General features: G+C 38.3%; 1 protein-coding gene across 1 annotated transcript; it reads left to right on the top strand.

Annotated features, from left to right (window-relative positions):
* Window positions 1-13669: 13669 nt before the first annotated feature.
* mmp15b (matrix metallopeptidase 15b) lies at window positions 13670-56994 on the top strand. Its single transcript, XM_067400105.1, has 10 exons — window positions 13670-14503; window positions 26693-26841; window positions 27787-27909; window positions 28009-28316; window positions 36646-36807; window positions 39849-40075; window positions 43779-43917; window positions 46886-47036; window positions 48743-48861; window positions 50158-56994. Exons 1-10 carry the CDS (start codon window positions 14375-14377, stop codon window positions 50625-50627), a joined length of 1977 nt encoding a protein of 658 aa, XP_067256206.1. The 5' UTR covers window positions 13670-14374; the 3' UTR covers window positions 50628-56994.
* The last annotated feature ends 15095 nt before the right edge of the window (window positions 56995-72089 follow it).

Below are 72089 nucleotides of genomic sequence, written 5' to 3'. Positions count from 1 at the left end.
TAACTCAAATTTTTAATTTCAATGAACTCAAAATTAAGGCAACCAAGTAACTTACTTTTTAAATAAACTATTCTTTTTTTTTTTCTTTTACAGTGTAGTTATTTTTGGTGTGAACCAACCATCTATGTATTTAAAAATCAGTGTTAAACAGTTTAGTTACCACTTGTAGTACACTATAAGTGATATCTAAATACATTTTTAAATACAGAGATATTATAAGCACATTTTAGTTCATATAGTACTTTTTTCTTTTCTTAACTGGGTATGAATTATTGAAAAGAACTGCATGAAGATTCTTCAAAAAATAAATATATAAATAAACAAAAAGCACATGGGTAAAGAACTACACAAGGGTGTGTAAATGATGACAGTTTTCATTTTTTGAGTGAACTATCCCTTTAATTTCAACTCACCATGTTCATCATAGTATTGACAGGAAAATATGTAGCTTGTCTGTGAATATCAACAGAAAAAGTAGATTAATAAAATGTACAAATTAATAAAATGTTTTGGGCATTTTGAGAAAATTTGAAAAGGTATGCTATGCTTACGTTTGTGTGATTTGTGTAGTTATTGACTGGAAAATGTATTATAAGTGGATTGTTTGAATTCAGCTTCACAGTGTCACGTCCAGGAACTTCAATCCGTATGACTTGGGACATTATAGACTTATTCAGCTGTGAACACACAACCACAGACAACATGCAGGCTTAAAGAGTAAAAGAGTTAAGAACAGGTTTAATTGTCTTATAAAACAGTCAGAAGAGCAAATGAGAAATAATACATTAAACTGCATATCGGAATCGTAGGTAACTACTCCAACTTTCTGCTGGTCCACAGGGACATTCTGGAAAGGCTCCACTGGCATCCATATCTTTATTGTTTGAATTTTATTAGACACCTTCAAAAAAAGGAACGAATAAAGTCATATATATCATTAACACATACAAATTCTACAAAAACTCTATTATATATTTTTAAGCTGTCAAAAAATTACTCAGCAACATTGTCTCAATATCATCTTAAAGGGAGCAGTGTCTTACTGTTGGAGCGGTGATTGGTACACAACCATTTGTCGTCTTGGTGTTTATAATAACCACCTTCATGATGAATCCCTCAGAAGTTATGGTCAATGAATCCATTGCCTTACTCATACTGCTGCGTATACATTCTTTCTCCAATCTAAATAATGATGCCATTAACAGGGACACAACCAAATCAACACAAGGTTCATACAGTTTATTTAGCTCTTTTTTTATATATAAAAAAGGAAATTTGTAGTGTTTACTTATTGAGGGCTTCCAATGCTGTTTGTGGTAAAAAATCTCTCTGCTTCGGTGAGGAGCAAACAGTGTTCAAAGCTTCTGATGCTGTATTTGGCACAAAAATAGATTAAGGGAAAAATGACCCTAAGTAATCAGACACTTTTCATCTTTATTCTTCTGATGCAAAGCTGAACTTTCAGCATCATTACTCCAGTCTTCAGTGTCACATGATCCTACATAAATATTATTACTGCTTGATTATTAATAATCGTCCTTCTTATTATAAATGTAAATTATTACATTTAATAATTATTATAAATTATAAAAAAAATGGCTGTTTTTTTTGTTGTAGAAACTGACACATTTTGCAGGATTCTTTGATGAATAGAAAGTTTAAAAGAACAGCATTTATTTGAAATAACGTGGGGTAATTTGTAACACATGATTTAAATACTCCCACATAAGCTAGCATGATGAATCTTTGTGTATTTACTAGTTGCCATATCAACAATATATAGAGGAAAAAAATGCGCAAAAATTCAAAAGTCGCTGAACATTTATTTAACAATATCAAAAGTAAATTTCTTACTTATTTCTTAATTTTTCCTCTAGATTTTTTGTGTTTATTTAAAATTTATTACAAATCTGATATTATTTTAATCTCCAATCTGTTGTTAAGCAGTTTGGTAGTTCTTTAATGCTTCACTAACTAGCAGAAGACACTAACCAGGTTTAAATTCCAGTTGCGCAGATAGGGTTCGTTGTAACACTGTGTTACAATGTGCCCCGCTATATATACAGTTACGATACAACTGTCATAATCAACTTTCATGAATTTCTGTTGAGAAATCATTAGAAAAAGGTGAGTAAAGACTGAGAGGAAGAACCTGAGCATCCAGAAAATATTATTTCAAGAAATGTTCAGCATTTGTACTGTCTCGTCTGTTTGTCTCATGTTCTGTGAGAGTGTTTTTGTTCAGCTCTGTGTTTTTCTAATTGTCTGAATATGTTTCTTCATCTGTTTGAGTGTATTGTTTTGACCCGTGCTGTATAGCTGTGGTTTGTAGAGTGTTCATTGTCAAACTACAAAATTATATACATTTGAATTGCTATCAAAAAATATTTTATCATTTTATATGAACAAAAAAAAAAAAAAAAATTTATTGACAAAATATTTCAGTCATGTATGTTTTTTTTTATTAGATCAGATAACATTTTTAGCTGTCATATGGTCATGTTACAATGTGCCCCACCTAAGGGGCATGTTGTCACATTTCACTTCCCTTCTTTCGGGGTAAATAAATAAAAAATAAAGTATACACTTTATTAATGAAACAAAGCCACAGATTTGTACCAGACATGTGTGAAATTAATGTGGAACAAAATAAATGAACCCTAAGTAGATTTACACAAACTGAGAAAGTTAAAAAGCATTAGGTTGTGCTCTGCTCTCCCCTAAATAGCTGAATAAAAGTATATTCATTTTTTTCTTTCATTTAATTTAAAAAAAAAAACTTTTGAATGGTGCTGTATCACAGTTTCCATAAAAACATTAAGCAGCAAAAACTGTTTTCATAAAAATAAATGACCTCTTGAGCTCAAATGAGCAGAAAATCAGCATATCAGAATGATCTGACTGATGATGCTGAAAAATCAGCTTTGATCACAGGAATAAATTACATTTTAAAATATATCACAATAGAAAACAGTTATTTTATATTGTAAAAATATTTCGCAATTTTACTGTATTTTTGATCAAATAAATGCAGCCCCGCTGAGCAGAAAAGACTTTCAAAAGCATTTTTAAAAATCTTAATTTTTTTGACCAGTGGTGTATGTTACAAAATTGTGCAAAGTGAATCATAAATGTGCAGATTTTATCTAAACTAATTTCTTGGAGGTGATGTAAAAAGCAATATCACACTACTGTCTCAATACTGAGATCTGAAGTCTAATAATAATGAAAAACGGTGTGATTTCAGGAGGATTTCAGGAACTTACTAGATGTGGATTCCTTGACTGGTAAAGTGTTGACAGTTTTATTTGTAGTGGAATCGCCTCCATCCACTCTATAGATCATGATCAGAAGTAGCAGAAGTTTCATATCTTCAACTCTGTGCATACAGACAAACAAATCAAATACAAACGGACAAATCAATTAAAACATTAAATATATTATTAAAAAAATGTGTGAGAAGCTCATCTTCTTGTTGTTAAAATGGTTTATAAAAACACATGTTGGCCAAAATACATTCATAATCCAAACATTTAAATATTTACAATTATTTCAGTGTAATATTTGTTTAAATACATTTATTTATACCTACATGTAATCTTTCTTTTCTTACCTTACTGTTATTCTTCTGGGTGAAGTTGTGACAGCTCTGTGGAAAGTTTGCAGGACATACATCGGAAAGTGAAGAGCCAAACTCAAATTTTGTGGCTTCAGTCAAACTCACAGAGCTCTACTGATCATGACAGTGCACAATGACATCCTTGACATCCCACATTTAGCTTTCAGCAGTACCATTAACATTCATACTGTGCATGTGAAGAGAAAAAAAGGGCTGTTGTACTGTTTCAAAGAACTGATATTAGCTGACATAAGGTATTATATAATATGGCCAAATCCTCAGCACATGCTACTATCATTTCTTGATCATATTGTAATACTCTGCTCATTTTGATAGTTACCTATAGCTTTTGGGAGTACTTCACATCATTATAAATACTGTAGGTAAAAAACTTTAAAATAAAACAAAAAGTGCCATGATATTGTCATGATATTACATTCCTCTGAGCGCCATGTCATGCTAAATAACATTTTATTTCTCTAGAAAAACATAAGACCATAACTTCCTTCTAAAGCCTTTATTTGAATAAATGAGGTCAGTGATGGGAAAGATGGGCTGTAATTTGACTAACTGTGGAAAACTTGATTACAGCATAGCTTTGGAAACAAACAAACAAACAAACAAACATCTAAATAAATACAAGAAAGCATTTAACAAAAACATAGACAGATAGATCAGACAGGCATCATATATACATGTATAAACAATTACAAAAAAAAAAAAAAAAAAAAAAGGGGGTTTAAACCAGATTTTGTCATTGTCTTCCCATTATAGTTTTCTCTCTCTATAATGAAGGGCGCTTGTGTACTGATCGGCTCTAGATCTTCTTTAGGCTGGACTAACTACCATTTCTTTGAATGAAGGGGTTTGAAAAGGGCTTTAATTTGTTTGTGTTGACAGATGTCTAACTCGACAGCACTAGACAATCTACAGCTCTCAGCACACAGTCAACTACTCTCTTATCTCAGACATTCACTGCAGTCCTTTAATACCCCTGTCTAAAACACAAGACTCTTCAAATAGATGAAGCTTTTTAGAGGCAGAAGGCGAGCGCAAGACAGACGCCTAATGACAAGTGCAGGAGCCTCAAGAATGCAGATTGAGATAGATTTAAGTTGAAAAACAAATGTATTTAAATGGCTCCATAGTTAAAAGCGAACTAGGAAAATTACATACAATTCAGATGTTCAAGGGTTAGTTCACCCAAAAATTGATTCCATTGAATTGATTCAATTGAATTGATTCTATTGAATCCTTTCATCTGTCGCATTAGTCACAGAAGGTGGTCTGGCGGAAGCTACATATTTTACTTCATAACTTGTTTAATGTGGATTTTTTTTTACACAAATGCATCGCTTCGCTTCAGAAGGCCCCGGAGCCACGTGGAATACGTTTATGATGGATGGAGACACTTTCCTCAGCTCATACTCATTTGGTAGTGCATACTGCCATTATAAAGCTCAGATGCGTCAGGATATTTATTAATATTTCTCTGATTGTGTTCATCAGAAAGAAGAAGGAAAAGGAGGCGTGGCTTTGGAGGGAGATTGTGCTTTCAAAGTTAGCTTGCTATTACTAGCCTTTCCGAAATTGCCTACTCTACCTTTAAATGAAATAAATAAACCTAATACATAAGACCTTCTATATTCTCTCCATCAAGCATCAAGTTTCTTTAAAAAAATGTCATTACCTGTGTTTTTTTTTTTTTTTTTTAAATGTATAGTTTAGCTTCAATTAATATGGGTGTTTACATATCATATGAAGTGTCTTGTTGAGTCGTTAATGCCTTACTCTGAGACAAGTAATGTCTCCTTCCCTTCAACTTTTATCCATATCTCTGCCAAAACCACCATGTCTTTGAATATTATATAACTGTCTTCCTGTACCATTACACTGTAAAAATAATTGCATGAAAAAAATAAATAAAAAAAATGTACCAGCAGAAAATTACCAGGACATAATTTTACGGACATTTCTGTTAACCCTAAAACACAACACAATGAAGTTTAAAAATCAGAATCCAGGTAAAACACCTGTAAAAAAAACAAAAAATGGAAAAAATAAATTAATCAATCCATCAAATTAATACAGAACATTCTGCACTATTTTTTATGGATTTTTTTGGAGTGTTCATAAACCAATATTCCTGCCATATTTTTGAGTTTTATATATATATATATATATATATATATATATATATATATATATATATATATATATATATATACAAACAAGAGATCTGCAGATTTCATTATGTCATCAAGTGAATCCATCATGTATGACTGTTTAGCTAATATATCCACTTCCTCATTTCCTTTTACACCTACATATGCAGGAGGAACGCAAATGAAGAATGTAGAAAATCAAGTCTGCGTGATTTCCCTTATTTTTTGTGTGAGTGCCGAGTCTGTAAAACTACCTGATGCAACTGAAACACTCATTTTATAGCCACCAGTTCTACTGTATACTGATAAGTGATCTGTTTTTCTTTCCTGATAATTCTGTCACATTGTGGTTTGTTCACTGCACTACAGTGCCAGCATATGTGTCAGTTCTCATGGTACTTTGAACCATCAATGAACAGAGAAATATTTTGATAATTTTCAAAGAAGTACACTGTTTTCAGCGCTCATATAATATGCATATTCGGCTCATGAATAGGAAGCGCACGTCTTTCCAAAAGTATAATGAAATGATTATTCAAAGCCTCTGCACCACTTTAAGGTTGCAACAAAACAGCTGTCCTGTAGGGGGCGCTGTGTCCCATTATCTGACTCAGTTTATCATTTTACTCATTCTGATTGTCAGAAGCTGCCGTTCTCTCAGTCACAAAAGGCTATTCTTGAGTGTGAGTGAATTCAACGCATGCTACTGACATCCTGTTCATTTTCCATTGTGTAAACAACCAATCTATAATTAGCTCAGTGAAACTGTCTGAGCTTGACCAGAGCATAATGCTGAATGTCTGGTGGCCAAGAAATTCTAAAGCTGGGGTGTCCGAACCTGCTCCTGGAGGGCCACTGTCCTCCAACTTGCCTCAACATCTGCCTGGAAGTTTCTAGCAGAGATGGTCTTATTATACGAGGGTCTGTGACTCTACCTTTGGAGAAAGCTTAATGGCCAAGCTGAAAAGTGAAGCTAAAGCGTCTCGTTCGCCCCAGGTGGCTGGATGCACTATAGGTCATAAACCCCGCCCTTTCCATGTAATGTAATGGACGTGAAAATAACTAGACAATCAAATTACATTTCAATTTTTTTTTTTTTTCCCAAGGACCGAAGTTTTTAATCACGCTGATGTTTGGTGAAGTGTTTGTTCTTTAAATAAGTTTTTAGTTAGTTATTTGAAAATGTGTGTTTTTACGTCATGATTGACAGCTTCTCTGAATGAAGTAGCTAGTCACTGAAACACCAACTGACTTTTTTTTTTCTGGATCTTTGGGAGGAGACTGGAGCTTTAACTTTAATTTCTATATTTTCAGAACTTTTTATTTCACACCGACATAATGACTTGTTCTGAGTTTGGGCGGGACCTTGATATCGCGGGTCCACTTCGCGCTCACTACTGCGCAGACTCAGGCTCCAAGTTCACTAAGCGCAGACTCGAGAAAATGAAAGCACCATATTGACACACTGGCGGCTTCATTTACTACAGTGGAATAGAGTGAAGATGCATCGTCCATCTTTTTTTTTATGGTAACTTGAATCATGTGTGCCTTGATAACCAATTACATTACAGCCTTGATGACACTGATGCTGCGTTCCAATTCGCCTACTTATACTACGCCCTAAAAGTATGTACTCTTTCTGTGAACAAAAAGCACTTACTTTTGAGTGTGTAGCAAAAGAGCAGACAAGCTTTGGGACATACTAACACGTCATACAATCGCGTCTTTTCTCTCTGTCGCATCCTGTCACCGTAAACTGGCCTGTCAATCATCTTACTTCCTCCACATTTCATTTAGCTAATTTCCTACCGTATCGGAGAGAAATACAGCACGTTGATCTGCAGTCGCGGGTCTTTCATGTGGAGAACTCTCCTCATATTAATGCATAATGATGCATTTAAAAGTTAATGGCCAATCAGATCTTCATTAAAGTCCACATTGGTATTTGCAGATGAAAAATAACACGGGTAACATTAAATATATATTTTCTATCAGGTTAAACTGATTATTAGTCACTCAAATCGCTCAGCGTCGATTGCCTCCGCCATGTTTTGTAGTTTTTTAACACTTTTTACTCGTGTTTGTAGTTCTGAACTGAATCCTCGTCCAATGCGCAATGGGTTGTGGGCAATATTAGCCTCTATAGTGTGCACGGATCCACACTTCGAAAATCTACCGGAAATAGTAGACCATCCTGGGACTTTTGGCATACTCTTTTCAACATACTATGCTTTGGGACACACTTATTTTAATCTCACATACTATTTAGGATGGATAGTATGGACATTGGAACGCAGGGATAATTTCATTCAGAGTTGTGCGACAGTAAATAACTGGTTGTGGATACCATAGAAATTAATGAGAAGTGCCATAAACTGAATCATACCGACAATGTTTTCTGGGACTGAAAACGCTAACTTTCAATGTGCAAGTTTTTATAGTCTTGTTACATGTTCAGTCTATAGGTGTGTGTCTCTGTGTCTTTACAAAGTGACCTCGCCAACTATGGCCTGGTATGTATAAAACAGCATTTTTAGTCATTTTCGCGGATACGTGTGAATGGGATGTTTCTGACAATGTTGTCATCTGTAGGCCTACATGAAAAACGCAAAGGAAAAAGTTTTCCATTTTTAGTACGTTGTTGTCGTGTATATACCCTAAGGGCTGTTTACACAACACCATTTTCAACTAAAAACTGAAAACATTTTATGCGTTTTGAAAACGGTTTCAAAATGCAAGTTTTTGAAAATGGTCTCAATGTAAACAACAAAAACGTGAATCTGTGAAAAAGATGACGTCATGCACATGCGTATTATATGTTCAGTCTGTAATGTTTCATCGGCATCTAGTGGCCTGCCAGCAGAATACAGCGTTTTTAGTCGTTTTATGGATTCGTATGAACGGGGATCGTTTTGACAGTTGTCTGTACATGGAAAACTCAAAGGAAAAACTTCTCCATTTTAAGCATATCATTGTCTTGTAAAAATACCCTAAGACTTTGATTAGCTGGTGAGTTTAATTGGGATTGGAGCTGAACTGCAGGATAGTGGCCCTCCAGGAACAGGATCAGATACCCCTGCTATAAAGTGACAAAGATGGAAGCTTGTTTCCACCATGGAAAAGAACGCAACAGCGATTTTTCTCCCAATTCCGACTTTTTACGCAATTGACCATTCGCAAAGACCTGCCCCCTTTAGTTACTGTTGCTACATCCGACAAGCCATGCCAATCCTTCGCCACATATCGGCTGCATCCGAAAACCTAGGCAGCTGACTTGTTGCCTCGATGCCTTATCAGGCAATGACTTGTAAGGCAGCGTTTGTGCATGAAGGCACCTCACGAAACTTGTGAGGCAGCGTAACAGTTTAATGAACTAATGCAAAATAGCGCAAGCTTTGATGACATCTAAGCGAATATTTAATTACTAAAATAGTAATATCTTGCTAGAAATGACATCAAAAGTGGAAAATGTTGGTCAAAAACGTACTTTTAAAGGGATACTCCACCGTTTTTTCATATTAAACTATGTTATTCCCTTAACTAAGACGAGTTGATACATACCTCTCTCGTCTCAGTGCGTGCACTAAATCGCTCTGTCTTGCGGCGAAACTTTGTTAGCACTTAGCTTAGCCCAGTTCATTCAATAGGGGCCAAGCAGAGAAGCTACCAAACACCTCCACATTTTCCCTATTTAAATACAGTTACTTGAGTAGTATAACTCGACCTAGGACGGTGACACAAAACAAAACGTTGCGCTTTTCTAAGCGTGTAAAATGGATAACTATATTGTATGGCGGAATACCATAGCAAGTGCTCGGGAGCACTTTGACTTGGCGCAGTAATATCTTCACTCGTGAAAAGTCCTCTCACCGGCCACCGCTCCCTCTCCTGTAAAAGTCTCGTTGGTTCTATTGACGGAAATGAGAGAGAGGAGGAGAGGGAGCGGCAGGATGGGAGGAGGATTACTGCGCCAAGTCAAAGTGCTCCCGAGCACTTGCTGTGGTATTCCGCCATACAAAACAAAACGTTGCGCTTTTCTAAGCGTGTAAAATGGATAACTATATTGTGTCACCGTCCTAGGTCGAGTTACACTACTAGAGTAACTGTATTTAAATAGGGAAAATGTGGAGGTGTTTGGTAGCTTCTCTGCTTGACCCCTATTTAGGGTGACCACCCGTCCCGCGTAGCGCGTGCGCGCACAGCGTTTGAAGCCCAATTCATGCGTCCCGCAAATTGAGACCGTGTCACGCACAGGGGCGCCCCCAAGGGGTAGCCACGGCCACCCCTGCATAAACTCTGGCCACCCCTGTGGCCACCCCAGTATGATTTTGCATTGGGTACTATTAATTTAAATGCATAATGTAAATTCACAAGTTCATGAAGTGAAAGAAAATAAAATGCCACCAAAAAAGATAGATTGACTGACGCCACCAGAGTAGCTGTTTCACTGCCACCAAGAGTCTAAATAGTAATGTCTACAGACCTGAATTTCAAATGTTATTTATACTGTGAAGAGGGTAGGTTAGGGGTGTGCGATTTTATCATAATTGTTGTTTTAATGATGCACAATCGATCTGACATCCCTGTATGTGATGTTGTCTTGTAGATTAGACTAGTGTCGGTGCGCATTTAGAGTGCACGCTTTCACTTTGTTAATAAAAATCACATGAAGAGTGCAGTTTTTCTCCAGATATCACCATAACAAATGTTATATAAATTTTATTCACGTTTACATTTCAGACATCATTGCCTGTTTCTGCACAATTTCGCCAAAAGAATATAGTTCAGATCAAATCCAGAGCATTAAATTGCGTCTCTGAGCAACAAATGCTGCTGTTTCTTTACTGAATGAATCAGCTTTTTAAACGAATAAGTTGAATCAGTGAAAATTGGAAAAGATAGGCTACAAGTGACGACGAGGGAACCTCAGTTGAACAACAGTGAACTGCGGTCAGATGAGATGTTGTCAGACTATGTCAGTAAAATTTCAGACAAATGAACAGCTGTTATTCTGTGCTCGCGGCGCGCACTCAAGAATTGCATGCGCAAATGCGCCGGCGCGCGCTGCATAATTACTTTATTATAGCTTAAATAAAGCCCAAAAGAATACGAGCAATGACCATCAGTGTTCTGTTGTAAGTTAAGTCATGAAATTACCACACATGCGATTAAAGCTGCCTCAAAACTGTAAATGCATGTATTTGTTAACATGATTTTAAAGCTATTGTTATCCAATTTGTTGGCCTTAAAACGTCTTAAAAATGCACATATGTACACCAGAGAAATCTAAATTTCTGAATGTAAATGTTTGTGTCCTCATTATTCTATTAATAACTACCAATTGATTTTGAATGTATGTATATGTATATACATATAGGACATACATTTAGAAAAAAAATACACATTGGTTGGCCTATTCATGAGCATACATCAGCAATTACACATGTTTAGGGGAATAGGGCATTATTAATATATCATGTAAGGTGGTATGTGCTAGAAATGAGTAAACCATTATCAGTGAGTCTGCCAATGGGGTGGAGTCACCGCCTCGCCAGGCAGTGTCCCACATTGTCCCTCAGAAACATAGCCCTTGTCCCCCCTTGGGCTTATTAGCAGGTGGTCACCCTACCCCTATTGAATGAACTGGGCTAAGCTAAGTGCTAATAAAGTTTCGCCGCAAGACAGAGTGATTTAGTGCACGCACTGAGACGAGAGAGGTATGTATCAACTCGTCTTAGTTAAGGGAATAACATAGTTTAATATGAAAAAAACAGTGGAGAGGTACTTTAAACACAAACTGACCAGCAAACGCAACTTTCAGATGTCATCTTTTTTTTCGAGCTCAACTGTCACAGAATGGAAAGCACAGGATTAGGGATGTGCAACGATTAATCGTTTGCAAAATAAAAGTCTGTGTTTACGTAATATATGTGTGTGTTCTTTGTATAATAATTATATATAAATACACACACATGTATAAATTTGAGAAATATATGCATGTTTAAATAAATGTATATCTTTATATATATTTTATATTACATATAAATATAAATTTTGTATATATAAATCTAACATTTTTCTTTAATATATACATGTATGTGTCTGTATTTATATATACATAATTATTTTACACAGAACACATACATATATTACGTAAACACAGACTTTTATTTTGCAAACAATTAATCGTGATTAATCGTTGCACATCCCTACACAGGATACATCTATGCTGCCTTCTAAAATCGATTAGAGGAAGGTATCTCAGGAAACAGGAAGTGAAGCTAACATTGGATTTGGACATGCCTTTATGCCTTCCTAACTTGGAATGTGTCCTCCGTAGGCAGCATTTTCCGGTTTTTGAACGCAGCCATCATGTTCTCACGCAATGAAAAATACACTGCGGAGCAAAGAGGACACTGACAATGCGTCGACAGACAAGACAGAGCAGTTTACTTTGATATGAAACAAAGTCTCAAATTTTGTCATTTTTTAAAGAAATTTAAACAATAGATACCATTTTGTGGCTTTTTAAAGGGATAGTTACCCCAAAAATTAAAATTTGATGTTTATCTGCTTACCCCCAGGGCATCCAAGATGTAGGTGACTTTGTTTCTTCAGTAGAACACAAATGATGATTTTTAACTCCAACCGTTGCGGTCTGTCAGTCGTATAATGTGTGTTAATAGGAACTCCATCTATAAGAGTAAAAAAAACATGCACAGACAAATCCAAATTAACCCCTGCGGCTCGTTACGACACACTGATGTCCCAAGACACGAAACGATCGGTTTGTGCGAGAAACCAAACAGTATTTATATCATTTTTTTTTACCTCTAAAACACCACTATGTCCAGCTGGTTGGTGAGTTCTGATCGCGCTCTGACAAGGGAAGTGATCTCTAGCACTCATTGAAGAAAAGCGCGAGACATCACTTACGTCATCAGAACGCGTTTTTTGACCTCACTAACCGGATGCTGAACGCAGTTGGACATAGTGGTGTTTTAGAGGTAAAAAATTATATAAATACTGTTAATTTTCTCGTACAAACTGATCGTTTCATGTCTTAGGACATCAATGTGTCGTCACGAGCTGCAGGGTTTAATTTGGATTTGTCTGTCGTGTTTTTTTGACCCTAATAGATGGAGGTCCTATTAACACACATTATACGACTGACAGAGCGCAACAGTTGGAGTTAAAAATCATCATTTGTGTTCTACTGAAGAAACAAAGTCACCTACATCTTGGATGCACTGGGGGTTAGCAGATAAACATCAAATTTTCATTTTTGGGTGAACTATCCCTTTAATGTGTTGTGACAGATCGCTGTAGCGCCTCAGTTCAAGCACGGCTCGTGAACCGATCATCTCTTACTACTAGTTAATTTATAGCATCAAATAAACATGAATGAACATCATAAGGACTGTTGTTTCAATCGCGGAAAGACAAAGTTCAAGTCCACCTACGTTAATCTGCTAACTCCCTTGACTGCTTTGTCGGACAAAATGGCGTTATGACTGGTTAGATCGCCTGTCAATCAAACTCATGGCGAAGGGTCAATTAAGAGTTTATATCTCACAATTCAAATTTTTTTTTTTATCTATAAAAATAAACTGAATTGTGAGGAAACAAGCTTCCGTGGTGTAAACAAACTTTCATAGACTATTTATTTATTTATTTATTTATTATTATTATTATTATTTTTAAATACAGAGCTCAACAAGTACTACTGCAAAGCAGGAACATGTACATGTCTTAGTGTCAGGATAAATGTCCAGACTGGAGGTGGCACTGGCTACTTTACTGATGTCCGTCCCGCCGTGCCCCTCCTCCAGCTTTACAAGGGAGCGGGACACGCCGCAGGATTCGGCACAAAGTCCGAGTCACTCACTGCACACATGAGGCGCGTCACAAGCCACCAGCGAGCACACGGCGGAAACGAAGTGGAAGCCGTCCAAGAAAACTGAGAGAAACCGTGGATTTTACCGAGAAGAAACCATCATATTAAATCTTTACAAGCAGGGCGGTGATCCAAGGCAGGTGTCAGAGAGTGTTGCCGTCATCTGCAAACAATTTGAGCGCTCTTGTATTGTGGTTGCTGCGCGACGACCGACGGCATCGTTCACGAGCGCGTTTCTGTCCCACTACAATCACACCAGCCAGTATTCATGCTTCGTTTACAGAGTCATACCACAAGAGGAAATTGCAACGTAAGTTTGCACAGTGCCTGCTTTGAAGTAGGTTGTAGCTGTAATTAATTTTACAGCCACCACGTGAGTGGGATGAAACGAGCATTAAGTGGGCACACCCGCGGGATATGATACCTAACACACTCAGAAACTTCAGCCAGATCATCGGACCTTATTGACTGCGTGTGCAACGCCTGGGATTGGCGTTTAAACCCCACTGAATGATCGTTGCGCTCGAGAACCGTGCGCTTCTGGAGAAAGGACACGCGAAACTAGAAGCGCGCTCACAATGATGATGTTTTTAATCTGAGTGCATTGGACTTTGTGTGTTTTTTAAGTTACAGACAGTTTTATTTAAACTCTTTGAAAGAGTTCAAGCTGCTGAACCCACATCACTGATCCTGATGAGAATGATGGCAGTATTATGGGATGACCCGTTCTCGTTGCTGTGGAGACGGACTCTAATTTATTCTCTTCTGGTGTTCTTGATGAGTGGAGCGCGCACCTTTGGAGACGAAACCTTTAATGGAGAGGTGATTCTTTCAAATTATCAATGTGCTGCATTTTTATATCCCAAACGCACTCATTTAGTATTCTTTAAAGTTTGATTTAAAGTTTGACAAATTAAAAACAATATAAAGTATGTATTCAGGAAGAAGTAGGACTAGAACAAATTAGGAATAGTTGGTTTGTTGATGTTGCTGTATGTGTTGATGTGTACATGCATACATGTTTTTGTTTGTAGCTGCACATTTGGTGTTGGTTTTACTGCTCATTTTCTGTACTGAATAAGTTTAAATAATATATTTGGTGTGTGTTTCTCATTTAGGTTTGATTGCAATGTGCATTTAATCTTTAGAACAGAGTCTCAGGTCTGGTTTTTATAGGACCTGTAATATCAGAGAGCAAATTAGACATTTATTTAGCTTTTAACTAAACTTTCTGAGTGCCAAAATTCTTGTAGACAAACTTTTGGCTGTGCTTAGTTTGAAGTGGTAGAACAGCTTGTAGTCCGTGTGGTTTGAGGGTTGTTAGTGGTGTGCCACCTCATGCATGCAGCGCCTCAGTGGTCCAAACCCTGTCGTTGGTGGTCTGGCACTGTGCAAAGAAGAACCGGCTCTCAGAGTTAATTATTTTACTCATCCAGACTGATTCACATATCTGGCAGGGAGCCTCATATTGATTCTTTCAGGTATCTGTTGCTTTCCTGTTCTCAGTCCTCCTGACCCAGATTAATATTAAAAAAGTCTGGAATAACATGAGCAAATAAAGATAGAAGTGCTCCTCTGGGCTGGAAGTAAAATCCATCTCAAATTGAACACCTGCAATTATTTCAGATAAGCGATGTTTAACATGTGCCCTGATGATTTGGCTTTGTGAAAATGCTAAGGGACTTTCTGATGTTGTTATCACAGTGTTATTACATTGACTGTTTATCGCTCACCAACATCTGAAATACTAGAGTCATTCTTTGCAGGTGGTATTTTTTTTTACTGTAGTATGTGTTTTTTTTCCCTTTTCACCAAAAATGTTTGACTTTTACACATTCTCCTTTCATTATTTCTGATGATGTTTAAATGTTTTAAATGTTTAGGTGTTTAGGGTTAGTTCACCTCATGTTTTCCCAAACCCCGTAAGACTTTTGTTCATCTTCGAAACACAAATGAAAATCTTTTTAATAAAATCGGAGAGATTTTTGTCCCTCCATTGACAGTCTACGCAACTACCACTTTGACACTTTAAGAAGATCGTAAAACTAATCCATATGAATTGAGCGGTTCAGTCCAAATTTTCTGGAGTCACGATCACTTTATATGATGAATAGATTGAATTTAGGCGTTTATTCACATATAAACATTCGTCAACTCTCACATTAGTTGTGGTAAACCGAAACTCAAGCATTTTCACTTGACGTCTGACAACCAATGAGGTTCATTCTCGTGTGTTATGGAGCATGTTTCAGCTTCAGCAAGAACTAATGAGGTTTGTTCTTGTGCTTCAAGCAAGTACGATTGAGCTTCTGTTTATGTTCACTGATCAAAGTTTCATATTAGTTTTACGATCTTTTGTGAACTTCTTGAAGCGTCAATGTGGTAGTTGTGTAGAGTGTCAATGGAGGGACAGAAGTCTCTCAGATTGAATTAAAAATGCCTTCATTTTCGAAAATTAACGAAAAGCTTACAGATGTGTAACGACATGAGGCTGAGTAAATGATGAATGAATTTTCATTTTTAGGTGAACTAACACTTTAAGTACCGATACTCGCTGAGCTCCAGTTCACAGAGCACTTCTTGAAATATCTGGGCTTTTACATCACTATTCACAGTGTTTCCCAAAACCATCGTGAGCTCAGCTGATCGTAGAGAACATTGGTGGCAGTGGTCTACATCCGTGGTTCCCAACCACATTCCTGGAGGCTCCCCAACACTGCGCATTTTGCATGTCTCCTCAATCAAGCGCACCTGAATCAAGTCATCAGTTCATTAGCAGAGACTCCAAGACCAGAAATGGGCATGTCAGACAAAGGAGACATGGGAAGCACAGCCCTGATCTTCAAGGTTTGGGCGTATAGTTTAGCATATAGACTTCTTAAACCTATAGTTGACCCAAAGAAGCAGTTTATCTAAATAATTCTACCAGTCACAAATATTCCAATGACAGCTGATAGGCCTGTACATGCCACAGTGCTCTGGATTCTTGGGGGGATTATGTGTGTTAAAGCTGTACAACCAACAGATTTGGGTGTGTGTTGAAATGACTCTGGGGATAAAGGCTCAAATTCAGCTCCTAAGCCTTATAGAAAAGTATAGTATGCTTGCATTCTCGTTTAGACTTAAAAGTTGAGAATTATGAAATTGACTCTCCATTTGACACTTAGGGTGTGTTCACACTTGTCGTTTGTTTGCTCTGGATACAATACTTTTAGCACTGGTTCCCTTCGCATTCACACTCATAGCTCCTGTGATGAATAAAACTAGGTATTCTTGAGAATTCTGTTCTTTTTAGGGTCTCATATGGCTCATATATCAGTCAAACCTCACCAGAGTTCATTGTAAGGGTGTCTCAGTCCACTTGTTTGGTGCACACCAGGTTTCAGATGGTAGCGTTCACACCTACTCAAATGAACCGAACTAACAGAGCAATCGCATCAGAGTTCGATTTAACTGTACCAAACCTACCAAGGGTGAACACCCTCAAAGTCCATGATTTTATGAATAAATTGTGCTTGATTTACTTGCATTAATTCATCAGGTGTACATCAAGAATTCAGGAGGAGAACAACTTGCATTTGAGATTCACGATTAAGAACATGAATATTCCAAACATTGGGTCTCTTTCGCTAATTGCATGGACTATTCGTTCTTATACTTATCATGAAAAATGTCTGCCTAACCCACAACATATGCATACGCAGATGAATTTATTTTTGTTCTAATGTTAATAAATGGGCGTATGCAAATTGAGCAACCACATGCCTGAGGTTAGTCATTTACATAAAACATGCATAATCAGATTACAGTCCATTGATTACAAACCAGCTGCGCATTTTATAAGGAAACCTACACTACATACAATGTATAAAATGTATAATTTTGTCCATTTTTTTTTTGTGTAAATGTATAACAAATTTTAATACATAAGTTATTGATATATACCAATCAGGCATAACATTATGAGCACTGACAGGTGAAGTGAATCACACTGATTATCTCTTCATCACAGCACCTGTTAGTGGGTGGGATATATTAGGCAGCAAGTTAATATTTTGCCCTCAAAGTTGATGTGTTAGAAGCAGGAAAAATGGGCAAGCATAAAGAATTGAGTGAGTTTGACGAGCCAAATTGTGATGGCTAGGTTTAGAGCATCTCCAAAACTGCAGCTCTTGTGGGGTGTTCCCGGTCTGCAGTGGTCAGTATCTATCAAAAGTGGTCCAAGGAAGGAACAGTGGAGAACATGGGCGGCCAAGGCTCATTGATGCACATGGGGAGCGAAGGCACGTGAGCATCAGAACTGGCCTACATGTATAATTTAACAAGGATACACACCACATACAATGTATAAAATGTATAATTTTGTGGTTTTTATTCCTACTTTTGTGAATTTAGAATACATTTTAGTACAATAGTAATTGATAGACAGTGATTTGTTTGCAAAAATGTTTGTACTCTGAACCTCGCATCTTTATGTTTTGGAGGATCCCTTCGCAATGACAAAAAGTGCAAACTCAAAGCTTGTGTATCAATTCGCCATCAGCACAAAAATGTAGCCACTTGAGTGAGCATAGGGAGTGTTGTGAGTATGTGTGTGGGTGTTTCTCAGAGAGCCTTTTGTCATACAGTTCTTTACAGTACAATACTTCATAGAAAAGTATTTGCTTTCTCAAACAAAGATATGACTTCAAAGTGCTGTTTTATGAACATGTGAACAAGGATTGCTCGGTTGCTTTCAGTTGTTGTCGGTTCGTCTTCAGATAGCTGTATATATTCGCTTGTCAATTCAAATAGAGCCCTTTCTGGATATACCATAAAACTATCAGGAGTGTTTAAGTAGATGCTGGATGGAGGTTTAGAGGTGTTGGCCTGCTCTTCCATGCTGCATGTGATCTGTGAATGCAACAGCTGTTTTCTAAATAGGCCACAAACAGAAAGAGTGAGGAGACGTTTAGGACTGCAGGGCTCTCGGGCAGCTGAGGCGCAACAATGAGACTTCTTGTGTTCAGCTGACTGTATTCAGAGGTGTGGGGAGAGATAGAGAGACAGGAAGAGCTCATGCAGCAGGGAGCAGAGGGGGGTTATGAGGACTGTACTTCATAGGGAGCCGACTGTATCACTTCCTGCAACCTTATCTTTATCCTGCATTTAACCCCTGGTGTCCCACTTTTCCCTCATGCACTTTATCCGCCCAGTGTATCCATGGAACATCTGGCACGTCACATCTTTGTGGTTTTCCCACAAACTTGTGTTTGTGTGGGGTCCTGGCTACCTCACGAGGACTGTGAGGGGTAATGAGATGTGATTGGACCGGGGAACTACATTAACTGCTAATTGTGTCCATGTCTCAGTGGATGACTTTAACTTCAGACTGGTAGGTCTATTTCCTCTCTTATTAGGAACCACGGCCACATTCACCAGCGCAATTACTGCAAGGTCATGAGGGTAATGCGCCTGATTCGCTAGGCCTGTTCTTACTGTACATAGGCAGCTGCCTTATCCTCAGAGAAATGGACAATCATAAGTGACTGATTTGGAACGCTTTTCATAAGCAGCAACTATGCCACACAAATAGTGAAGCATGTGGGAGATCCGAAAATCGATTCCAATGGTGTTTGGTGCATGTTGCCAAGTTAAAGGATTAGTTCGCTTCTGATGAAAATTTCCTGATAAATATACTCATCCCCATGTCATCCAAGATGTTCATGTCTTTCTTTCTTCGGTTGAAAAGAAATGAAGGTTTTTGAGGTAAACATTCCAGGATTCGACCCTTATTCCTCGCCTGGGATCATGTAGAGCCCTTTGAAGCTGCACTGAAACTGCAATTTGGACATTTGAACCGGTTGTACCCCACTGAAGTCCTCTAAGGAGAAAAAACCTAGAATGTTTTCCTCAAAACCCCCTTTTTTTTGACTGAAGAAAGAAAGTCATGAACATCTTGGAGGACATGGGGGTGAGTAAATTACTAGGCAATTTTAATTTTGAAGTGCACTAGTCCTTTAATGCTAATATTCAGCAAAGAGCAAAAAACATACACTTAGTGAAGTTCCTAAACGTAATTTAGGGAGGAGCGAGTCCATCTAATCTTCCAATCAACAGCCAGAGTATATAAGCAGCTGCTTACCTCTCTTCGGTCTCAGCTGTTTCAGCATCCCTCCACCTCCCCAAACTCCACCTTCATTTCAGGTACCTTGCCCTATGTAATCACATCCTATATTTATTCACTGGGGGGTGTATCAGAGCTCGAGTTGAAGATGCTTCATCGAGCCCCTCCTTAGTGGACAGCAAGCCAAATTAGCTAAACTAATACCCTAAAGATTATACGGGCAAACGAACTTGTTAAATACATATATTGGGTAAAATAGTGCATTCAATTGAAATATTTTCTTTAGTTCCTCTGAGACCCTTCACCTCCCCAGCTCCACCTGCCTAGATCTGCTGCAGGGTTTAGGCATGTCTATTTATGCAGCAGCAGCATATCTGACATGCTCACAACAATGGGTCTGTGTATCTATTAGCAGTAGCAAGTCCATACTTGCTCTGAATCAGCAGCTGCAATAATCAACAGTAGAAGCAGTGTTGCAGATCTAGTCCGCCAAAACCAAATACATTAACATCGCCATTTTTCAAAAAGTTCAGAGTTCAGATGCAAAAGCCACTAAACGCCACCTGCGTCAAAAATGAGATGATGATACTGAGCAAATGCTCTCCGCACATAGTATACGTTCATGAAACATTTTCACTTCAAATCTGTTAAATCCCAGTGTCAGCCCATTCAGAAATACCAGTTCGTTGGCAGAAACCACTAAACGCTACTTCCACTGAAGAACCAATCAGAAGATCGGATTGAATTGAATCACATGATTTCAAGATGAACGATGGTATGTGCGTATAAGCGGCTTTCAATTGCAGAGCTGCAAGTTTTTATCATGTTTTGTCCATCGTTACAGTGGCAATGACAGGAATTCACAAGTAGCAAGTGTTCCTTTTGCTGCTGTAAAACTGACAGAAACTGAAGTTTTACTATGTCGTCTTATCTAAAGAGGTGGACCTAGGGGTTTTTTGCACAAAAAGAGCACACATTTGTCAAATACCAATGAATGACTAAAGTGACATTTTTGAAAATAAGGCTTTTCAATAACTGACTAATAACCTTTTCATTGCCATTAAAGTGAAACTGCTGAACCTAAACATAGGAGCCTGGTAAGAAAAATGCTCATTTAAAAGAAAACATGTCAGACTGACTTAGAGGATTTTGCATCTGAACTCTTCAGATATACTGTGCATCCCTACTTAGAATGCGAGCTACACACAGCTACTAGAAGCAGTTTGATTTAGTTTCTAAATTATCTCTTCTGGTGATACTTCCATCTCTTTTTGAGAGCCCCTCACTTGAATATCTAGTTAATTTAGTATGCTGTTTTGATTGATTAAGGTTATTGATTTACAGAGCGGGAAAATGAAACTGACAACTGATTGATGCACGTGATCCTTTGACCTTACTTTGAATCTCATTTCACAATTGCCAGCCATTGCATAATAAAGATACAGCCTAGATGCATTTTCAAAATCTATTTATTGTATTTTCTGGAGGCCGGATAGGACATCAGGCAGAGCTGAGAGAGAAAACCACATGGAGATTAAATGAAATTTGTCATTGATTATTCCCCAGACGAGTTACCTGAGATTTCAGAGCCAGAATCCTGTCTGGAACGCCAAAAACCCAATGTGCTTTAACTTATTTTACTCCTCCCCTCCTCCGTCATGTTCTGTTTTCCTGTCTTCCTCTTAATCTTTTTCACTTGATCTGGTTTGCTCGCTCCCCCTTCCCTCGCACTTAATGACCAAAAAATGGCATGCACCCAAGGCCCAGGAATAATAGCGCTCTCTAGTCGTTAGATTCTTGGCTGACATTGTTCTGGACACACACGCTCTCTCTTTCTCTCTCACACTAAACCCAAGTCTTTTCACAACGTGCTGTGAATCACAGGTTCCTGGAGGACATGCTGTTGGCAGCAGCTCTCAAGGTCCCATTGAGCCAGCGGTTGGCAACGGTGGCTGAGAAGGATGGCTCTCCTTGCTTCTGTTCTCTGCAAAGCCTTACTCTGTATGCATGACATAGGATGTTGCGATGGTGGAATGGATGCGGAAACACTTTAGGTCTTCGTTTATCTCATGCACTGGATAGCTTGGCGTCCATTCCAATGACCTGCAACGAATGATCCCAGGTGCCCTTGACATCAGGAAAAGAGCATGAAAACAAGAAAGTTGTGCTTTATGAGCCAGTAAGCAGAACACTAGGGTAATGTCTTTCTGTTGTGGGAGTTCACACACCCTCCCACCTCTCGCCCGGCTGAAAGCCCCAGGGCTCTGAGAGATTGAAAGGCAGGCAGTCTTATCTGTGGGGGTAAGGTGTGTCTAACCCTGCACAGCCTTCAGCACTTCCCTCTCTCACAGCCCTGTGGGGGACACAAAGAGGATTGTGCTTAGGGAGAGGAAGAAAGCTGGGGATTGTTTGGTTTGGTGTGAACGCACAAGGGTAGTTGACAAATGATATGGATATAGGTAAAAAAGCATTGATTGTATAAGGGGAAAGTGAATATTTTAGATGCTGCCAACAAATTTGTTTGCAATTAATCTTGAGTTGGTAAAACAGACATTTAGAAATGTAAAAATGGTCCTTGTAATCTCTAAAAAGCATGAATAACACTTAAACTATTAAATTCAACTATTTTTTTTACATTTTCTGAAGTAAACATAACTTGGCAAATAGTACCACCATGATTCTAGATTGATTATTAGTTGCCAGAGCATTTCTGTGTGTTTTGACATGCATTTGATATGCAGTTGCTCCTTTTTCATTTTGGCCCATTGCTCAAGTAGGGCTACACAATTTAAGGAAAAAAAATGAATTGTGCCTTTTCTGGTAAAAATTGCTATTGTGTGTGTTTTTTTTTTTTTTTTTTTTTTTTTTTAAATTAATTTTTTAAAAAGCTTTTTAAGCTGCTTTTTTTTTCTTTCTTGTAGGACTCCACAATTTGGCCAAATTTTAAACACTTGCAGTCTGTATAATTCATAAACACAACTTCATTCTTTATAAATCTCTCCAACAGTGTGTAATGTTAGCGTTAGCCACGGAGCACCATCAAACTCATTCAGAATCAAATGTAAACGTCCAAATAAATACCATACTTACGCGATTAGACATGCTGCATGACGAACACTTTATAAAGATCCATTTTGAGGGTTGTATTAGCTGTGTGAACTTTGTTTATGCACTGTTTAAGGCAGTCGCGAGCTCTTGGGCGGGGAGCGCGAGAATTTAAAGGGGCCGCAGCCTGAATCGGCTCATATTTAATGATGCCCCAAAAACTTCCCAGACACATTCAGGGGACACCTAGGACTTATATTACATCTTTTAAAAACATGTTCTACGGTACCTTTAAGAAGTAAGAATTCAATTTTACAGTATGATTTGTTTATCAATATTACAAGAATATATATATATATATATATATATGTTGTTACTAAATAAAAATCTTAATAATAACCTGTTGACTATACATTAAAAAAATGTGAATTTAAGAAATTAATAATAAAAATAAGAATAAATTATATATTTAGTAACAATTTTATATATATATATATATATATATTAGTAATTCTTAATAAAAAAACCTGTTGACTGTACATTAAAAAACATGATAATTTAAGAAATTAATAATAATAAAAAATAATAATTTTAATTTTACAGTATGACTGTAAAATTGCAGTAATAATATTTATAATTGTCCTGATTTCTTCATTCAAATGTTAAACCATCAAGCTTTTATTTCAGGGGAATCGCAGGGATCCCTTAAAGCTTCTGTTGTATTGATAAACAAGTATTGGAAGATGGTTGCTGCGCATTTCATTCCCAAATACACATTAAAGCGACCCAAACTTTAAGCAGATGAGTTCTTGTGGAGCTGCTTTTACTGTGAACTGAGCCGTTTTGAGATGCTGCAAACACCGACGGATAATGAGCTTCTCGTGTGTAAGAACACAGTGCCACGCTTCACTTTGAAACATGCATATTTATTTAATAAAATTGAAGACTTTGCGCAATTAGCCATATTGCTCTTTTTATTTGATGAATCACGTAGACCTAGTCTAGGGGATTATTTCACCCATTTTGTCATTCAACAGAAGTAGAACGAGCTCCATGTAGAAGTACATAGAAATAGTGATGCATGTTGGGTTAAATACACTTTTTTTTGCTTCTACAGACCGTAGATAGCTGGTTTAGTGCGGTGGCACATTACCCTTGCCCAGAACAGGGCCAGCTATTCAACTGTTTGCCTGTTATTCAGCTGCCTCACAGCACACAGAAGAGCACAAAGCCCTGTGTTTTCTGTGGCCATGGAAAGTGGAGATCCGGACCAGGCAATGTGTGACAGCCCTGGTTACAGAGTAGGAAGAGAAGTGGCCACTATTAAAGCAGTGACCCCCCTCCAACCATTGGGACATCCACTTTAGCCCTCTGCTCATTAATATAGGTGAAAAACGGCACTGTAAATTCACAAAAACAATTGCTTTTAGTATTGCATTTGTTCTTAGTTAATTCGTTTTAGTATCAATTTTATCTCCTGTGTTTCTCCTTATAAGCAATAGGGGATGAAGGAAAAAAAAAAGTTTCTGTAATGCATCACGATTCTCTCATCAATGATTCAGAATTGATTCTGAGCTTAGTTTTTCTTTCTGTGCATGCACAGTGTGTGATATGAATGTTTAATTATGTCTAAAAATTGGAGCACAGTTTGTGACATTGTTCAGACTTTCTGAACCTCTTGACGAGACAAGCAAAATACCTCCCAAACTGTTCTCCACTTCATCTCATTGCTGTCTAGGAGAAACCTCTGTGACATCTGATTTCCTATGGGAAGTTCTGTTTGGTGTGGGTTAGTGTTGCCACAGGGTGGGCTTAACAGTGGGGTGGTTTAATTGCATAATTTATCTTAATGACCTAACTAATGATGATAAGCAGTAGCTGTAGCCACATTTAATGCACATCAGTGCTTAATGTCCAGCTTTCACCCCCTTTAATCATCCCTCTGGCCTATTGGAATCGCCCACCGCGTCCCACACGAGAGCCAGATGGGAGTCCATGCAGTCTCTGCCCTGAGGAAAATCCCCCAGCAGTGAGGGAAAAGTGGCCGCTCTTTGCTTCTAAAGCCTGATAAATGGACCGCCACAGCTGGTGCCGTCACCCCTCAATCTGTGGTCAGATCCGCCTCAAGTGTTCGCACACAGTCTGGGCCGGTATTAGGTGTCGCTTATAACAGGTGTGACGCTCTTTCAGTCTGTGACAATATCTTATTTCTCGCTCATTCTCATGGCAGTGACAGACTGATGTTCCTTTGAATTACTGTGGTCTTAAAGGGGGTCACATCATATATGTTTTATGCCACTTTTTGTGCCATAATTTAGTTCCATGACCTTTCCCCTTCTGTCTTACCCTTAAAATCCGCATGAAATGAAGTTGTGATAGTCTTTTCTTCTCCATTATATCCAAGTGAAACGGCTTCTCGTTCAAGGAAAAAATGTAGGCCGGGGCTTATAGCTGCACGGTTAATTGTTAAAAGATTGTGATCGCAATTCAAACACGATCACATTCCTAAATGACGACGATTTGCCTGTGTCTATTAAGCGTTTGACAAAATCACACCAAGACTGTAACACGGTTTGTAGATATGGGAAGAAGGAGGCGGGAACCGGCGAACATTTAACAGACCTAAAGGTGCTACAGAGGAAGTTTTGTTTTATACATTTTTGCAATATTCCTTGAAACTGTCTTTACTACCTGATAAAAGACTATTTATTAGGTGCACTGAAAGGGATAATATTAATATACATCATCTGTGCAAAAACATCAGCCAATCATTTACGCGATCATGGCCCCGTTTCTTGACTCCACCCCAATGTCAAACCAGTGCCATAAAGAGATCCGCACAGAAAAGTGCAGCGCAAAAGAAAACCGGTATTGTGAGCACACGCTTGACTGAAACGCAGAATAAAATGAGCGTTGCAAATGATTTAGTAGGTTTGAGCATGAAAAATATGTGGCAAAGATAAAATAGGATTATAGCTGTCATTGATTTTTTTTATTTTTTTTTTTGCACTACTTTATTTTATTTTGCAATTTATTATTTTTGTTTGCAAAACTTATTTTTTTTTCTGCTCAATACTTCATTTTTCCTTTGCAATTCTTTATTTTTGTTTGCAAAACATTTTTTTTTATTGCTCAATTCGTTTTTGTGTTTTGCAAAACTTTAAGGCATTAATTTGACTCCATACTTTTGTTAAAACTACAGATCAAACTTTCACATTTTTGTGTTCCTGCCCTTGGATCAACAGAGTTGCAGTGTCAAAATGGAAAAATAAAAAAGTGCATTATGGGTGTTGAAGTTTTTGGCAAAAGGGAATGCCTTAGACCAGGGGTGGGGAACGTTGATCATGGAGGGCCATTGTCCTGCAGAGTTTAGCTCCAACCCTGAAAAAAACACTCACCTGCCTGTAACTTTAGTAATCCTGAAGACCTTGATTAGCTTCAGGTGTGTTTAATTATGGTTGGAGCTAAACTCTGCTGGACAATGGCCATCCAGGATCAACGTTCCCCACCCCTGCCTTAGACCTTTCTCTGTTTTCTCTAGGCATGTAGGTTTTGATTGCTTTTTTCACTTTTGTGTTTCTACTGCATAAATAGCCAAGTTTTATTAAATGCCCACCTTGTCACTGATGAATTCCTCCTTTTAATTCTTTGGATAATTAACACATTAATGTTAATTACCCAGTGAGAATGAGTGATGAGAATTTTCATAATTGCTCGATTAAAATTAACAAGTGCAGCAATGCAAAACAGCGAAACGGTCGTGTCAGCTATAAAGCAGCTCTACAGAAATTCAATTGCATCAGAATGATTATTGATGTTAAATGACCTTTTGATTCCTCCTGTCTGTGTTTTTCTCTTAGTCATGGCTGCGGATGTACGGCTACCTCCCGCAGGCCAGCAGGCAGATGTCCACCATGCGCTCGGCTCAAATCCTGTCGAACGCCATCAGCGACATGCAGCGCTTTTACGGGCTGGAGATCACTGGAGAGATGGACCCGGTCACCATCGAGTAAGAGAAATCACATGATCTAATGTATCAGCTGTACTGTTAGAGCTATTACCAGTCATCTTCAACTCCATGAAATCAATGGTTTGATTAAGAGAAGTACTTCCATCCCATTAAACCTGTAATTGAACAGAAAAACAGAGGTCACCTTATAAAGAAGGAGAAACTTGAAGGGATAGTTTACCTAAAAAATGAAAATTGTGTCATTACTTACCCTCAAGTGGTTCCTAATCTCCATGAGTTTCTTTCTTCTGTTTCTTCACAAAAGAAGAATGTTGGTAACCAGAGGTTGATGGCACCCATTGACTTCTATAGTAGGAAAATACTATGGAAGTCAATGGGTCACATTTATTCGAATAGTTTTTTGGAAAATAAACAAGTGTACAACACATTATGTGCACAATATTATGCAATTGAAAATAGTTAATGGGTCAATAAATCAATCTGTATCATTTAGCTTCACTATATCTTCATACAGATGTACTTTAATTATCAAAAATGTATACTTACATTTGTAAACATTATGCTTGTTGGAGATGCATCGGGAGAGCATATGACTCCTTATGTTTTTGAATCACTTTGATGGTACATTGATGTCAGATGCCGATCAGTCTGCACAGCGCCGATGCATCTCGAACAAGCCTCTGGTGTTGCCATCCGCCATCTTTATTTTTCTTTTGCGCTCTGTCGCTGTTTCGCATGTCCAATATGGGAAATAGTCAGTTGGCGAGTGTACATCGACTATACACTTGAAATCAGAGTGCATTGTGGGTTTATCGAGTGAACAAATGTAGGGAACAATGTTCACCACAAAATGGCTGACACTCAATATAGTGCACTATATGCTGTAGGAAATGGGGAGTGGATTTAGACACTGCTTCTGTGATTGTTGCCTATTTAACTCATTCATTGTGCTGTTTTCTAGCTAAGCTGTTCCTTTCTTTTAAGGGCCATGAAGAGACCCCGCTGTGGCGTCCCTGACAAGTTTGGGGGTCAAATCAAGACCAATGTACGACGGAAACGTTATGCCCTCACTGGCCACAAGTGGGACAAGACCCACATAACTTTCAGGTGGGTTTGAATCTGATTCTTCAGTCCATATCATTATTATTTTCAGTGATTCTGACACTCATTGCATCACTGTTGTTCTTGTGTCTGTCGTGGCTGCAGTATTCAGAACTACACGCCTAAGATCGGGGAGTACAACTCGTACGAGGCCATCCGAAGGGCCTTCAAAGTGTGGGAAAAGGTGACGCCGCTGACATTTGATGAGATTCCTTTCTATGAGGTCAAATACGGCCGTCGGAAGGAACCTGATATTATGATCTTCTTCGCATCTGGATTCCATGGAGACAGTTCACCTTTTGACGGAGAGGGGGGTTTCCTGGCGCATGCTTACTTCCCTGGTCCCGGGATGGGTGGAGATACTCACTTCGACTCAGACGAGCCGTGGACCATTGGCTCACAAAACCTACAAGGTGAGTCAGAAGGACCTGTGTGCTTTATATATTGCATAATATGTAATATTATATGTACATATTATAATATGTAATATTATTTTCCTTCAGAAATCATGCTGATTTGCTGCTTAAGAAAAATTTCTTCTTATTGTCAATGTTGAAAACAGTTGAGCTGCTTAACTTTTTTGTGGAAACTGATATTCTTTAATGAATAGAAAGTTTAGAAAATAGATATAAAATAATTTTTTTGAAACAATATAAAAATCTTTAATGTCACTTTTAATCAATGTAATGCATCTTTGCTGAATAAAAGTATTAATTTCTTTAAAAAAAAAACAAAAAAACTTACTGACCTAAAACTTTTGAACAGTATTTATTTGTTTGTTTGTTTAGTTTCTTATTCCTCTTAAAAAGTTAAATTATAGAGCTTGATAAGGCCAGTGTAAATGTAAACATTTAAAACCTGCTTCTACTTTGTAAAGATAAAGAGAAAAGCGATTAAAATTAATTTTTTTAATGTAAATTAATTACATGATGTGCAGATAAAATAATCTAATTAATCGCAAATTAATTGCACATCAAATTTGCTGGAGAGAATACCCCCAACATAATTTAAAGTCATTATTGTGTTAAATGAGAAAAGCATTACATAGACATTACAAAAAGTAGCTTTAGTTTAGAAATATTTTATTTGATTCAACATAGAATTTATATATGAATAAATATATTTAAATACATTTTAGTTACATTTAGGTCTAAATCTTTTTTTTTTTTTTTTTTTAATTCTAGATAATATATTAGTTCATTATTATATATTAGTTCATAAAAGTTCATTATCGTTTTAATTATATCATTTGTAAGTTATGGGGAGGCACACACAGTCCACAAATCTGCTGTATGTCAGTTTCACTAACCCTCATGAAACAACCATATTCACTTGCTATAGATTCGGTCTAATGATCAAACCAAGTCATTTGCTAAAGAAAAAGTCTGCTGTTGTCAGTGTTCACTCTGTGGTTTGTGCTCTCATTTGCCATTGTGATGGGAGGTTTTCATGTTCCTGTGGAGGCGAGTGACATCATTTGAGACTGATGGGTGACAATGTGAGCAGCATGTTGTTGTATCAAGAGTGTCAGAAATGCATAAAGACTCTTTTGCAATCATGAAGTATGTATTGAACAGGTAAAGTGGGGTAAAGAGTAAAGGTTTAGGATTTGGAAAAAAAATGGAAAAGAAAATTTGCGACATTTGACTATTTGTACCTTTGTATGAAAGGTCAGGAGTCCATATAACAGAAACATTCTAAATTAGAATCTTGTCTGAAATCACCATGGTTACGAAACAGATAAGATCTCATTTAGAACATTGAACTAACTTCTCAGAGGAAAACTTAAAGTGAACATGAAAACATAATTGACAATTCTTATTAACTTATCCATGCACATATATTTTTTTTTAATTTCATGAGCCTTTGTAATCTTTAATGGGTTCATATGCTTTTTTTAAATATAATAAATGTAATAGAATAGTTTAACATGCTTCAGTGTTCAAAAAACATTATTGCAGTACATCTATTCCCAGTCTGTTTGAAACGTGCAGATTTCTACAAAGCACCTCCTTCTGAAAAGCTCAGAGCGCTGTGATTGGTCAGCTGACCCGGTGCATTGATTTGCCAAACAGCTCATGAACAGCGTTAGAAACATCTTAACCACTGATTCCTAATTTAATCCATTTTCGAAAGGCCAGACAAAGGGCTTTTGCCTTCTCAATAAAACACACCGCGTCTCCATGACATGACGACAACACTAACTGACTCTAAGCATCACCTTTTCTCTTTGCGTTTGCCAAAGGGTGGGCATTATGCTAATATTTCACATCGTGACATACACTTTTGGAGCCTTTTTAAGCAGGTCTGTGTACTCAGCTAATAGACACCATGAGCGTAGTACCTTTGCAGATCTTACACATGCACTAACAGACGCATTAAACACTGAAGGAAAAGGAAAACATTAAAAAGCATCATGTGAAGCATCATTTAATCAAAATAACTTGCAGTGACATCTCTGACATGTTTACTGGAGTGAGGGCGGGGCAACCTGTCACTCAAATAAGATCGGCCAATAGCAAACCTCAACAAGTCCCACCCTACTTTTTTTTTTTTTTTTTTTTTTCTTGTTCCAGAAGCCATTTCACTTGGATATACGTCACAAGACTTTCACAACTTCATGTCGACTTTAATACAGAAAGCTGTAATATGCGCCCTGTTTCCTAAAGTAACTTAGAAAAGCCTCTTTGTCTTTTAAATGGGCCAAAGGTTAATCATGGGATGTAGTTTTTCAAACAGTTTAAAGGAATCGTTACATCATGACACATTTGATTAATTGCTGACACACTGTAACATTCACTGAGAGCTCATCATGCAGCTTCAAAAGAAATTTTCCAGAGCCTATTTCCATAATTTTGTAATGTCTACAGGATCGTCATTGTTAGCTACAGTTGAAGTCTCGGTCACCGTGTCACAGCTGTGGGGAGAGATATCTCCTATTGCCCTGAAGTTGCATCTTTTAACCGCCGCGGCCCTAAGACTTTGAATGACGAGTGCGTTTGTCTGTGAAAGCCGTCATTGATTGAACTGTCTGAAAGCATTAGGACAGCAGTTCAGTACTTCTCTTATCTGCACGCTTATTAGCCCTAATGATGTTGCCTCTCTGAGAAAAAACCTTGAACAAGCAACATTAGTATCCGATGACTTCATACAGCCTTGCATAGTTTGGATTGTCTACACGGGCTAATAATGGATACAGTCAGTATTAGGGAAGCAGTCAATCATTTCCTCCCCCCTGAAATCAGGATTTAAAAATCACAGAGAGCCATTTACACCCGCAGAGTCACAGATCATTGTGACAGCTGGAAAATGGAGACAGAACATGATTGAAGTCAGTCACAGACTGAGTGCACTGTCATTGCAAGCGTTTCCATAAATCATGTGCAGATAAATGCAAATGTTCTGCACTGATTCACAAACTCCTTTTCATATGAACTGATAAGCCTGAGTGAGAGAGAGGAACACTTACTGTGTACTTGTAGTGTCACTTGTAGTGTACTTCAAATCTCAAAAGTCTATTTCTTAAAGAAAATTGGACTTGAAGATAATATAAATAAATAAAAGTCCACTTAAAGAGAGTACACTTTCTTAAAACACTTAAATATACTTTAAAAAGTGTACTTTGTAATAATCTCACATTTAAAGATTGCAAATTTAAAGAAGAGCCCTTATTCTTATTTGTAGACTTGCATACTAAAGTACATATAAAGTACATCATTTTAACTGTAGTGTGTTATTTTATATTACATTAAAAGTTTTAAATGTGCTAAATTACAACTTCATTATTGCAATTGTGTAATTACAAATGTCAGTACATTCAGCAGTACAGATTAACCATATTTCAAAGACAGTAGAAGTAATTATGAAATACTTAAGTAAAAAACACTCTAAAGTTCAGCTTATTGCATTTAATATATGCAATATAATATAACTTAATTGCAGTATATTGTTTTAAAGTATATTATTTTCTGTAAGAAGTACTCTTTTTAAAGTGTGCTAAAGTGCACTTCATTTTCACAAGGGTAAGAACACAAACAAAGTGCAAATTGAGGCCATTTTCACTTTTTGTGTGTAGATCAAAATCGGTTTGACATCAGAGTTTGGTTTGTGTGCTAGAAAGGTGAGGTCTGGGGTACGGTTTATCTAGACACAGTTTAAAGGTGGTATGAAAGAAATCCAGCCTAATTTGTGAATCGATATTGATGACAAACAGTTTGCCTACTATAGTGTAATTTCCCATTGTTGCCTTGGGTGAGCATGATGAGGAGAGAGGGATCTGTGGGGATCAAACTTGGGTGTGTACCAAAAAGCTAAATGTGAATTAAAGTCAAAATGAAGCAGAATTTGCAAACCCATTTCAATTCTGTAAAGTGATGTATTAATTGAAACCTCAATGAGACTAAAAAGTGTAGAGCAGGACTTGACTGGATTGTTCCATAGTAGAGTTTGCAGTCAATTTTAGGACTTTTTCCCTTCCTGAAACACTTAATTGGTTGAAACATATGCAGCTTTGGCCAAAAGGAAAGTCATTTCAGAGTCATTTTGATGAAAGATTACAAAGACAAACACTTTTCTTTTGAAGAGCATGCACTGATGAACTGTTTTTATATCCAGATTATGTGTTAAGATAGTCAAGAGAGTCCATTTTGATTTCATGCCACTTTAAAGTCCACATCTTCTCAGCACTAAGCAAGAACTAACAGGGGAAACCCTGTTCCCAATTCACCCTCAATCATTCCACACTATCCTCTTCACTCATACACTCTTAAAAATAAGGGTTCCAAAAGGTGATTTTCACAGAACTATTTTGGGTGGTTCCCCAAAGAATCATTCAGTGAACAGTTCCTAAAAGAACCATGTTTTGTTAGTGTGACGAACATTTTAATAACCTAAAGAACTTTTTCCACTATCAAGAACCTTTTGTGCATTGGAAAGGTACCATGAATGTTAAAGGTTCTTCATGGAACCATCAATGCTAATAAAGATCCTTTCTTTTTAAGAGTGTTTAGACTCTTTTCCACCATCAGGCAGAACGGATCCAAGAACTGTAAGGAATGGTTACAGTTATATTTACACTTCAGCTTGTTCAGCACGATTATAAGCCGTTCTTGGTCCGGTATTCTCATCAGTACTGTTAAAGGGTTAGTTCACCCAAAAATGAAAATTCTGTCATTTATTACTCACCCTCATGTCGTTCCACACCCGTAAGACCTTCGTTAATCTTTGGAACACAAATTAAGATATTTTAGTTGAAATCCGATGGCTCCGTGAGGCCTTCATAGCCAGCAATGACATTTCCTCTCTCAAGATCCATTTATGTACTAAAAACATATTTAAATCAGTTCATGTGAGTACAGTGGTTCAATATTAATATTATAAAGCGGCGAGAATATTTTTGGTGCGCCAAAAAAACCAAAATAACGACTTATTTAGTGATGGCCGATTTCAAAACACTGCTTCAGGAAGCATCGGAGCACAATTGAATCAGCGTATCGAATCACCGAACAGCTGATTCGACACACTGATTCATGCTCCAATGCTTCCTGAAGCAGTGTTTTGAAATCGGCCATCACTAAATAAGACATTATTTTGTTTTTTTGGTTCACCAAAAAAATTTTCGTCACTTTATAATATTAATATTGAACCACTGTACTCACATGAACTGATTTAAATATGTTTTAGTACCTTTATGGATCTTGACAGAGGATATGACATTGCTGGCTATACAGGCCTCACTGAGCTATCGGATTTCAACTAAAATATCTTAATTTGTGTTCCGAAGATTAACGAAGGTCTTACGGGTGTGGAATGACATGAGAGTGATTAATAAATGACAGAATTTTCCTTTTTGGGTGAACTAACCCTTTAACCGTGCTGGTTGCATGTGTGTAGTGATGTCGCCACTCAGGATTGGTCACTTGTCTGTTGCCTGGCTACCAGTTTCTCTCTGTAGTTGGCCAAGCAAGGTATTTGAGCGAAGTTAACACTAGTTTAAAACAGAAATATCTTTTCATCCTTTATATCATGGTCACTATTTACATCACATACAGTCTGTAAATGACTGATACATTTGTATTCCATTCCAAAGTGCTCCATTATCATCCCCACAGTGAAAAATGAAACCACATCCATACAAACTGGGCCGGATTGGCACAGAAAATAATGGTTAAAGGGTTAGTTCACCCAAAGATGAGAATTCTGTCATTTACTCACCCTCATGTGGTTCCAAACCCGTAAGACTTTCGTTCTTCTTTGATAAACAAATGAAGATATTTTTAATGAAATCTGAGAGATGTCTGCCCTTCATTAACAGCTACGCAACTATCACTTTGACACTTCAAAAAGTTCATAAAGAGATCCTCAAACTAATCCATATGAATTGAGTGGTTTAGTCCAAATTTTCTGAACAGATTGAATTTAGCATTTTATTCACATATAAACATTGATCAGCGGACATAACCAGAAGCTCAACCGAACCTGCTTGATGTGTGAGAATGAACCTCATTGGTTCTTGCTGAAGCTCAAATGTGATGCGTAACACGAGAATGAACCTCATTGGTTCTTGCTGAAGCTCAAACGTGCTGCGTAACACGAGAATGAACCTCATTGGTTCTTGCTGAAGCTCAAATGTGATGCGTAACACGAGAATGAACCTCATTGGTTCTTGCTGAAGCTCAAACGTGCTGCGTAACACGAGAATGAACCTCATTGGTTCTTGCTGAAGCTCAAATGTGATGCGTAACACGAGAATGAACCTCATTGGTTCTTGCTGAAGCTCAAATGTGATGCGTAACACGAGAATGAACCTCATTGGTTCTTGCTGAAGCTCAAATGTGATGCGTAACACGAGAATGAACCTCATTGGTTCTTGCTAAAGCTCAAATGTGATGCGTAACACGAGAATGAACCTCATTGGTTCTTGCTGAAGCTCAAACGTGCTGCGTAACACGAGAATGAACCTCATTGGTTCTTGCTGAAGCTCAAATGTGATGCGTAACACGAGAATGAACCTCATTGGTTCTTGCTGAAGCTCAAATGTGATGCGTAACACGAGAATGAACCTCATTGGTTCTTGCTGAAGCTCAAACGTGATGCGTAACACGACAATGAACCTCATTGGTTCTTGCTGAAGCTCAAACTTGATGCAAAACACAAGAATGAACCTCATTGGTTCTTGCTGAAGCTCAAATGTGATGCGTAACACGAGAATGAACCTCATTGGTTCTTGCGGAAGCTCAAACGTGCTGCGTAACACGAGAATGAACTTCATTGGTTCTTACTGAAGCTCAAATGTGATGCGTAACACGAGAATGAACCTCATTGGTTCTTACTGAAGCTCAAACGTGATGCGTAACACGAGAATGAACTTCACTGGTTCTTGCTGAAGCTCAAACGTGCTGCGTAACACGAGAATGAACTTCACTGGTTCTTGCTGAAGCTCAAACGTGATGCGTAACACGAGAATGAACCTCATTGGTTCTTACTGAAGCTCAAACGTGATGCGTAACACGAGAATGAACTTCATTGGTTCTTGCTGAAGCTCAAATGTGATGCATAACACAAGAATGAACCTCATCGGTTCTTGCTGAAGCTCAAACGTGATGCGTAACACGAGAATGAACTTCATTGGTTCTTGCTGAAGCTCAAACGTGATGCATAACACAAGAATGAACCTCATTGGTTCTTGCTGAAGCTCAAACGTGATGCATAACACAAGAATGAACCTCATTGGTTCTTGCTGAAGCTCAAACGTGATGCGTAACACAAGAATGAACCTCATCGGTTCTTGCTGAAGCTCAAACGTGATGCGTAACACGAGAATGAACTTCATTGGTTCTTGCTGAAGCTCAAACGTGATGCATAACACAAGAATGAACCTCATTGGTTCTTGCTGAAGCTCAAACGTGATGCATAACACAAGAATGAACCTCATTGGTTCTTGCTGAAGCTCAAACGTGATGCGTAACACGAGAATGAACCTCATTGGTTTTTGCTGAAGCTCAAACGTGATGCGTAACACAAGAATGAACCTCATTGGTTCTTGCTGAAGCTCAAACGTGCTGCGTAACACACGAGAATGTCAAGCGAACATGCTTGAGCTTCCTTTTACCACAAATGGTATGTGAATAAAAGCCTAAATTAAATCTGTTCAACATAAAATGCAATCGAGTCTCTTCAGAAAATTTGAACTAAACCGCTCAATTCATATGGATTAGTTTTATGATCTCTTTATGAACTTTTTGAAACATCAAAGTTGTCATTGTGTAGCTGTCAGTGGAGGTACAGAAATCACTCAGATTTGTGTTCTGAAGATGAAAGAAAGTCTTACGGGTTTGGTACAACATGAGGGTGAGTAAATGATTTTGGCTGAACTAACCCTTTAACCAATGAGAATGGTTTGGCCCAACAATGGAAAAGCAGCTATATGTCCCATTTACCCAGCCGACTAAATATAGCTTCACTTTCTTATCTACTGCAAGAGCAGTGGCGATTTTGTTTAATGTGCGCACTTAACTACTGCAAATGCAATGTTCTGGTTGATACGCAGTATATCATGTGTCCTTATGCCAGAGTGCCCATAAAGTGCAGCTGTGATCTCCCAGAGCAAATGAAGATTAATAAGCTGTTGTATCAGACATTCTTTACTAGTGACCTCAGTAAATCAGCTCTTCTTCTTATTGCTGACCATTAGCTTTCTCTTATACCGCAGCCTGTGATATTTAATATGTGTGTCCCCCCCAGGTAATGATCTGTTCCTGGTAGCCGTACATGAGCTGGGCCATGCCCTCGGACTGGAACACTCCAATAATCCATTGGCTATTATGGCTCCTTTCTACCAGTGGATGGACACGGAAAACTTTGAGCTGCCTGAGGATGATCTCCGCGGGGTCCAGCAGATTTACGGTAAGTTCTTTTTTTGTGGCAAATTGTCTCTGATCTAGCAGTTTAGAACAAGAACAAGTGTCTAGTTCTACCTCTATGGTGTAACAGTTGTGCAACATTTGTTCTGGTCTGGCGCATTTCATTTCCGGATCCCGTTCTCTGTTGTTCTCCTTATCATCTATCACAGAAAGAGTTTATAGACACTATAGATTTACAGTTTTAGATTGTGTTGGTTTTTTTTGTTTAGTTTCCTGGTTCAGTCTGGACCAGAGTTATTATAAACATGTGTCGTTGTAAAAGTCTTTTTGTTTGTTTACAGCAAGAAGCTTTACTGGTATTCAAGCTTTTAATGTAAATTTTATAATGTTTGCTTTTTTTTTTAGACTGGTTTACTTTGCCCTTGACCAGGCCATGTTCCTTTGAAATAGTCTGGTCTTTGTGGACTTAAGTAATGTTTATTTAAGTTTAGCATGAGGGAGTTTCAGTTGTGGGGGAGAAATGCAGGCATCATTCCCACTTTAGAAGAAAGAACTCGTGCTCATGTGAGGCAAATTCATTAATCATTTCACTCATTATTGGTGTTTGTGAAGGCAAGCATCTCTATTATTGTTCATACTTTTAAAAGAAAAAAAGAAAAAAGTTATTTTTTGCGTACAGAAAATGAAGCTTAGTTTTAGAACCATTAGGATTTGGTAATTCATTCAGGGTCCATTAATTCTCAGTGGAGTCTCTTTATATTATTGTTACTCATTGCATACATAAATTACTGTAATACTATAATTTTTTTTTTCTTCAATAAGACAGTTCAAAAAATACTACCATGTTGTACAAAAATTCTATAAATAAATTTTACAATTAAAATAATATATTTCTTTGTTCAAATTACCATAATGAGAATATTAAGGAAAGTAATTTCCCTTAAGCAGAACTCCCTTAATTCTTTTTGGCATAGATTCAACAAGTTGCTGGAAACATTCCTCAGAGATTTTGGTCCACATTGTCCAGATTACAATCACGCAGTTGATGCAGATTTGTCGCTACACATCCATGATGTGAATCTCCTGCTCCACCATTTCCCAAAGCTGCTCTATTGGATTGAGATCTGGTAACTGTGGAGGACATTAGAGTCTAGTAAACTCACTGTCATGTTCAAGAAACCAGTTTGAGATGATTTGAGCTTTGTGAAATGGAGCGTTATCCTGCTGGAAGTAACCATCAGAAGATGGGAACACTGTGGTTAAAAAGGGGACGGACATGGTCAGCAACAATATTCAGGTAGGCTGTGGTGTTTAAACGATGGTCATTTGGTACGAAGGGGCTCAAAGTGTGCCAAGAAATTATCCCTCACACCATTACACCACCATGAGCCTGAACCATTGATACGAGGCAGGATGGATCCATGCTTTCATGTTGTTTATGCCAAATTCTGACCCTAACATCTGAATGTTGCAGCAGAAATGGAGACTCATAAGACTTTTACCAACCTTCTATTGTCCAGTGTTGGTGAGCACATGTGAATTATAGCCTCAGTTTCTTGTTCTTATCTGATGGTACTGATGTGTCTTCTGCCTTCTGTAGCTCATCTACTTCAAGATTCGATGTGTTGTGTGTTCAGAGATGCTCTTCTGCAGACCTTGTTTGTAATGAATGGTTATTTGAGTTGCTGTTGTCTTTCTATTAGCTTGAACCAGTCTGGTCATTTTCCTCTGACCTCTGGCATCAACAAGGCATTTCAGCCACTCGCTGGATGTTTTTTTCTTATTCTTTTTCAGATCATTCTCTGCTGATCTTATTAGGATTATTACACACAAACATCTCTAGGGTTTACAGTTTATGAAATACACTACCAGTCAAAAGTTTGGAAACATTATTATTTTTAATATTTTGAACAAAATCTCTGATGCTCATTAAGGCTGCATTTATTTCGTAATAAATACAGAAAAAAACAATAAAATTGTGAAATATTATTACAATTTAAAATTATGGTTTTGTATTTTAATATACTTTAAAATATAATTTATTTCTGTGATGCAATGCTGAATTTTCAGCATCATTACTCCAGTCTTCAGTGTCACATGATCCTTCAGAAATCATTCTAATATGCTGATTTGATACTCAGTTATTATCAATGTTGAAAACAGTTGTGCTGCTTAATATTTTCTTGGAACCTGTGATACTTTTTTCAGGATTCTTTGATGAATAAAAGGTTAAAAAGAACAGCATTTATTCAAAATGTAAATCTTCTCTAACAATGAAAATCTTTACTATCACTTTCTTATATTAATTTAACACATCCATGCTGAATAAAGTATTAATTTCTTTCAAAAAATAAAAAATAAATAAATAAATTACTGACCCCAAAATTTTGAATGGTAGTGTATATTGTTACAAAAGATTTCTATTTTAAATGAATGCTGATATTTATTTTTTAAACTTTTTATTGATCAAAGAATCATGAAAAAGTATCACAGGTTATAAAATAATAATAATAAAGTAGCACAACTGTTTCCAACATTGATAATAAATTTGCATATTACAGTGATTTCTGAAGGATCATGTGACACTGAAGACTGGAGTAATGATGCTGACTATTCAGCTTTGCATCACAGGAATAAATTATATTTTAAAGTATATTAAAAACAAAAAAAAACATAATTTTAAATCGTAATAATTTTTCACAATATTATTGTTTTTTTCTGTATTTATTATGAAATGAATGCAGCATTTAATGAGCATAAGAGACTTCATTCAAAAACATTAAAAATAGTAATGTTTCCAAACTTTTGACTGGTATTGTGCACCACCAACAACATTCAAAATCACTTAAATCACCTTTTTTCACCATTCGAATGCTCAGTTTGAACTTCAGAAGATCATCTTGACCATGTCTACATGCCTAAATGCATTGGGTTTCTGCCATGTGATTGGCAGATTATATATTTGCATTAAAAGCTATCCACTTTGTATTTATCATAGACCGAACTAAGAAGTTGCCACAATGAGCTATTATTGTTGCAAATTCTGAAGTAATTTGTGTTTGTTTCTTCCACTCTTCCATGTAGGACCACCCAGCAGTTCTCCCACTCAGGCTCTCCCCACTGTGACCCCTCGGCGTCCAGCCCATCCAGACCCCAGGGCACCTCAACCCCCTAAGAACCCTCCCGGAGCGCCCCCTCGCCGGCCGGACAGGCCTCGCACCACTGATCGCCCAGATCACTACGGCCCAAACATCTGTGAGGGCAATTTTGACACAGTCACCATGCTCAGGGGAGAGATGTTTGTCTTTAAGGTGAGCTAAAGACCCTAGCTAAGCTTTTTCTGCATTATGTTAATGAGAATTATATGTCCCAAACATGTTTTTGACAGGCTTTGTTCGATTCACTCAGCAGCTGTAGTGCTTTCTGAATCAGAGCAGGTCAAGCGGTGAAACAATAACAGTAACAGTTCCAGGTGAAAGACCTGACACAGAGGTGGAGGCCTGCTGAGGTCGGCCTGCTCTCAATCAGGCTTTGTTAGGCAATGGGCCGTAAAAACCCCAGTGCTGGTCTTTGTTATCGGGCAGAGCTCCATAAAGACGGAAAGAGCCATGTATCTGGAGTCTGGAGTTGATCAGGAGATGCATTAGATTCATCTGCTCTGTCACTTTTGCTGGAGTTGTGGTTTTGTGGTCATGTCGTGTGATTTGCTCCTACATGAAAGAAGCGCTCTCTGTGGCAGAGTATCTTTAATTCTCTTTTTTTATCTGAAAAACAAAAAACAGACCACATCATATAAAGCAAAAAAAGCACATTTAGTTTTTTTTTTCTTGCTATTGGAGAAGTCAGAAGAAATGTACAGAACGAAAGAATGAAGAGATATTGATAAATTGAGATTACTAGGTTATTATAAAATCCTAATGATGTAATTTGGCAAATATGTCCATGCCCTGGTTAATGTTTCCATATCCTGGATATCCTGGATACTTATTTTTTTTGTTAGTTCAAGGTAAATAATGCCATTAATTAATAAATGGCACCTTATTATTAAAAATATTTTTTTCAGATGGGTATTTTTGCGGTGAGCAAATATTACTTTAATATTATATTTCGTTATTTTAATTTATTATTATTATTAATACTACAACTACTATTGCTTCTCTAATTATTATTAGAAGTAGTATTAGAGGCACAGGCATTACTGGGCATGCTACACCTTAGTAGGGCTGTCAAAAGTACCGATTCAAAATTTGAAAAATGTGCCAATACCAACATTTCCCACTAGCATTTTTGAGTGCTGTTGAGCGGATTCTTAAATGCCTCTGATTGGCCATTGTGTTCACATGCTCAACAGATATGTCTGTGATTGGCTACAATGATCAGTGCTTCAAAAACATGTTTCTTTGATGCTCTTCACCGAGCGCTTACACAGATACACACAGGAGCGTTTGAAAGCAGGCGTCTAGCAGCGGATATATTAGGGATCCACTGCTAGACGCCTGTGATGCGTGTGTATCTGTGTAAGCACTCAGTGAAGAGCGGCACAGATGTCTATTTACAACATGTTTTTGAAGCATTGATCATTGGAGCCAATCACAGACATATCTGAGCATGTGAACACAATGGCCGATCAGAGGTGTTTAAGAATTGCCAGGGGGAAATGCTGGTATCATTACAGCCCTATACCTTAGCACAGTTTGTTGGAAAATATTTATGCAGGTGTTACTGTTTAACTGGTGGCAGTACTCAAGTTATCCATTAGACAACAATCAGATGCCCTTGAGTGAAGTGCAACTCCCCAGTAATCTGTATGTCTCAAAGGCAGGTTCCCTAAACAAGGCCATTCCTCATGTAACACAATACTACAGGTTAACTCATGCAACATTGTGTTCCTCCATGAGAGAACAAGGTGCATGTGTGTCTGTTTGTGATGAGGTGTTGGGGTTGAGAAGGGTGTAGGGAGAAAGCAGGATAAATTTAGAGCATTTTGGCAGCAGACACGGCTCTGGTTTTAATTTGGGCTCGGTTTGGAACGTTCTGAAGGTCCTGGTGGAGAGCCAGAGTGAGTGTAAGGATACACTGAGTTTATGTACATGTACATGATCGCTATTACTGCAGCTCATACTAAAGCAGCCCCGATATTCTCAAAATTCTTTTTGGTTTTTCACTTAGGTGGTATACTGTTGACCAACATGACTGCTGAGAGCGACGTGTAGATGAATATGTAAATATATGCTGTGCAAATAACAGAATAAGCATACAAGTAGAATGACAGCAGTGAGAAAACAGCAGTCAAGAAATCATCTGATCATAGCAATGTGGATATGTTTGCACCAGCTCTGCAATTCGGCACTCAAGTCAAGTTTATTTATATAGTACTTCATACAGTAGATTGCTTGAAAGCAATGAAAAAAACAATGTCATTGTCAACTTCAGTTTCTACTATAAAGAGTCTCTCCAGTGTGTTCATGTTTTTACAAACCTGATTCCAAAAAAGTTGGGACACTGTACATATTGTGAATAAAAAAAGGAATGCAATAATTTACAAACCTCATAAACTTATATTTTATTCACAATAGAATGTAGATAACATATCAAATGTTGAAAGTGAGACATTTTGAAATGTTATGCCAAATATTGGCTCATTTTAGATTTCATGAGAGCTACACATTCCATTGGGACAGGTAGCAATAAGAGGCCGGAAAAGTTAAATGTACATATAAGGAACAGCTGGAGGACCAATGTGCAACTTATTAGTTCAACTGGCAACATGATTGGGTATAAAAAGAGCCTCTCAGAGTGGCAGTGTCTCTCAGAAGTCAAGATGGGCAGAGGATCACCAATTCCCCCAATGCTGTGGCCAAAAATAGAGTTTCTCAGAGAGTTGTTATCAGCGCTCAGTTCAGAAGCCTGCATCTCTGATGGTATGGGGTTGCATGAGTGCGTGTGGCATGGGCAGCTTACACATCTGGAAAGGCACCATCAATGCTGAAAGGTATATCCAAGTTCTAGAACAACATATGCTCCCATCCAGACGTCGTCTCTTTCAGGGAAGACCTTGCATTTTCCAACATGACAATGCCAGACCACATACTGCATCAATTACAACATCATGGTTGCGTAGAAGGATCCAGGTACTGAAATGGCCAGCCTGCAGTCCAGATCTTTCACCCATAGAAAACATTTGGCACATCATAAAGAGGAAGATGCGACAAAGAAGACCTAAGACAGTTGAGCAACTAGAATTATATAATCTATTATGTAATCACCACGGATCAATGGTAGTTCGAAGGTGTTTACCAGCAAGAGCAAACTTTTCCAGAATGTTCCGTGGCTGTTTCGAACTCCAGAAAAGATTTCCCCCACATGACATGACATGTGTGATACCCCCAGATTGTGTCTTGTTTAAGAGATGTAATCGGATGTGCAATTTTTTTTTTTATGGACAAAAAAAAGACATATTTGCACTGATAGAAGCATAATAAGTTTCTTCTTCCTAGTCCCTTATTTGTTGTTTTCTGATTCTCTTTCAGTTGCACTTTTAAGTGTTGATGGTTTGGAAAATGTGCAGTATGCATATCAACTGAGGCCCTGTTTACACCTGGTATTATGATGCATTTTGGTCAATCAGATCACAAGTGCTAAATACAAGTGTAAACTGGGTGTAAAGCGTTTTGAGCTTGTCCACTTTTGACCACTTCCAGAGGTAGATGAAAACTCATTCAGGTGGTCAAATGCGTTCAAAGAGCCACAAAAGACCACTTTCTCTCCGCCTACTGACCTAATGTGAAAACGTTTGTTGGCTGAAGACCCAAGTTTGATTTGAAGGTGAAAAACGTTAGCACAATGTTCTCTTAGCATGCAATCACACTTGGGCTTGGGTTTGCGGCTATCAGAGCATAAACTAAAGCTGCTGCTCTCTGTATGTTTCTCCATAGTCTCTGGGCGTGTTTATATGTAGATTGTGTGAGGACAGAAATACACAACCATCATCATCATCTCTTATTGCTTCCTCAGGGTCGCTGGTTCTGGAGAGTGAGGAGGAACAGAGTGCTGGATAACTACCCCATGCCGATCGGACACTTCTGGAGGGGTCTGCCGGGAGACATTGACGCTGCATATGAAAGGCATGATGGGCGATTCGTGTTTTTCAAAGGTATTTTCCCTTTCTAACTGTACTTGAAAACTGATATAGCTCTATGCTGTTAAAAGTCAATATAGACCATAAAAATGTTATATTCGTGAGAGAAATTATTACCCAGGCTGGCAGAATTACATCACATTGAAGTGCTTTTTACATTAGAACAAGCCATTGATTTTGACGTTTGTCATTTAGTACAGGAAGTGTCCTTGATTTCCCCGAGGCACTTATGTGTAAGTCTGATGGATTTTAAAGGTAGAGTTTCAGAGACGTGGCTTTTTGTTTTATATATGGGTTTAAGGTGAATGGACACAATTTAATTTTGGAGCTGTATAATTCTGGAGATTGACAATAAATTTAGCAAAACACAGTGAATGCTTTAACTCACATTAGTTTCACTTCAGTAAATGTTTGGTGTTTTTTTTTATTATAATTTTTTGCAGCTATGATTGAAAGTTACAATTATTGTTACATTAGTAACAAGAAAAGAAACCCTTTTAATGAAAATGCTTGACTTATTTTCTGGCTTAATTTTCTGATTTGAAAATGACATCATTAAGGGTATTATTGATGCATTTTATTTCACAGAATAAAAAACAAAAACATTAACTTTAGCATAATGGAACCAGAAGTGCTAAAATGCTCATATTCAGGTTTTGGCATAAAATAAATAAAAAGAAAAAGAATTTCAGCATCCATGCTAACATTCTGCTTAATAATATTTAAATCATCTCAATTTATAACTGTAAACCAAATTTGCAAGTCATATGAACAGTATCAGTGAAAATCTCTGAAGCAAAAGTCAACTGGCCAGAAACTCGTCACTGTTATTTCCAAGCCCTGCCAGCAGATTGAAATCAAAAACTGCTCAGAACACAGTGAGGTTTCCCACATTAGTTATACATATCAAACAGAAACAGAAATCTTCACTAGGAAGTTATTAGATGTCTGTGAAGATGAATGTGTATGTGCTGTACTTGAGGAAAGCTGGCTTCCATAAGGAAACTCTGTAGGGCAAGTGATGTCATTGGCAAGGCCCTTTTAAATTTGGATTTCTGCCATTCGACAAAATCGGGAGACCGAAAAACTTGGGGAGCAACATCTGTTCTTTGTGAAGCGAGGCCATTGCGTCAGCTAGCGGTTCTACCAGATGCTGACAGCAACGGTTGGACTTGGATAAGGGCCCGTTGAATCAAACGGGTCCGTGAGGATGGTGCCTCAGTGTCTGCCATACTGTAAAATAATAAAAACCGAAGCTCCCAATGTTTCTGTAACGGCTCCATGTGACGCTCTCTGTCGTCACTTTAACCATTAAAATGTGGGATTCGAACCAAACCCACATTGTTGGTGCATCTTTTTCAGTGTTGTCATGCAGTTGTGTTACAATAGAGAGAAAACACCAATCTGTGGTTCAGTGCTGGAGACTGTGTCAAAGGTTGGAAAGTCCCTGTACATGCACCATGAAATCCTGTTACCCATTGAGTGTTGCTGCCTCCTTGTCTTTTCTACTTCCTCACCATTGTTTTCAACCTCTGTACGTTCTTCATGTTCATTTTTGAACTTTTTAACTTGCTTTCTGGTGGTAGGCTGATATGCACGGCCGTCCCAAACACAAAAATTGATGCACCTCTTGATGGAAATGTTGTGATGTTATTTCCATCAAGAGGTGCATCAATTTTTGGTCGAGCTCTTGTATTGACAATGCAAGAGGTGAGCACTCTGTAAAGTCTCCTCCAGCACATCCCAAAGACTTTCAATTAATTCAGGACTCAGAGGTACCAATTCACACTCCATCAATTAGGGTTAACTGTTGCCAAACCTCTAACATGCTAGAAACATAATAATTACTGCAATAATGATCCAGTCATAGACTGGATCATAGAGTATTTGTCTATTTAAATTCAAAAAGTGAAATGATACATATTACGATTCGATGCATATCACAATACTCATGATACAATATTATTGTGATACTCCAAAACATATGGTAAAAGGTTAACAAAAAATGTACTGTTGATTAAAATGCAAAATTTTATATTACATTGGGGATGGAAATGAATTGGCTTGGACTTGGTGCTGATAACCCAATACACAGGACATATGTTGATACCTGAATAAAAATATTCATGATTCTGAAGCTGAAACAGATTTATTTTAGATGAATATGCACTCTGTCACTGACTAGATATATTTAAAATAATTTAGGCCACTTTTTATCGTAACATAAGACATTTGACATTTATCAGGACCCACAAATATTCCCCCATTGCATTATTATACATTATATTCAACATTATATATATAGTAGTTTAATGTAGTACTGACACTAAAACTTAAATTTTTTGGGTGAACTATTCACAACACATACTGTCACTATCCACTATATAATACTTTTGCATTTTTGTATTGCGATATATTGTGACACAATATATTGTTACACCCCTACTAAACAGCGACCCTTTTTTTGTGTCAGGCAGTGTACTATACTATAATATATTGTTCCAAGATTCTTCACGTCAGTGAATAAGTGCATATGTATGCAATTAATGTTTGTATGTCATAATGGTCTGGTGGTAGAACTTTCGTTAAGCGTGTCAGAGGTTCTGAGTTTTATTCCGCCCTTGTATAGTTTTTTTTTTTTTTTTTCTCTCTCATTAAAACCATAGATGTTTAAATCAAGAGAGGGAGGTTTGTTTCACAAAGTTTCACAAAGTGGTGGGGAAAATATCAACCCTGGCAAAAATTGTGGGGGCATGTCCCATCGGTCCCACCCGCAAATTATGCCTATGCTGACATGGGTTTTTCAACAGGTGGCGGATATATAAACGTCATATGATGCCAAATGAGACAAACATAAAATTGCTGCAATAAAATAACACATTTTTCCCCCCTAGGACATTTTACACTATATTTCAAAATTCACAAAAAAGTATTGGACTATCACTACTTTCTTCTTCTCTCTCTTGTGACAATCCACCTGTAGGAAGTCAGTACTGGTTGTTCAGGGAAGCCAACTTGGAGCCTGGCTACCCTCAAGAATTGATGGATTATGGCAGAGACATCCCATATGACAAGATAGACACAGCCATCTGGTGGGAACCCTCAGGCTTCACTTACTACTTCAAAGGAGACTGGTGAGGGCATAGTCTTATTTTTTGTTCCACAAAAAATCTAATCGTTCCCTTGAGTTGTTTTATATAATCCTCCTTGCAATGACTTAAGGCCCTGACACACCAAGCTGATGGTTGGGCCAGCGTTGAGCATCTGCCGGCTCAGTTTTGACATTATCAGGGGTATTTTGGCCGATTGAGCATGTTGAATTGGCATGCGTTGGTGTGATAGAGAACTCTGAATGACTGTTCAGCTTAGCAATCGAGTCAGTTTATGAGAATAAAACCTGAGCATTCCAATGCATGAATAACTTCAGTACAACCTGAGCCGCCTGGAATGAAGAAAGTGAACAGCATGATTTATATTAAAAATGGTTAGCAAGCGCTGCTTTGTTTATGGTGTGTATATCTGCTGTACTATTTACGGTTTTTGTTTTTGATTGATGAATATAGATTATTGATACCTGCTGATACAGACAGTTATTTCCTTACATCAGACACAGAACGCATGTGTTAGTTGACAGTCTCCTATAATCTTTGTGGTGTGTTCAAGCGCAGCTTTTTAGCCGAGACGCAGCCAACGAGAGGCGACAACACAGTCAGCTTTCATCGCCGCTAGTCCTTTTACGTCAGCTTGGTGTGTCACGGCCTTTACTGACCCTGGTTTACACCCGGTTTTAACATTGGTCTCGGGTGGTCCGCTGGGAGAGGTTGATGTTTACTCCTGGTATTAACGTGTCTCGCGTTCTTCTTCAGTGACCACCCCAGATTGGATTTCATCGAGAGGAGGGTTACTATTTTTTGACTACATATAACGGTTTTCCAATAAATGATGCATTTAAATAGATGCGGTGTCATTGAGCCAAATTCATACATACAACGATTTGAACACGTCTTTAATTGTATGACTTTCATTTCTAAATTAAAAAATAATGATAATTTTAATATTTTTTACAGAGCATTATGTCATATATGTCAGGGTGAAACAACTGTCCTGATATAATAATGAGAAAGATTTAGAAAAAGAAAGAAACCTTAAGTAGTTTAAAATAATATTTTATTATAATTTCCTAGAAAAAAAACTGCTTTAAAGCTTGTTGATGATGCAGTAAGTCTCTGAAAATATCACATCATTTGACCTTTTTATGACAGGGCTAAGTTAGTTTATATTGAAAAATGAGATTTTCCAATGAGTTTCCCAAAACTATATAATTAAAACATAATAAAAAATTAATTGCACCTGATATTTGTCACAATAATAATACATTTACCTCAATTTGTTTTATAAATTGTTTAATTTTATAAATATTTCATATTTGTAGAAGATATACAATAAATAATTGTTACGATGTGAATACTCTCATGTATAAAAGGCGTAAATAAAATGTTATTACTTTTTAAACTAGTTGAAAATTGGATAAATTCTAGACCATATCAAAAGTTAATGTACTTGTATTTATTTCTATTTGTTAACTTTTAAAGTCATACATGGCAAAGTTTAAAAGCTCTTGATTTGTGACAATGATAACATCCTTCAGTGTTTGTTTTGCATTCACATTTATGATACAAATGCAAAGTGACCTCCTTGAAAGTAGTGTGCACTTATGATGGGATCACCTGAGATGGATGTTAATATCATGTGTAAATGGGGTCACTGTGCTGTTGCTGAAATGGGTGCATTAAGGAAAGTCCGAATGATATGCATTGAATTTGTGTTTGATAAACTACAGGTACTGGCGCTTTAATGAGCACTCCAGAACCGCGGATCAGGACTACCCTAAGCCAATTAGTGTGTGGGGCACTTCTGTGCCGTCTTCTCCCAAGGGGGCTTTCCTCAGCGATGATGGAGGTGAGTGAGTGAAATGGTGTGTGGGGTTGAGGGGTCATCTAGAGCTTGTCACCTTAATGTACAGGATGGATGAGGATCAATCAAATGGTAAAACAAAGGAAGTGAGAGAAAGTAATGTATGAAATGTGATTTGAGAAAATAATGTGATATTATCTGGAAACACATCACTGAAACCTCTTTCCCATTTAAAGGGGACCTATAATGCCCCTTTTCACAAGATGTAATATAAGTTTCTGGTGTCCCCAGAATGTGTCTGTGAAGTTTCAGTTCAAAATCCCCCACAGATCATTTATTGTAGCTTGTCAAATTTGCCTCTATTTGGGTGCGAGCAAAAACACGCTGTTTTTGTGTGTGTGCCTTTAAATGCAAATGAGCTGCTGCTCCCGCCCCCTTTCCAGCAGAGGGCGGAGCTTTAACAGCTCAACAACAACAAAGCTGGAGAATCTCACGCAGCCAAAATGAGGATTGTCAGTAACTGTGTTCAGCCTTACATTGTTCAAGTCGGACACTGATGGAGAGACTCAGGAAGAAGTTACAACTTTTAGAATGAAACTCTAACATTTCTGAATGGTTAGTGGATAAATTTATGTAGTTGCTGTGGAGTTGATTCAACTCATAAATTCCTGCAAATTTAACTGTATTGACAGGATCTGTGGCGTGATACCGATTACCATAGATCTTTTTTCTTTTTTTTTTTTTTTTAAGATTTATTTTTGCCATCTTTTTGCCTTTATTGTGATAGGATAGTATAGAGTGAACAGGAAAGAGGAAGGAGAGAGAGTGGGGGAAGGGATCGGGAAAAGTCTGAAAGCCGGGACTTGAACTTGGGTCGCCTTAAACGTAGCAGCGCTCTGTCCACGAGGCTATCATATTATTTTTGATTTAAAGGAATACTCCACACAAAAATAAAATTGACATCATTTACTCCTTCTCATGTAGTTCATGTAGACCTGTGACTTTCCATGACTTTCTTTATTCTGTGGAACCCAAAAGAGGATATTTTGAAGAATGTTGGTAACTAAACAATTTTGGTTCCATTGACTTCCATTGTAAGGACAATGGCTGATTACAGAATACTTCCTAATTGTAACATCGACACAAGCATTTTCTGCTTTGAAGCAATATGTATTGTGAAAAATGCAATACAAATAAACTTGAATTGAATTTTGTGTGTGTTTGCAAGTGGAATCCCCCCCCCCCCCCCATTCAGTCAGTGAATAAAGCTAAATTTGGTTTATATGCAATGTCAGTGATGCACTCAACACATTTTTCACTCTCAAACTTTGTCTCTCACAGCTTATACATACTTCTACAAGGGTACAAAGTACTGGAAATTTGACAACCACAGAATGACGAGCGAGCCGGGCTACCCAAAGTCCATTCTTAGAGACTTCATGGGCTGTAATGTGGACCTCGATCCTGACAGAGACACCGACGTGGACCCGGGACGCAAGTGGCCTGATCGGCCACCCTTCAACCCGGACGCTGGCCGAGACAAAGACAAAGACAAGGAAAAGGACAAAGATGGAGACACCACCAATGATGTTGACTCTAAAGAAGAGACGGAAGAGAAAACGAATGAGGTGGACGTGGTTCTGAAGATAGATGAAACGGAGCGTACCATGAACATCATCATGGTGACGGTACCCCTGGTCCTGGTGCTGTGCATCTTGGGATTGATCTACGCTATTATTAACACACTACAGAGGAAAGGAGCACCCAAGTATTTAGTGCACTGCAGACGTTCACTGCAGGACTGGGTTTAACCTCTGAGAATGACCTCCGATCCTTCCATTTCACATGCCCAAAAACGTTGCACACAACACACCAACATAAACACACACACACACACACACATACACTCACACTTTCATGTTCACCCTTCTTTTCCTTTCCCATGGTGCTTTCCTAACATGTTGTCTATTTATATCAGAAAGTTTGCACATTGATTTTGTTGTTGGGTTTTCCTTTTCATAACATTTTATTTTATTTTGAATCAGGTTTTTGTGGGTTTTTCTTGCTTTCTGTTTTTAAGATGTCACAATCTAGATCTCCGATCACAGTGTAAAAGATGAACGGGAAGTCTTGCAGAGCAAAAAGAGAGGAAAAGGAAAGCGGAGAAAGGAATATCTCGCTTAGGAATATTTCTGCATCCATTTACCTCTTCTCAGGACTCTCAGCTGTGGTTTTCCAACTGACCGGGCAAGTCATAATACATCATAAAGACCATAAGGACTGTGGCCACTTTTATCATAACTTGTTGATAATATGTTGATATACAGTGGGGTCCAAACGTCTGAGACCACATGGAAAGTCTAATTTAAACCTGAAGTTTCAGATTTTTTATTTTTTTTTAAGTAACATTTTTTTTTCCTTTTTAATTTATTTTTGTTTATGCAGCTTGAGTGTTGCTGTCAAAGCAAATAAATTCATGTTAATTTTTCAGTTTAAACTGTTATTCTAATAATATTTTTAATGTAGAAAACATTTATTGCATTAAAAAAAAATGAAACATTTTCAACTAGTGGTCTCTGACTTTTCGACCTTCCTTTTTTGGAGTCAATTCACAAGCAACTGGACCTAGTTTAACTAAGTCCAGTTGTGTTTGAATTTTACCTGCTATTTCATTTGGTGTCATAAAATAGGGACTTTTCTCTTAATTTTGCTTGCCTAGTGCGATTGTAACCAAGTCACTTTTTATTGCCCCTTGTTTTAACATGTTTTATGAGGTTCCGTCCAAATTTGTAGAGCCCTCCTGACTTCTTTCTTGCAAGCTGGTGTGTTTTTATCTCCAACAGTGCCGTGATACTGTGGCGAAATTTTTTATTATATGAGAAGCATAACGTTTCGGTTGGATTCATTAAAGGGGGTTTAAAAAAGCTTAAGGCATTGAGAGAGATTGTACGCTTGCTGGTGCTGGAGCCATATGCTGAGTTTATATTTATATAATAGCTTTACATTGTTCATTCAAATGAAAATATGAAAAATAGAACTATAAAATGCATACGACTAGTGTACACCAATTTAAAATACACTTGAAAAAAGCTTCTTGAGGCCTAATTATAAATAAAAGCCTTAGTAGGGGCCCACTGTTGTAGGGAACGTTAGGTAATAGTCTAATTTAAAAAACAGCAGGGGGTGAAAGCCATTGTAACCTCCTTCTACCCAAACCCAAAGCTCTCCCTAACAAAGAAATATCACTTAGAGGTGGGCTGAGACGAGAAGGAAAGAAGCAGGGACAACTGTGAGTTCAAAAGGAAAGGGTGAAGATGCAGGAACCTTATATCTTAAGTCATTGCGAAAGGGCTTAAAGTGTGTTAGTAGAGTCTGAACTGGATTGTATTACAGTGATGGGGATATTTTAGGGGTTGGGGTGTAAGAAACAAACAGGCGGGAGTAGGTTAAACCCATTGCAAGCGACCCTCTTGAAGGCTGAAGCATACTTCTTCATGAGTATGAAATCATATATAATTTAGTCGTCTCAATTTGATGTTGCATTCTCAGAATAGCCTCAAGGGGCGCTATATCAGACTTAAGTGTAAACATAATGGTGACTTCCTTCACAAACAAGAATGAATTTTTCTTCTATGGCCAGATATTCAATTACTGCCAGGAAGCAACCATTTGAGAATCTTGCTGAGCAAATTTCAGTTAAACTGTAGACATGTTTCTAGCTAGCTACCTGAATAAAACATTGGTTTGACGAGACTTTGCAGTGCATTGGCCTCGCATTCACATCTGCGTTAGCATACTTGCTTAGAGTATATTTTTGGCCTAAGCTTGAGTCGCTTGGTAGATAGCGTGTGTAGCAATGCCATCCCTATATGAGAGCTTGTTGGCACACAGTCCCATGGCCCACATTGCCAGGGTCCACTGCCAGTTATTTTTGGATCGCATTCCTTGACCAGCAGAGGAAACAGGATCCTTGTTTCATTCACGAGTTATTCATACTGATGTGATCTACTAGGCAAAGTAGACAAATTAGGCAAGTTTCCTAACATTGTAAGATATATAACTGCTGTCAGGTAGGTCTGTGTTTGCTTTCTGTGGTGTTTGCTTAGTCTTATGTCTAACCTACATAAACACAGCTAGTATACTAGGACACGGAAGGCATTGAAAAACAAACCGCTGCCACTTTTTAAAGTGCCTCTGACAAAATCTCAGTCATTTACCCTTCGCAATCAGCGAGAGAGTATCGCCTTTTGTAGTGGAAGAGGTAGACCTAGAGGAGAGAACGAAAGTGAGTGGTATTATAAATATTGCCCTGTCAGACAAGGTAGAGCAGAAAGCACTTTGATAAATATTATTGGAAGAGTAGAGGAGACGCAGGACAGTCATGATCGGAATGCTGTCACTGATGAATCCCACCAAATACCGTTGCCAGGCGATCCGCCCCTCCTCGCAGTGCTCTTGTCGTCCGAGGAGATTTGGAGGAGAGTTAATCAGGCATAAAAGCTCTTCCGTCCCTCCCCCGATGCCCTTTACCTTCTCCTCCACTTGGCCAGATCAATGAGGAATACATAAACAGGCTTGAAGGATATCTGAAACGCTCACTCTCAGGGGCTCACTCAGGCCTTATTCCCATCTTGTTCCCACTACAGCCCATTCTTTGTCTAATTTTAATACTCCTTTATGGCCTTTTTCCATAATCTGCCACTTTTTTTTTTTTCTTAAACGTGCCATGATATTAGCATGGTCTTTTGGACATAATGTAGTAGCATGGTAATGCCATTCTTTTCGGACAAAACCATGATGGTTATGCAATGGTATTCTTGGTACCTTCAAAATCATCTACATCAATAGGGTAATAATTTAGTATGGTAATAAGGCCCAGATCATGGTTCTTTGAGGTCCTTGGGTACTCATCTCTGGCGCTCAATCCTTCCTTTTTCCACCCGTAGTGTTAAACGGCTTATCTTGCATTAGGCAACAAAATTAGGGTAAACGTGTTTCTGGTAGGATTGTCACTTTGGTAACTGTAGTAGTGATCCTAGAGGACTCAAAAGGTTAGCAAATGCTGTATTCACTGAGGTGATCAGGGCCCTAATGGTCAGTCTGGGCTGTATTCAATGAGAGGTGTTAGTGGTCCATACGCTCTGTATTAGCTGAGGGCCCTATTTGTCAGAAGGGGCCCGGGCCCTAGTGGTTATGTCCCACTGTATGTGCCCAGGTCCCTGGTGGTCATGTCCCACTGTATGTGCCTGGTGGCCCGGGGCCCTAGTGGTCATGTCCCACTGTATGTGCCCTGGGGCCTTACTGGTCATGTACCACTGTATGCACCCAGGTTCCTAGTGGTCATGTCCCACTGTATGTGCCCTGGGGCCCTACTGGTCATGTCCCACTGTATGCACCCTGGCCCCTAGCGGTCATGCCCCACTGTATGTGCCGAGGGCCCTGGCCCCTAGTGCTCATGTCCCACTGTATGTGCCGAGGGCCCTGGCCCCTAGTGCTCATGTCCCACTGTATGCACCCAGGTCCCTACTGGTCATGCCCCACTGTATGCACCCAGGTTCCTAGTGGTCATGTCCCACTGTATGTGCCCTGGGGCCCTACTGGTCATGTACCACTGTATGCACCCAGGTTCCTAGTGGTCATGTCCCACTGTATGTGCCCTGGGGCCCTACTGGTCATGTCCCACTGTATGCACCCTGGCCCCTAGCGGTCATGCCCCACTGTATGTGCCGAGGGCCCTGGCCCCTAGTGCTCATGTCCCACTGTATGCACCCAGGTCCCTACTGGTCATGCCCCACTGTATGCACCCAGGTTCCTAGTGGTCATGTCCCACTCTATGTGCCGAGTGCCCTGGTCCCTAGTGCTCATGTCCCACTGCATGCACCCTGGCCCCTAGCGGTCATGCCCCACTGTATGTGCCGAGGGCCCTGGCCCCTAGTGCTCATGTCCCACTGTATGCACCCAGGTCCCTACTGGTCATGCCCCACTGTATGCACCCAGGTTCCTAGTGGTCATGTCCCACTCTATGTGCCGAGTGCCCTGGTCCCTAGTGCTCATGTCCCACTGCATGCACCCTGGCCCCTAGTGGTCATGCCCCACTGTATGCACCCAGGTCCCTAGTGCTCATGTCCCACTCTATGTGCCGAGGGCCCTGGCCCCTAGTGCTCATGTCCGACTGTATGGACCCAGGTCCCTACTGGTCATGTCCCACTGCATGCACCCTGGCCCCTAGTGGTCATGCCCCACTGTATGCACCCAGGTTCCTAGTGGTCATGTCCCACTGTATGTGCCGAGGGCCCTGGCCCCTAGTGCTCATGTCCGACTGTATGGACCCAGGTCCCTACTGGTCGTGTCCCACTGTATGCACCCAGGTTCCTAGTGCTCATGTCCCACTCTATGTGCCGAGGGCCCTGGCCCCTAGTGCTCATGTCCCACTGTATGCACCCAGGTCCCTAGTGGTCATGCCCCACTGTATGCACCCAGGTCCCTAGTGGTCATGTCCCACTGTATGTGCCGAGGGCCCTGGCCCCTAGTGCTCATGTCCGACTGTATGGACCCAGGTCCCTACTGGTCGTGTCCCACTGTATGCACCCAGGTTCCTAGTGCTCATGTCCCACTCTATGTGCCGAGGGCCCTGGCCCCTAGTGCTCATGTCCCACTGTATGCACCCAGGTCCCTACTGGTCGTGTCCCACTGTATGCACCCAGGTTCCTAGTGGTCATGTCCCACTGTATGTGCCGAGGGCCCTGGCCCCTAGTGCTCATGTCCCACTGTTTGTCTTTGGCACAGCTGTGGGCTTTGGCGGCCCCTGGGAACTGGCACCACTGGTTCGGTCCATAATCCAGTCCAGATGGTATCTGATACATGCACTGTACCATGGTAACATCAGAGTAAGGTTGTTAGGGCACTAGTCTAGTATGCATAAAACTGTATTAAGTATGTTTGTTTCTACACTGATTTTCTTTCTTTTTTTTTTTTTAGAGATGATAAGGGTGACTAAACACGATTGTGGTAGACAATGGCTGATAAATAATCAAAACAGTCTGTTTATTTGTTAGTATGTGATAGTGTAGATTTTAAGGTCTAATATTTTCACCGTCATCTCAAATCAACTCTTGGCCAAGTTTAGGACTGGCTCTTATAACAATGGCCCCTCTCTCTTGCTGCATTATTGTCCTGCACATTGCTTCTGGCCAACAGGAAGATAGACTGGGCCCACAGCCAGGGCCACAAAGCTTCCTCCTACCAGCCCTCACACTAGCATTGCATACTAACAACAGCCTCTGTTCAGAAGGCTTTGAGTGTGAATCATGGACGTTGACCGTTTTGGTCACACCGTTCCCATAAACCCAGCTCAGGACCACTGCTATTTTATGCAATGATGGGTTTTTCATCACAGTTAAGTGGAATTTGACCACCCAAATGGGCAGTACAGTGACTCTACATATGCCGTGTGACTTCTCTCTGTGTATGTATATTCTCCTGATATAAACTTGAGCTCTGATCAGAGGTGCCTCTAAGAACATCCGTCCACACCATTTATTAACCAGCTGCAGCTATTCGACTGCAATCATTGTTGACTTACTGAATAAATAGCCAAAAAAAAAGAAAAAAAAAAAAGAAGGTTGAGACAATGTTGTCTTCGCCTTTGTGGAATCAGCTGTGTAGAATGAGACAGTGTGCATTATTCTGTGTCAAGGGTAGATTCAATATCAAATCAACCCTGTTGTGTGACAATGCGTCTAGGCATGCACACTGTCTTGAAGGGAATCTCACTTTACTTAATGAGCCTTACAAAAACATGCTGTTTAAAACTAGACAAACCATTTTAGACAAAATATGCAGTAGTAGCAAATCACTAACATTTAAAGCAATGCTGTTAATGTGCACAAAGTCGTGCTGCAGTGTTTTCTTAAACACCTCATCATCTTTATTAATAATGGTAAAATGAAATTTAGATGGTCATGTTTTCAGTTAATATTTTTCTTGATATTATCTTACATTTGGTCATTTTTAAAATTGTAAATAGTACCTTTTCAATATTTTTCTTTTGTGTGTTTTTTTTTTTTGCCTTGTTAATAACATTCCGATTTGTGTTTTTGATTGTTTTCTTATGTAGAAACTGAGGATTTTATACATTTGTGTTTGTTCACATTTTCTGAGTGTGTTTAACGATCCATGCTGGACATGTAAACAGTAATAATAAAAAAAAAAAAGGTATAAAAAAGAATTAAGTCTCTGTTTTCTGTAGGATTTCCAGTTACTTCTCAAAAAGATTTTCTTAGTCTTGTGCACAATTCAACAGTGCATCACATTACATAAGTAAAATGGGCTGCAAACACAATGTCATGTTGACTTTAAACTATACTTTTGAGTATGCATGAAAAAGCATCGTTTCAGTTTTTAATGTTCATTGTTGCGGTTGCCTTTCATGCTTGTCCATGTTTTGTCCACACTGAACTGTACAGTACAGATCTCCAGGGATCTCCACTGTAAACAAGCCTTGTCTTTTCCAACCCCCATCACTGAGCTCCCCTCTCTCCCAGGAGAAAGATCGAGTCCCTGAATCAGCCTACACTTCCTCTCCCTCAGGAAAGAGCAGGGCCACATGGGCCATGGGAGACGGGGCGGGATATTTATAGTTGCTGAAATACAAAGAGAAAAGAAGAGAAAGTGATCGAAGCATGAAGAACAGGTGCTACAAATCCAGAGTGTTGTAAATTTACATACAGTTTTAATTATCATCTGTGCAGGAAGCTTTCTGGATCATTGCCAGTTTCACTCTCCTACAACCACACGGTGAACCATTCCTTTTGTGTCCTTTTTCCTCTATCAATGTCTGTGTTGAAAAAATAGCAATAGCAAGTTTGACAAACTCCCATCCCCTCTATGTCTGGAATAAAATACACCGATCAGGCATAACATTATGACCACCCTCCTAATATTGTGTTGGTCCTAGTTTTGTTGCCAAAACAGCCCTGACCCGTCGAGGCATGGACTCCTCTAGACCCCTGAAGGTGTGCTGTGGTATCTGACACCAAGATGTTAGCAGCAGATCCTTTAAATCCTGTAAGTTGTGAGGTGGAGCCTCCATGGATTGGACTTGTTTGTTCAGCACATCCCACAGATGCTCGATTGGATTGAGATCTGGGGAATTTGGAGGCCAAGTCAACACCTCAAACTCATTGTTGTGCTCCTCAAACCATTCCTGAACCATTTTTGCTTTGTGACAGGAGCATTATCCTGCTGGAAGAGGCCACAGCCACCAGGGAATACCGTTTCCATGAAAGGGTGTAGCCTACATCGTCTCCAACAATGCTTAGGTAGGTGGTACTAACAGGAGCCGTAATGAAGAGAAGTTATGCCTGATCAGTGTAGTATCATACTACTCTTTCTGCAGTATCCAAATTTTCTGAATGCATGGATGACATTTTCAACTGTGAGAATAATAATAATAAATGTTTCTTGGCAAATCATCACATTAGAATGATTTCTGAAGGATCATGTGACATTGAAGACTGGAGTAATGATGCTGAAAATTCAGCTTTGATCACAGGAATAAATTACATTTTAAAATATATTAAATAGAAAACTGTTAATAATATTTCACAATATCACTGTTTTCACTGTATTACTGATCAAATAAATGTGTATAACAGACTTCTTGGTAAAACAACAACATAAATATCTTACTGACCCCAAACAGGCTATTAGTGTACTGTACATTTGCCTAAAGGTGCTGTATAAACAGATGCATGTACTGCAAAAATAGTATTAATATGCTTTGAGCTTACTGTTGAATTTGCATTGACTTTTTATTTTCATTGGAATGAATGAACCAGAATGTGGACTTTTTTTCTTGACTCATTGGGACTGTTAAAAACCATTTTAAAACCCCAAAATAACCATTTTATTTTCAAAACAATAACTGAAACCACTCGCTGAATGCAATATAATGAGGTAAAACAAGCAGGCAGACAGGTAAAACAAGCCCCCCCCCAGTATTCAAAGCCATCAGTTACAACCCCCCCAATACAATACAACTATACCAACGTTCAACCCCCCCAAAGTTGAAACCAAATCTACGCCCTTGGTTAACAGTACACTACTATTCCACTTCAAATGGAGGCTGAATTCAAAATAGCATACTAGCCTACTATTCTTACTATGTTTGCCATATGATTCTACTTAATTATGAGTTAATTACTTTCAGATCCCCACCTGGTGTTTGTTAAAGAAACGCACTTAACACTCGCCCCTCCCTGAGGCACCTGTTATTTCCTAGATCGTCTTGAAGAAAACAGGTGGGTCTGACGCTGTCGCTAACGTACCCTGTTTCAATTTTGACAGCATCCCCCACTCTGTTCAGTTGTCTTTGTCCCTGCTGGGGAATGAGGTCAGTGTTTTTAGCAGAAAGCATGTGGTTCAGAGTGTTTATTTGTGGAAGAATTAGGGTGGGCAGCAATCGCACACTATAAGATCTCTCCATAAAATCCTTGACTCTAACAAGATCCAGCAAGCACATTCTTTCTTAGGATTTATATGGTTTCCTTTACGAACAATTTCAAGTTTTCCTCCGCTAAACTTGTAAACAACACAGAACAAAACAACTTAACACACCTTTTAATTGCACGTGTCTAATGCGAGCCATGGGTCTACTTTGCCTGAATGTCGAAAGTATAAACTAATTTCCTAACACTCGACGAACACCTGCAGCTCTGAGGCGTTTTCTCTTAAATGAACCCTCCAAGGACATGCCTGTTTTTCTAACCTGACACACTTATGACCACACACACGTAACCCTAGAAGACACTAAATGCTTCATCAGCTTAATCTCTGCTCAAGGCCAGCCAAAAGACTGATTGGCACCTCTAAGGGTACACAGTGCATTAAAGAAACAGTGACACGATGGCTGAGCACAATGTGGTGTTGTGGAAACTTTATACCTCCAAGGGTCTTTAAACTATTTCCTGATCAGTAATGTTGTCAACAAAGTCCACTTAGTGCATGTCACATTGAATGCATTAGCATTATCGCTCAAACAAAAGTCATACGGGAAGAGGAAATCCAAGATTAATATGGAATCTAAGGGTGTTTTAAGAATGACATTCTACTCATATTATGCCCCTTACAGAAAATAAGTGCACTAAATTGTATTGAATGTCGACATGTAGTGTACTTCAAATCATAAAACTATTTTTTAAACAACTGTTCTTGCAGATAGTTTAATGAAATAATGACATAAAAGTAGGCCCAACTTCAGGAAAGGGAAATAAGTGACAATTGACCCTTCGCAAAGACCCGCCCCCCTTAGTTACTGTTGCTTTGTCCGACAAGCCATGGCGCTGTCACGCCACACAGAGTGAAAAATACATCGCTGAGCAAAGAGGACACTGACAACACGTCGACAGATTAAACAAAGTCCCAGCTTTCAAATTGTGTAATTTTTTTTTTAAGAAATTCGAAAAATAAAAACCGTTTTGTGGCTCTTTAATGTGTCGTCACAGATTGCTGTAGAGCCTCAGCTCAAGTGGCTCATGAACCGATCATCTCTTCCTACTAATTAATTAATAGCGTCAAATAAACATGAATGAACATGAGAAGAAATGTTGTTTGAAACGCGGAAAGACGTCAGTACACACCATTTTTCAAGCTCCTGACTGCTTTGTCGGACAAAATGGCAGATTCAGCGTTTAGATTGGTTAGATCGCTTGTCAATCAAACTCCCGGCGAACGGTCAATTGTGGTTCTTTATATAAAATAAGGGACAGAATAAGGCACACACTCAAAATATTTGTACTGTACCAAACAGTGTGTCATTTCAGTATCTGCAGTTAAGTATGTGTATAAAAGATGTAAAGGTTCTCATAAACAAATATGGATCATTCCATATCAAATCAACCAAATTTCTGACACTTTTCTGGCTCAAGTTTTGATTTTGTTTTTTTTTGTTTTTTTTTGAAGAAAGACAAATATAAATGAAGTGGCAGCCACAATAGCCCTGTTTGACACGTATCACAGCGTAGCAGTCAATATGGACATGTCCCGGCTAATATGGGACAGTTGGCAACCCACTCTAAAAAATGCATTTTTTTTCAACCAGTTTTGGATTTATTTTTTTAGCCAGCAATATATTAATAGTAAAAGGCATGTTTTCGCTCACCCCCAAATAGGGGCAGATTTGTGGGGTATTTTAAGGTGAAACTTGACCAGACCAGAGACTTATATTACATATTGTGAAAGAGGGCATAATAGCCCTTTAACCCAACCTGCTGGGTTTGTCCATATTTTACCCAACTTGGGTTGTTTTTAACCCAGCATTTTTTAGTGTAAAAGGCCACTCAAGTGTACTTATTAAAAGTACATTTTTCATGTGTTTCTCAGTACATAGTACATTATAAATCATAATCTTTTTGTCATGCTTTAAAATACACTTACAATATACAGTATTGCCAAAAGTATTGGGATACCCCTCCAAATCAGTGGTCCCAATCACCTCCTTGGTCACAGGTGTATAAACTCAAGCACTAGGCATGCAGACTGCTTCTACAAACATTTGTGAAAGAACGGGTCGCCCTCAGGAGCTCAGTAAATTCAAGCTTGGTACCGTGATAGGTTGCCACCTGTGCAATAAGTGCATTTGTGAAATTTCCTCACTACTAAATATTCCACGGTCAACTGTTAGTGGTATCATAACAAAGTGGAAGCAACTGGGAACAACAGCAACTGAGCCATGAAGTGTTAGGCTATGTAAAATCACAGAGCGGGTCAGCGCATGCTGAGGCTCACAGTGCGCAGAAGTCGCCAACTTTCTGGTCAATAGCTACAGACCTCCAAACTTCATGTGGCCTTCAGATTAGCTCAAGATGGGATGGGTTTCCATGGTCGAGCAGCTGCATCCAAGCCTTACATCACCAAGTGCAATGCAAAGCGTCGGATGCAGTGGTGTAAAGCAAACCATCACTGGACTCTAGAGCAGTGGAGACGTGTTCTCTGGAGTGACCAATCACGCTTCTCTGTCTGGAAATCCGATGGACCAGTCTGGGTTTGGTGGTTGCGAAGGAGAACAGTACTTGTGCCAAGTGTGAAGTTTGGTGAAGGGGGATTATGGTGTGGGGTTGTTTTTCAGGGGTTGGGCTTGAACCCTTAGTTCCAGTGAAAGGAACTCTTAATGCTTCAGCATACCAAAACATTTTGGACAATTTCATACTCCCAAGTTTGTGGGAACAGTTTGGGGATGGACCCTTCCTGTTCCAAAATAATTGTGCACCAGTGCACAAAGCAAGGTCCATAAAGAGTTTGGTGTGGAGGAACTTAATTGGCCTGCACAGAGTCCTGACCCCTGACGTGTCCGATAGAACACCTTTGGGATAAATTAGACTGCAAGCCAAAACATCAGTGCCTGACCTCACAAATGCGCTTCTAGAAGAATGGTCAAAAATTCCCATAAACACACTCCTAAACCTTGTGGAAAGCCTTCCCAGAAGAGTTATAGCTGCAAAGGGTGGATGAACTCCATATTAAACCCTACGGATTAAGAATGGGATGTCATTAAAGTTCATATGCATGTAAAGTCAGGCTTCCCAAAACATTTGGCAATGTAGTGTATTTTGATGTTGACTAACATACTAAAGCACATGTAAAGTACTTTATTTTATCTGTAATGTGTTATTCAATATTGCATTTAAAGTATATATATTTTAAAGGTGCCCTAGAATCAAAAATTGAATTTACCTTGGCATAGTTAAATAATTAGAGTTCTGTACATGGAAATGACATACAGTGAGTCTCAAACACCATTGTTTCCTCCTTCTTGTGTAAATTTGTGCAAAAGACCACTGAAGAACAGGCGAATCTCAACATAACACTGACTGTTACGTAACAGTCGGGATCATTAATATGTACGCCCCCAATATTTGCATATGCCAACTCATGTTCAAGGCATTAGACAAGCCAGTATTAACGTCTGGATCTGTGCACAGCTGAATCAACAGACTTTATGCAGGTAAGCAAGCAAGAACAACAGCGAAAAATGGCAGATGGAGCAATAATAACTGACATGATCCATGATATCATGATATTTTTAGTCATATTTGTAAATTATCTTTCTAAATGTATCGTTAGCATGTTGCTAATGTACTGTTAAATGTGGTTAAAGTTGCCATCATTTCTTACTGTATTCACGGAGACAAGACTGCTGTTATTTTCATTATTAAAGACTTACAGTCTGTATAATTCATAAACAAAACTTCATTCTTTATAAATCTCTCCAACAGTGTGTAATGTTAGCTTTAGCCACGGAGCACCATCAAACTCATTCAGAATCAAATGTAAACATCCAAATATGACGAATAATGACGAACACTTTGTAAAGATCCATTTTGAGGGTTATATTAGCTGTGTGAACTTTGTTTATTCAATGTATTATAGAGTTGCGAGCTTGGGGGCGGGGAGCACAAGCATTTGAATCGGCGCATTTTTAATTATGCTCAAATAAGCAGTAAAAAAAATTAATAATAAAAAATCTATGGGGTATTTTGAGCTGAAACTTCACAGACACATTCAGGGGACACAAACTTATATTACATCTTGTGAAAAAGGGTTCTAGGGCACCTTTAAATGTACTAAATTGTAACCTTATTACAAATGTGTAATTAAAAATGTATTTAAATACATAGCATACAAGTTTCAATACAATTGACAAACTATATTTAGGTTTACCATAAATGCTTGTCAGTACACTTTAACAATATCTTTAAGATATGTACTTAAGTACTCTTTCAACTAATTGCATTTAATATAAATTTAAACTATACATTTTTATTTAATTTCAGTAACCATGCAAGTGTCTAACTTAAGTGCAAATTAAGTTTGCACTTCAGTATATTCTTGTACAGTATATAAGTTGTCTTTTTAAAAGTATGTTAAAATGTACTTCTTCGTAAGGGTCAGTATGTACGTGTGTGTATGTATGTATGTGTATTATGTTAAATTTCTGTAAGTTGGGATTGGAATACCTGAATGAACGGCTACATTTGCCAAAATATATACAACCAAAAGACACTATGCTGGATGTTGTATCCCATAATACAATGTGCCCTTCTTGAAAGTACAGAAGCTCATACCAGTGTTTAGGAACATGAAGAGATAGATCTCCAAAAACGTAATTTGAAGGTGTAGAAGCACTTTAAAGTAATGATTCAGCATTATGGGCCTTTTCTGTTTTTACTGTCAGGTAAAACAGAGAAAAGTAGGATTTACGTGAGTTCAGTCTTGAAAAAGCATCTGAGGTCATTTAGCAGCTGGTTAATGGCCTGGTGGTGTAATGGCTGCTGAAGTCATCCATATGTTACACATTAGTGGAAAAATTATCATTGTAGTGATGATCTTAATGAGATTCTAGCTTGTAATGACCTTCCGGTAGAGCTGTAATGAAGAGAAGCTTTCAGAACTGCCAGTAAAAGGATGTTTTCTGATAAAGGATCTGCTAAATGCTATATATGACATAAAGACTCTGAAAGAAATGGTTAGGGAAAATATTTGTATTTCTCTTTACATGCATACTTTTTTATTACGGAAATAGTACACGTTAAAATAATATTACTTAAGTGTGAGCTGAATGTGATGTTCTTGGACATGAAATTACATGAAAATGTATTATAGTTTAAATTTATATTAAATGCATTCGTTTACAGTGTTTTTTGACCCACTTAAGTTAAGTACATCCTTTAATTAAAATATTTCTGTTGTTTTTGAAATATGTTTAAAGTGTACTGCTGAATGTACTGCCAAGTATTTATGCTAAACAAAATATACTTTATGTTCTTGAAACTTGTATTCATACATTTAAATATATTGCTAGTTACACATTTGTAATGATAAATTAGCAATTTAGTACATTTAAGAAAGATATATTAACTTGTAAATGTAAAAGCATTTAAAAAAAAAAAAAATAAAATATTCAAAGTATATACAATTACGCTTTCTTTTTTTCCCCCCAATAAGTATTGGAGTGAATTTTAAGGGTAAGTTTTATACTTTATACTAAATTCCAACTATTTGACTGACCTCTGAGTAAAAATAACTCTCCCATGTGTTATTTTGAAAGCATTTACCCACCTATGAGAAAATTTAGCATCATGCTGTTTTGTGTGGATGTTTGAACTGAAGAAGAGAATCATGGGATGGATTGCATCACCTCACACTGAGAATATGTGGTGATGTATGCTAGCAGAGGTCAGAGGAAGTGGGTTTGAGAGGGTCAGGTGGTCTGTGTAGGTCACTCTGTTTCCTGAGAGAAAGTCTTGATGAAGTAGTCGGGGTCTTTGCTCATCACAGCTCTCATTCTACTCCTTAGTTCCCATAACCTCCCTGTATCTGTGACATTTGAGGACACACACACAAACATACTGTATTACTCATATCACATGCTTACATGCCCAACAATCTTGTGCTTAATTGTACTGAATATTCACGTCAAATCTTAAAAGTTGTCTATTTTTTTTGTACTTTAATGTACTTGCAGATAATATGATACTAATGAAATAAAAGGCCACTTAAGTGCACTTAAAGAGAGTACACTTCCATTACTATGGTTAAGTGCACTTTGTAATCATGTAAAAAAAAAAAAAAAAAAAAGTTGTGTTTAACTTTAAAGTATGTTATAAATCATTGTTTTAAAAAACTTGCTTTAAAGAAGGGACACTTATTTTGATGTGTTGTCTTAAGTACTGTTTTAATTTTAACTGTTATTCAATATAGCGTCTTCATTAATGCAAATGTGTAATACAAAAATATTTAAATACATACAAGTAAAAACATACAAGTTTCAATAGAAATTGCATAAAATTTTAACCTTATCCTCTTTCTCAGATTTTCTTTTTCATCCATCTCATACTCTTCTTTTATTGCAAAATAAATATTACACAACATGAGATCAATTAATTCATAAACCACTTTTCTAATGTAATACTGTCCAACTGCGACACCAGTGGATAAATGCTGTGTTTACGCCATGTCGTAATTAGTGTAAATTCCAAGATGAACATACGACGTTCTATTCAGAGCTGTTCACGTCCTCGGACTGGGAATTATACGTTTCTTCGGCAACACTATCAACTCCTAAATGAATCTGCAGTGGTCAGGTGGTACAGTCATCACGTGGTACAAGTAGGAGTTCTTGTTGAAAATTACGAGCTCTACAAGGACGTGAACGCTTTGTTGAAATCTTTTAATTACAACATGGCATGAACAGCGCTTGAAGTGGAAAAATAAAAATGCTGGTACTCCCGATGCTCAGTTAAATACGCATTACTGGAGAAGGAAGGGCGCGGAGGGCTTGCATACCGGCCCACTTCGAGCACTGGATGTGAATGCATCTAAAGTTTCAGGGAGAGGCAGTGTCTCTTTTGCCTTCCTTAAACACATTGGCCCGGTTTCACAGACAGGGCTTTGCCTAAGCCAGGATTAAGCCTTAGTTCAATTAGGGCATTTAAGTAGCTTTTACAAATGTTCACTAGAAGAAAATATTACTGATGTGCATCCTGAGACAAAACAGTGGCACTGACATATTTTAAGATCTGTCAGTACAAGTTACTTTCAGATACAACAGCTCAATCATGCATTTTAGTCTAGCTTAAGCCTTGTCCGTGAAACCGGGGGATTAAGTTCTCTTTGGACCTGTTCACATGTACTTATTTCAAGGTTTTTGAGGTCATGTGACTGCAGCAGTGTTGGGGAAAGCTACCTTTGAATGTAATGCATTACAATATTGTGTTACTCCCCAAAAAAGTAACTAATTGCATTACTTAGTTACTTCTAATGTTACTTTTGCATTACTTTTTTCTCGCCTGGGCTAGGCTTGCTTGTTAGTACTAAACAAAGTAACTTGTGTTGCGTTACTACATACTACTGTTTGAGATGTTTATCGTTGCATGCTGCAGGCTGCTTCACATACTTTGGTTAAAATGGTAGGCAATGTATAATAATTATAATGTATATGTATGTAATGTATAATAATTAAAATCAGTAATATTATCAAATTAAAACATTGGATGAGAACTAAATTGAGCTGGATGATGGCAAATGTCTTCTGTAGAGCTTTATACCTGAATCGAATAATTCATAATTGATGAACTCTGCAACATCGACACTGAACTGACTTGAGCTGAATAATGACACTATTGTCTCCTTTAGATCTGCTTTACAGCTGAAATTATATTTGTTTCATAATTGAAGAAATTTGCAACCGTTGGTTTATTATTGTGAAGCCGCTTTGAAACAATCCATACTGTATAACGCACTTTAGAAATGAATGTGACCTGACTAGTATGCAGTAAATACTATGCTAGTAAGCATGTGCGAACACATGCACATTCGTGTGCATTGGTGCTTATAGAATTTCCATCTCCTATGATGCAGATGCGAAGAACTATGAGATTCACAAATGGTCTTGGTTTATGTGATCGTTCTTTATGACTACAGCATGGAGTTAGATAGTCCTGAGAGACAGAACTTTTTTATCAGTCTGTATTTTCAAAAGAAAGAAAAAGGTTTAATAGACTGCTCTTATCCTTTATAGATTCACATCAGCAAAATGCCATATTGTGTGAATCAAAAGACATGTGTTTAAGAATCAAAAGCTGTCACTTTGCCAAATAAGACAGAATACCTGCAGTGTTATGCTGACTCCAAGACTATAAAACACCACAATCTCCATGTGTATCACTCTGCTTGCTACTTAAAATACAACAATGTGCTAAGAAACATAGAAAACTCTCCTAATAACTCGCAAACAAAGAGCAACAACAATGTGGATCTGTATGATATATATTTTTCAATGTAAGTCTATAGAATTATTGGTGAACTATCCCTTTAAGACTTCTCTCTCCCTCTAACCCTAAATATGAGCAATAGTAATAGTGATAGTTGCCTTGCCAAGCACAAGTAATTAGTTAAGGGAGCATTCACATCTGTGAGTACTCTATACCCATTCTAAGGAAATGCTTTGTTTACTTTGTATGGTTGTGTCTGCTCTGCAGGGCCTCTAGCCGCCTGTAAACAGCACAGGTGTCTTTCTGCCTTCCCTGCTGGAAAGATTGAACAACATCAGACAGACGCTGATGCTAAAATCATTACCATAAAATAGAGGGGCTTGGGAAATAATAGGCCGGAATTGGGTTCTGTTGATAAAAAAGATTCATTAATTTGCCGCTCTCTCTGCACTATTAGTAGCCGATCACACAGAATGCGTTTTTCCTTTCCACTGTGCTACTTTTCCATTGTTTTTCAGTGTAAACACAAGCTAATATTTAAAGCTTGGTTTATACTTGCTGCGTCCGCATGAGTGGAAATGACGTCATCACGGTGTTGTGGTGGTGGTTGTGCCCATTGAGTGCCAAAGACATCATTTCACCTGGCGGCAGTGTTGCCAAGTCCATGGTTTTCCTGCGGAATTGGGCTACTTTAACACTGTTGTCGTGGGTCTGCGGGTTGAAGCGACCCCAAATAACATGATATTTAGCCCCTGGAATGATGATTTTACCAGGGGAACTCCACCATAAACGTAGATTTTATCCCCCAGAACCTGGGGGAACACCCCTGAAATGCAATTGGGCTAGTTTTGAGTAGCAATCGGGTGGGTGTTATGAAAACCTGACAACCCTTCCTGGCTGTGTGCGCGGCATTTTTTTATAACTTTGCACGTGGCTCCGCTTCCGAAGATGCACATCTTCAAATGGATTCTGTACCGGCATCTTACCAGCACCCAGTTTGCGCTTGTCCAAATTGATTTGCATAAATTTACAAAATGAGCCTACAATAGCAGAAATAAGCCTTTTTAATTAAAATATTTAAGACTTTTTGTTGTATTAACTTTGTCTGTAGGCTACAGCAAAATAAAGTATGGCATAGCAATAAACACAATCAAACCGGACAAAATATAACCATTTAGCCATTAAAAACACGAAAAAAATCAATGAAAAAAAACGTTAGACATGCAAATCTCGTGGTCTCGCAAGTCCAACCGCTTCGCTTCTGAAATGCTTCTGGTGTGAGTTGACACTGCTCAGAGGACGGAACAAAACCTTGCCGGAGCCGTAACGCACCACAGACGCGTACAGTGTAAACAATGCTTAACATCCACCAGCTCCGTGATGTTGTCATGAAGGAATCGAAGAGGACTCCAGTGGCAACCTGTGAAGCTCTGGTGATCTCCATGCCCAAGAGGGTTAAGGCAGTGCTGGAAAATAATGGTGGCCACACAAAATATTGACACTTTGGGTCCAATTTGGACATTTTCACTTAGGGGTGTACTCACTTTTGTGGCCAGCGGTTTAGACATTAATGGCTGTGTGTTGAGTTATTTTGAGGGGACAGCAAATTTACACTGTTATGCAAGCTGTACACTCACTACTTTACATTGTAGCAAAGTGTCATTTCTTCAGTGTTGTCACATGAAAAGATAAAATAAAATATTTACAAAAATGTGAGGGGTGTACTCACTTCTGTGAGATACTGTACGTTCATATCCATATATTTTGTTCTAATGTCACTTTTGAACTTCCATTCAAAGTTGCGAATAAAACCTACATAATTAAAGCTGCATTTGATCTACATTAACGCAATAACAAACACTTCACCTGTTGTGTTCATAGGTGGATGCCGATGTTGTGTGAGTTCTGGGAGGTAATTATACCAAATCATTTTGATGACAGACTTTGACTCAGGCATTTCAAAATGACTAAAACAATATTTCAGATGGTGTGCAATGGTTAGTCCAGTTATCCAATCACATCAAAGTCACGTGAAATTTTTGTTGAGCATCCAAGAATGTATTTGTTAAATGTGTTTCCATCTTAGTTATCCCTTAGGGTCATTGTCTTGCAGGGTTTAGCTCTAACCAGTTAAAAAACACCTGCCTGGAAGCTTCTAGTAATCCTTAGTAATGAAAATAATGTAATGTAGACTTTGATTAGCTGCTTTAAGTGTGTTTAATTAGGGCTAAACTCTGCAGAACAGTGACCCTCCGGGAACTGAGTTTGACACTTGAGCTAGACTAGCTGGGAAGTAGGACCAGAGCGTCAATCTGTTTCTTCTCTTAAGACATTTACACTCTTTTATGCTACGTCAGACTGATAAAAATCATTCTGATAAATTATTAAAACGTGTGTTGGGAGGAATGCACATGTAAAAGTGTTCAAACTTATGTTACATTACTTAGCAGACTCAGCACATCTGCTCGTGGTCCTGTTCGCCGATTAGTCAGACATTCCCGGCCCGTGATGTCTGCTGGTCCTGCAGCTGTGCAATGGAGACCCCACCAGCATCTGCATCTGGACTCCATACCCTAATTTCAGGGTGTGTTCAAGGGTCAGGCAGCAAAAAGAGTCCTGGGAAGACTTACTGGATATGGAGTCCATCAAATGTCCTCCTTGATTCCAAATGGATATTAGAGAGACACACAGTTTGATAAAAGTTCAGGATTCCAAGGATTGTCCACTCTCCAAATCTCTTATAGATACACTCAACTTAGATGTCCACTTTAGATGACTGATTCCATCATGAAAGGTCATTCTTCCCTCCTCTACTTCCTTTTGTTCTCTGCCAGTGCTTCATTGTGCTGCACTCATCCACTCGCTCACTGCAGCACTCCATCCATCATGCTGGTTCTTGTTGGCTTGTCACCCAGATAAGATCGCTCACATAAACAACTTGAACACTAGAGAGATGGAGACCCGGCGGAAAGACACTTCCTCTTCCTCTGTGGCATGTTAATTAGGGAAATAGAGTTGAGAGTCAGGATCATGGAGACTTCAAGTCAATTCAAGTTCTCAGTTGATCAACACAAAGACAAGCATTCTCATAGATGCTATTATTCTCCTTTCCTTTTGGCATTCATCATTCAGTTTTTCACATTTGGCTACTGAACCTTGAGTTCGGTTTTGCTGTAAGGCTCATATAATGAGAAATCAAACTGTAAAAGCACTAGGGTAAACATACCTATTAAGCTCAAGTACCTCTGACAGCAACATAGTGTCAGCCCAGATCCGACCCAAATCTGGTCCGTGTGAAATCCACATGTACCAGATGTGGGCCAGATCTGGGCCACACTATGTTGCTGTCTGTCATTAAGCACACTATCATCTTTGAGCTCAAATTATATAAAGAAAAAATAATGCAATATCCTACTTGATGTCTTAACCAATTGATCTGTTTGTTACTACATACCTCCTGTAATTTCAAGAAAATCCGACCGATTTTTTATTTTTTGAAAGTGTTTGTTTTACAATGTACACAAATTAACTTTATAATTATGGACAGACTTATAATGAGATGGACAAGATAAGAATACTTATTTAATGTTTATTTTACAGTGTGACAATGGAGATATCCTGCAGCACATAATGAAAATTGCCATCTGCAAGAGGGATTATCAGGAGGATTTCAGCATCATCTTGGAGGGGGTGCAAGTCATCGCTGGCTTGGAAAATCTGGCAAGAGCCTGTGCTGTTCTTCTTGGACTCACATATGCACTTAACCTACCCGAAAGAAATTAGGCACACTTTTGAGGAAAGCTCTTATGGAAATGGATGTTTGCAAGTTTTCACCAAAAATACTAACACTTAAAAACAAACTCATGACTTAGATTGAGACAATGCATTATTACCAAGTTCTGGTGAAAAGTAAACTGCATTGATTGATGAACATTTAATATTGTTCTACATACAAGCTTTCAGAATGTACAAATGTTTTACAAAGTCTTGCTACAAGTTATTCTCAAGTTTTAGTCCATAATGTGACTTTTCTAACAGAAAAATTTTGCATACAAATTTGTATGCACAAGTTGTTTTACAAAATGATCTTTCTCATGGAAAATGTTGGCATTTTTAAATTTTATTTTCATATCTTAAAACTGCTGACTTACATTTTATACAGATTTGTTTTATTTGTGCAAAAAAAAAAGAAAGATTAAAAGCATGTTTGATAACAAAAAGTGCATTATGTATTCATTATTATCTTAACCTGAAAAAAGCAGTAAATGTTATAATTAAGTAAATTTCATTCATACAAATGAGTAAATTCTGCTTGATTTATTTGTGAGACAACTTAAATTAAAAAAGCACATTGCACTAATAATATTAAATTCATCATGTGCCATAGGCTAAATAATTTAGGAATTTTTACTTAATTTATTTGGGTAAATTTCACTAAAAAAACAACCTTAAAATCTACTCAAATATAATACGTGTAATATTGTTACCATACTTTTTTTAAGC

The sequence above is a fragment of the Chanodichthys erythropterus genome, chromosome 11 (genome assembly GCF_024489055.1).
Source record: "Chanodichthys erythropterus isolate Z2021 chromosome 11, ASM2448905v1, whole genome shotgun sequence".
In the NCBI taxonomy this organism is placed as follows: Eukaryota; Metazoa; Chordata; class Actinopteri; order Cypriniformes; family Xenocyprididae; genus Chanodichthys; species Chanodichthys erythropterus.
This window is presented reverse-complemented; position numbering and strand designations above follow the sequence as displayed.

Coding starts and splice junctions, on each gene's coding strand:
- mmp15b (XM_067400105.1), top strand. CDS start 14,375: ATGAGAATGATGGCAGTATTATGGGATGACCCGTTCTCGTTGCTGTGG. Junction 28,317..36,645: donor TGGCTCACAAAACCTACAAG/GTGAGTCAGAAG, acceptor TGTCCCCCCCAG/GTAATGATCTGTTCCTGGTA. Junction 47,037..48,742: donor TACTACTTCAAAGGAGACTG/GTGAGGGCATAG, acceptor GATAAACTACAG/GTACTGGCGCTTTAATGAGC.